This window comes from Lepisma saccharinum, chromosome 24 (assembly GCF_977018435.1).
Source record: "Lepisma saccharinum chromosome 24, izLepSacc3.1, whole genome shotgun sequence".
In the NCBI taxonomy this organism is placed as follows: Eukaryota; Metazoa; Arthropoda; class Insecta; order Zygentoma; family Lepismatidae; genus Lepisma; species Lepisma saccharinum.
This window is the reverse complement of record NC_139252.1, coordinates 40737693-40809781: the sequence shown is the minus strand read 5'-3', so window position 1 is coordinate 40809781 and position 72089 is coordinate 40737693. Positions and strand designations below refer to the sequence as shown.

At 38.0% G+C, this 72089-nt stretch overlaps 1 protein-coding gene across 1 annotated transcript; it reads left to right on the top strand.

The window, feature by feature from the left end:
• The first annotated feature begins 29891 nt into the window (after positions 1 to 29891).
• On the top strand, positions 29892 to 71325 carry LOC145978160 (carbonic anhydrase 2-like). Its single transcript, XM_083110599.1, has 6 exons — positions 29892 to 29901; positions 35275 to 35319; positions 36090 to 36245; positions 38394 to 38535; positions 70465 to 70570; positions 71317 to 71325. The coding sequence occupies exons 1-6, from the start codon at positions 29892 to 29894 to the stop codon at positions 71323 to 71325; spliced, it is 468 nt and encodes a 155-aa protein (XP_082966725.1).
• The last annotated feature ends 764 nt before the right edge of the window (positions 71326 to 72089 follow it).

Below are 72089 nucleotides of genomic sequence, written 5' to 3'. Positions count from 1 at the left end.
AACTCAAACCCATATATTCTTATACCCTTATGCTAATCAGTAGGGAAAGGATTTAAGGTGCAAAATTATGGTCGGGAAAGGGTAAAAAAGTTTTTTAAAAAGGTTTTCAAAAGTACGAAAGAAATAATGCATTAACAGTTATCGCGTTCTTGCGTTACGTAACCCTCCAACTATGGAAATAAGAATGACAGTGAGATCTACACCTCCGTTTAGAAATCGAACCGATAAGGAGAACAGACGTTTCGATACGATACAAAGAGCTATCTGTAAAATTAAGAAGCTCATAAGAGTGAGAAAGTCACGTCTCGTATATGAAAATTGAGGGTCTACTCGGAAGACAGTCAAGTTCATGGAATTTAGTTATGGACTTTCCTTTTTCTGATTTATATATCGAACTTTGATGGTATCTCTGAATGAGGCGTGAGTTGTTGTTTTAAGCCCACTTTATGCAAAAACAGGCTAATCGCAACTGGACCTACAGTTTAAAGTGGGATCCGTACTACTGTCCAATGTGCCTCCACTGAGTATCGAACCCGGGACCCCTTGATTACAAGGCGACGACGTTACCACTACGCCGTTGGGTGAATGAGGCATGACTCTTTGAAATGCGTCTCTTAAGGACCGTCTACCTAAGTATGGGTATAAACAAACCTCACGATTAATCCAGGAGGTTAAAAAACGATGTAAAATAACATACTGAGAAACAGGCTTATTCTTACCCTCATGGCGACACATGAGTGTGGATGAGACATTATTTAAGTTTGCTCTTACCTTAAAAATCCGATTAAGTACCGAGTTCCTACATTGTGCCGGTTGTTGATAACCGTCCAGGTAAATTTTATGTTTCTTTTCAAATGCAAAGTATTGTTACTAAACTAATTTATAAGATACTAACTGATTGCCCGGCGTTGCCCGGGTATTCATTTATCCCAATCTTCTATTAGACAGGAACATAATGAATTCTAACTACTATAGTGTAAAATGAACTTGGAGTTGAACGACATTGGGAGTGTCACTGTTATCTCAGCAATCCCGGAAACTATGGATTCCACACTAATATCGGACGTTTTACATGTCACCCCTTTCCCACCCCTCGGGGTGCCAGGGGTGTATTGGAGTTGAATTGCATTGAGGGTGTCACTGTTCATCTTGGCGACCCCGAAAACTATGGATTCAACTCTAATATCGGTCGTTTTACATGTCACCTCCTTCCCACCTCCACCCCTAGGGGTGCCAGGGGTGTCTTGGAGAGTCACTGTTCATCTTAGCGACCCCGACAACTATGGATTCCACACTAATATTGGTCGTTTTCGAATATTTTTACATGTCACCCCCTTCCAACCCCCACCCCTATGGGTGCCGGGGGTATCTTACCTCCACAGTATTTCTTTCGAGATTGCAAGTGATATGTGAACCAAGTTGGTTGAAATCGCTCCAGGCGCTCGAGAGTTATGCCGGAACAAACACATACACACGTCCATCCATTTTTATATATATAAGTAGATAAGGATAAATTTAAATAAATGTAACTCACCTCATGTGGCCGCGGTGGCTCAGTCGGTAACGCGTCTGACTACCATGCTAAAGGTCCCGGGTTCGATCCCCGGCTGGTTCAAATCCGGGAACTTTTCTAACAATGGAAGCGGCCTCGGCACCCACCCAGCGTCGTATAACATGGGTACCTGGGGGAAACCCTGGGGGGTAAAGGCGGTCAGGGGCGTGATGCTGATCACATCACCCCCACTCACGACCGGATCAAGGAAGTGTGGGGCGTTACCCCCAAACCCCCTATACGCCTTCATGGCGTGGTGCTAAGCACAGGGGAGCACTTTACCTTTTTTTTCATATGGAAACTGAGTCTCCTTTGATTGATTGATTTTAAAATTATGGTTATTTGTACCCGTAATGCAATATGGGAATAAGCCCCTTAACAAAACAAAATAAAACACATGAATCTAACTAGAAAAGTGTATGTTAAGATCTTCCTCAATCAATTGATTAACTTGTTGTTTTGAGTCCACTTTATGCACATAAAAGCTAATCGGGACTGAACCTACAGTTTAAAGTGTGATCCGAACCACTGCCACCGGGTATCGAACCCGGGACTCCTTCATTACAAGGCGACGACGTTACCACTACGCCATCGGGTAGACCTCAATCAATGATAAAAATAATATTGTCGTGACTACTATCAACAATGAAACTATACTCTCTCTGATGATAAATATTCCACACATGTAATAACTGAGGCTGCAAAGGGGCACTCAGACCACATAAGGACAAACACAGGAGAACACGACCCCACAGAGGATTATCCTGGCCGTGGGTTCAGGTGCCAGAGCCTTGTAGGCCTGCATGAAGTTACCAGGGTGTACTAAGGGAAAGTGAGGTTACTGGGTGGCTTATGAGAACGTCACTCCTTATATCCCCCAAAACTTGCTAAAGGATAGGTGAAACTCAGTGTTTGAAATCTGAGTAACGGTACAAGGCGGATCCAACAAGTAGAAGACACATCGTGAGAATTGTGCGAAAACAAACGGTTCATGATAGAAGCTTCTGTGAATAAACATGTAGGTCTATGAAAAAGAGGTCATAGATTACTTTTGACACCTACTGAGAAACATCCAGTATAATCACAAAAGCAACAAAGTTGGGTTTCTGAGAGAGTAGTACCAAATCCTTTAAAATCCTAACACACTGAGGATATTCCGGTTCCAGTATTCCCACTGGCGAGAGAATAGTAAGTTCTAATCAATTAATTGTTACTAATCTAGTGTTTTTAATTATTTTATGTTATCGCCAAATCTGAATGCCACGCGTTACGATGTAGCAATTAGTTCAACCATAGGCGTGCGCACGGGGGGCAAGGGGGGCAATTGGCCCCCCTAATGACGGACGTTCTCAGATTTTTTTCCACGAAGGGACAAGCAAGATATTTTTTCCATGGGGCATATTACCCCGATAATACTGCTGCTCCCCCAAAAAAACACCACTTGAATTTGAAATTATCGTATTCCTGCCCCCCCCCATTACATAATAATTAATGTGTTCATATTCGTTTTCGAAAGGGGAGGTGTGGTCATCCTTGTAGTTCTTTTGTACAGGGTGGTTACAAAGTGGGCGTACACCGCTTTATTTTCGACACTACGATCGTTATGGTTGAATGTTTGATATGAACACATACCTGATGGTTTAAGTGTCCGGAACATCAGTATGGAGACAGTCTTTTTCGTAGCACGGCCGAACTCTGCGCCATATTTTGGCACACTTCGCGATGCAAGTGTGAATGAGACCTTTTTCCGGGCGGTGACGTTCCCCTCAATAACGTTCTGTAGGGCCTCCAAGAAGTCCCACAGGTGGTTAATCAATAACACAGGTATTTGTTCATATCCAACTACCAGCATCGTAGTGTCGAAAATAAAGGGGGAGTACGCCCACTTTGTGACCACCCAAACTTCTGTCAATCGGACTACTCGTCGGGGTCTAGGATCTAGGCAGTATACCCATTCAACTTATCTATAGTGCGTTCAGTGAATTCAGGTTGAAACAACCTTTATCTCTGCCTTGTAAAGCTCCTTGTTATACACAACACGCTACAAATTAAGTATTATACAATTCATGGAAGGCCTCTGACAACAGCGTGCGAATTAACAGGGGAGGGGGTGCCGGAGATATCCCCCCTGACAAAAAAAAAATATCCCCAGCAAAATAACATTATTTTATCTCTGCAAAGGATGTTTTATTGAGTTCAAATTGAGTTGAACGCATATCGTAAACCATTTCTTAGCTATGTAAGGAACGCAATTGAAAAATCATTCTTGTCCATTAATGGTTCAGTCATCAAAGACTTACCTGCCGAAAAGTATGCAGCCTTGTGGATTAAAGGACACCATTCTGTAACTGACCAACCTCGCTTCACCAACAGCAGGCTGTTTTCAGCTTAAGATTTCGTGGCACAGTGCTCATATTTTACATGTATTAAAGTGTTTACAAGAAACGTGTAGGCAGGTTAGATGAACTAAGTTAGATGAAAAGTTGCTGAGTTCAGGTACTATTGCTATTATATATGTTCCAAATTGTTGTTGAATATCACTCACTTTTTTCGAAACACTAATGTCTTTTTGTTCTTATAGTATAACAGTTTTGTGAGGTCTTGTTGATTTAAATTATCGTGCGGGTCATCATGACTGTTTATATTGTAAACCTATGTTTTCTAGCGAAACTATAGAGAATCCAAATAACTGCAGTGCGAGGTTCAGATATTAATGATGAACGTTACGTTTGAACTTGGAAATATTATTTGGTCAAGTATTCAGTGTTACTAGTTTCATATCTCTTTCTATGTGAGAGTTTGGTTTCCCTTAGGATGTAAATATAGTAAGTGTTTCTAAATTACTTGTAAATGTTATCCAGTGGCGGCGATTGGATTCCAAAACCGGGTGCAAGGTGCCAAAACTTGGGGGTCAAATACAGTATATTTCCCATTGTAGATAAGGCTTAGCATAGTGCGGGAGCAAAAGTGGCGAAAAGTAGGGGGGCCCCTGACCCCCGCCCCCTTGTCCCCCTAATCGCCGCCACTGATGTTATCATAAGATTTAATGACCTAGATTAGAATTAATGTTCTACGGTATTGAGAACAGCAAGGCAATTGTTTAGTCTATTGACTGGTAACACACACACGCACATGATAATTTTCATACCTCCCCCCTAAAAAAATCCTACCTCTCAAAACGAAATCACAATTTTCTTAAATTACAACATGCCAAGTAGATACAATGTTTAAAAATATAGTGATGTTTCTGCTTTCAAACTGCATAGTAACTATGTTAATAGTCCAGAAAGTAAATATCAAAAGCTAACACTTAAGTTATCCTACTCAACGAATGAAGAAGCTATGCGGGTGAAAGACATTCATAGTTCTTTAATTTATTTTCAGGATAACTCATACTTTAAGAAGGCAGAATTGCTATGAAAGCTGGGTGCTTCTTGCTATTTTTGATGCTAATCTTCGCTCTCAAAGGTAAGATTATGTTGCCAGGCAATTCTAAATCAGTGCTTGTGGGTGGTTTCTAGTAACCTCATTTTCAAAAGAATGTATAAATTTGTTGTTCATTCGTATGTTTATGTAGATAACTGTACATTGCAGGAACTCTGCCTTATTTTTATATGGTGATTTGGCGACAAGTTGGACTCCGTTCTGGTGGTCATGGGAAATAAGATTTTTTTCTCTCGGTGTCTTCTTCATCACTCTTTCTCCTTTCCCTTTACATTATTTTCTATCAACCTCTGTGTGTATGTACACCCCTCACACATTATATATATATATATATATATATATATATATATATATATATATATATATATACACATACACACACACACACACGCACACACACACACACACACACAGATATATATATATATATATATATATATATATATATATATATATATATATATATATATATATATATATATATATACAGAGCATTCCCTGACATTCGCTACGAGACTCGACGGCAAGTGGCCCGGCGTCAGCGCTTGTCTTTCTCGGTGAACGGGGTCAGCGACAGTCGCTAGAGTCGGCTATTAAAATTACAGTTTTCACAATGTGTACTAACCTTGACTACAGGAGATGTTGAAAATTATGTCCCTCTGCTGCAACACATTCCTGGCATCTCCGAAGGAAATAGGCATTTACACGTGCAAGTTCGTCTACTGTAATTCTCCCGATTTCTCGTATAATACTGTCTTTTAACTCACGGATGGTGTGCGGATTGTCTTTGTATACTTTATTTTTTAGATTTCCCCATAAATAAAATTCGCAGGCTGAAAAATCGGGTGACCTAGAGGGCCATAATCCTCTACTAATAACCCTGTCCTCGAAAATTTCCTTTATCAAATTCAATGTCTCGTCTGCTGTATGGGCAGTTGCTGAATAGATTTCCGAGGAGACTGTACTAACCTTTGTCCTATCTAATCGAGTTTTTCCTCAGTAAGTACACGTGGGGTTTTGTTTCCACTCTTATTCAGAACTGACTGTTACTCTAAACTTTTTTACGAGGTTTAATATGGTGGTCGTATGTGGAACGGTAACACCAGGAAATTTCGTTGCAAAACGTCGTCGCACTTCTCCACAATTCCTCTTTCCGAAGTAACACTCGACAAGATAAATCCTTTGTTGTAATGTAAACTTTTGTGGTGTCATATTAAGCCACAGTCTTCAACACACGGACCCGACACAACACAACTTCCGAGGGAGGATTGTACTGGCGTCAGTCTGCAACGTCAACAGAAAGAAAGGGAAAGACAGCGAAGGCAGGGAGAGCGAAAGAAACAGACTGTAGCGTGCGACTGTCGCGGACCCGTTCACCGGGAAAGACAAGCGCTGACGCCGGGTCGCTTTCCGCCGTGTCTCGTAGCGAATGTCAGGGAATGCTCTCTCTCTCTCTCTCTCTCTCTCTCTCTCTCTCTCTCTCTCTCTGAGTTTTCGGTGTTATTATTTCGATAGATCCTTTTGTATATGAGCTTGTATGTAAATATGTTAAGTGTTTCTAAATAGCCTGTAAATGTTATAAGTAGGGCTAGAATTTTCATGACTTAGCATAAAATGTTTGGTAAGGGTGATGTGTTCCCCAAACACACAGAAAGTCTTATTATGAAGAAACTAATTAAGTTAAGGCGCTTTTTAAGGGCATATTTTGGCATATTTGGCCACTTTTGCGTGATATAGCATATTTTGATGAATTTTCGGTCATATTCAGCATATTTTCGCATTTTCAAGAAATATTCAGTCATTTTCGAAGTGGATTCGTTCTTACTCCCATGTTTACTCGATAATTTTTCTTTGGACTGTAGCAAAATCTTTTTCATTTTTATTTCAAAATTTAGAGAAAGTTTTCAATGTGCGTTGCAACTCAGGACCCATAAAGTGAACTAAAAATAGTACGTCTGTGAAAATATCTCAGCATTTAGATATTAATGTTTGAAACAGCACAGTTATAAGGGCATATTTTTCAAATTATAGTGCATATTTTGTAAAATTTTAGGTCATAAGAAGATATTTTATTTTGCATATTTTGGTGATTTTTAGGTCATAAGAAGATATTTTATTTTGTATATTTTGGTGATTTTTAGGTCATAAGAAGATATTTTATTTTGCATATTTTGGTGATTTTTAGGTCATAAAAATCGTAGCTCTAGTTATAAGATTCTGTGACCTCGGTTACAACCAATTAGCTCAGTCAATGAAGGACAAAAAAAGCCAATGTCTGGAATAATTCCGTTAAAGCTGAATTTTGGCCAGTTGTTAGAACACTACTAGTACTGCAAAGTCTCAAAAGTCCCTGCCCCCAGCAGCCCCCCCCCCAACATCAATTTCGCAGACTCTCAATTATTGACCTATATCTACGTAATCAATCGTTGTAGAAAGGTAACCTTTTTTTAGTATTAATCCTCATTAGATGAGCTACATAAAAGATTCTGTTTAATTAATCGATAATGTCGGCGGTTTTGCCGTAATTTAAAAAATAGTCTTCAAAAAGTGAAATTTTTTCTAGTACTTTTTAAAGTCTTTGCCTTGTAACTTTTGAGCAAATTAAATGACAAGAAATTGTTTCGAATAAAAGTTGTAGCCTATTTTATAATCTTTAAAACGATATACAGGGTGGCTCAATAAGTCACCGGTACAAGGCCACTGCAGCGCGCAACATGGAAATGGTGATGACCAATCTTTATCAGGCCAAGGGGGAACCACACCACCCACACGGTCAGCGGCCATCTTAATGTCCGCCATCTTGAATTCAACTTCAGAATTTTAAATGGGAAGGGGGTCGTGCGACATATCAAAATGGGCTAGAATTTCACGAGAAATGCAATGGTGAAGGTTTTTTCGACGTATCTTTAACCAGGAAAAAGTTATGACTGAATTCTTGTACCAATTTGCTCCTTTTCGAGGTATTAGAAAAATGCCTTAAAATTTGTTTAGCTCATCCGTAATGCATCGAGATCAAAGTGACGTCTAGGGAGAGACGTTCGCATGCCATTGCACATTATTTTAATCGGATACAGCTATGAAGAGCTGCTCATTATGAATGGTTGTCGCGAACAATTTACAGTGTGACGCTTCCATTGAATTAAAAGTCCTTCACAGTGACAAGGCTAATGTTTATGTTCAGAAGGAAGTTCATAAACAGAATATTCGATGCTTTTTATCTGATAACCCATTTTTGACAGATCAAAGCTGAATGGTTAGTGTTGGTAAGTTAATGGTGTGACGTGCTGAGTGGAACACGATTGGTTAGTCAATTTTCCATCAATTTTCCACCTTAAATGCTTAGGGCTACTTGGATTTGTTAAATAAACAGGTTTTTTCATCCTTGCTTATGGAAGAAGGTACTTTTTACAGAGTTTTTTTCAATAGGGAGGAACACCAGAACGCTATGGGAACGTCGTGAAGCAATTTCTGTCCAAAGTTAGTTATCAGATGACAAGGGTCGCATATTCTGTTTATGAACTTCCTTCTGAACATAAACATTGGTCATCACCAATTTCAAATTCCATGCCGCAGTGGCCTTGTACTGAGGGTGTTAAGTGACTTATTGAGCCACCCTGTACATTTTAATGTATTTTAATGAAGGTAACACCATAAAATGTGTCTCCAAATGGAGGATAGTACCAAAAAAAAAGTCTCTTTATCACAGTCCGGCGGTTAAGTCCGGAATCATTGACTTTTTAATAAAAGCAAGAGACTTGGTAGAATTAATTGTTGTACTACTTAAAATATGTTCAATCGAGTAGTCAATTGCCATCTGCGTTATGACGACCGCCATATTGGATATTTTTGATTTGATATATCTCGGAAACGGTGGCACCTATCAACTTCCGTTTTTTTTTTCAGAAATGTTCCAAGTAGTGCAAACTTCAATAATATATTAATAACTCTATTTTTGAAAAAAAAAAATTGTAGTTTTGTAGAAAAACTCACTATCTATAATACTTTATGTGAATAACGGCAAGTTGAAAGTCTTAATAATTCTCGAACTAAACAATAGTATTTTATATCTTGTAAGGCTACGAGATGTTTATTATGTTTGTGATTTCATTTCATCCCGAAATGAAATCACAAATATGCCACAGTGGCCATCCGCCCCCCCAAAGCAAAAAGCTTAATTCGCACAGTGTATATAAATCTATTCCGTTACATTCTTTAATCGCATCGCATATATGGTATTTTCAACAATATTTCTTTAAAATTTTGATAAATATTGTGAATATCCCAGTGTCTTTCTTATTATGTGGTAACGAATTGCATAATTGGATGCCTGTATAAAATCACCCTTTTTGGTCAGTTTATAAATGCGTTTTTGTAATGTGAAAATTATTTTTTTTGTCTGGCATTATAATCGTAAGTGTATAAGTGGTTCTCGTACTCGTATTTTGTTTCATGTATAGAAGTAAGTGCTGCACTTTATATACTAGGGACGTTCAATATATAAGTTTCCCGTTATTGTCAAACATTGGATAAACTGAAAAAGGCAATTCGACATAAGCGACCAGGTCTCCTGTCAGCTGGTGTCATTTTTCTTGACGATAACGCTCGCCCCCACTCGGCAGTGCAAACACAACACAAAATTGAAGAATTGGCGTGGGAACGGTTGCCCCCCCCCCCTCCATACAGCCCCGATTTAGCGCCGAGTGATTTCCATCTTTTTCCGGTGTTAAAGTCTGAATTGCAAGGTTACCGTTTCGAAACACATGAAGAAGTGAAGCGGAATGTGAGAATAGTGTTCAATAGCCAGAACCCTGATTTTCTTGCAAAGGGTATGGACAAATTGGTGCAACGGTGGGACAAATGCCTGAATCTCTATGGGCATTGTGTGGAGAAGTGAGGAAGGGTCCTCCTACACATGTATGTATAGTTTTCTAATGTATCTTAAAAATATTTTTTTTACAACATAAGGAAACTTATATATTGAACGACCCACGTATATATATATTATACATGTAAGCTTGGAACAGTCCGTATGTGAATATATAATATACAGTATATATATATATATATATATATATATATATATATATATATATATATATATATATATGTATGTATATATATATGATGATGAGTTGTCTGCCGGAAGGCCGGAAGGTCGCTGGGCAAGGTGAACCCATGGTGGTTAGGCGTTGCCTTCCATGGGATGAGGATGAAATGGACATTTACAAACAACCATGCACGAGCGGGATTCGAACCCGGGACCCCTAGCGTCGCAGCGCGATGTGCTAACCACTTTTTTTAATTCTATATAATTTACATTATACAATATCAATCATCAAGACTTTACACAAGTAATTAAGAGATATCACAAATTGGTACAGTCATGTTCAAAAAATCTGTCGCATGGATTTTTTCTAAGTCCAACGTCTTACGAAATTATGTTGGTAGCTCTGAAACAAGGAAGTGTTGTGAAATATACGATCCTCCAATCAGAGTGAAGTTCGATTCGGAGGAGCAGGAGGCGTGACTCACGGTCTTGTCCACAGGAAGTTCAACAAATGCAGCATTTTTAAATATGAGATAACTTCCCCATTGGTTAAATATTGTTTCAATAATGCGAATCGGTAGAAAGATTGCGCAAAAGTTTACTTTGTCGTTTTAATTGCCTTGAATCGTTTCAAATTAGTATTAAATTGTCCCAATTATAGTTCACGAACTTAATATAATGTATTCATGTATGTGTTTGACAATCATATATCACTCATTTGAACAATTTTCACATTGTTTTCACTACGTGAGATGACATTTCATTTACATTTACGATAAAATAGTGGTTTGGGTGTAATAACAGTTTTCATTAATTAATTTAGAGATGCATTTTTATTTGTTGAGTTAATGATTAGGTTAATTCGTTATTTCTCGCGAAAAGAGGGAACCACAGCTGAAATAAAATACACAACTTGTATTATTGAGGTCAATATTTCGTTTTAACATCACTTTTTGCACACATAGGCTAATCACGACTCGGGATACATTTAAATTGGAATCTGAAACATTATGCGACCTGACTGGAACTCGGAAAAGGACACACTGATTACAAGACGTCGATACATTACCACTTGGTCTGGCGAACGCCAATAATAATGAGGGGTTGTGGGAGTGGGAGAGGGGTGACGGAAAGTAGAAAATAAATAGTATTTTTGGGGGTATTTAATGTTATATTTATACACATACAAACCTAAGAAAATATTTATTTTGATACATGTGTGTGGGGGGTGGGGAAGGGGGAAAAGAGAGGGACAGAAAGATATTGGGAGAGATGGGACGAAGAGGTGATTGTGGAAAATGTTTTATTTGACGTTCAGTAATAAAAACAATCAAATCAATGATGATTATCTTATAAATACCATATTTAATGTAAATTTGTTTTAAAAAGGGGGGCGGGGAGCTGTTTGTTTTGCGTTCAGTGCAGTATAACAAGTGGAGACACACAGTGGTTCGTATCTCACTTTAAACTGTAGGTCCAGGCCCCATTAGCCTATCTGTGTATAACGTGGATTTAGAATTCAGTAGAAAATAACGTCGATCTAGTATTTTGGATTTTAGATGCGTTGAGACCACTAAAATTTCTAATGCTTATAATAAGAAACCTGTCCTCATATTACCATTTTGAAAGAGAGAGAGTTAATTGTATAATCTTTCGTTGTTAGTTTCAAAGAAGACTAATTCAAATAGTAACAATGGGAACGAATAAAGCTTACGAAAAGTTTTTGTCACCGTGGGGATTTGAACCTACGACCATTAGAGTGACAACCCAGTGCGATAACCACTACCCCACGAGTTCGTTCCTTGTTATGGCATGATTATGAGTTAAGACCAATTCGTTCAATATGCATTAGAAATATAATCCCCACCCGCCTCTTTATAAACAACACACCCAAACGCTCCTTTGTAGCAAATGAAATAAAGGTGGTATGAATGTCACAAAACATTTAAGCAAAATCTACTATATTTACGACGCAATCGTTTTACATGGAGAGGCTACAGCTTCGAAAATTGAGGTAGTGATGTGGCTTCTTGTAGTGGTAGGGTAGATATTCGTATGGCAAGGTTCCAGCGTGCACTAGCCAGTAATTTCCGAGAAAAAAAAACTTCAATTTTTTTTATGATGGTAAAGTGGTTCGGTGATAGGCTATCAGTATTACACGCCGAAGATTATAGGTTTGACTTCTGTTCGATTACCCCTATTATTATTATATATAGCAACTAAGTATTGTATTTAATTAATAATTTAAAGAAATAAAAAATGTTATATTATTTTTTTAAAAAATAACACTCCTTTCTAATGATTTTTCAATGTTATTTTTGAAAATAATTTTTCAGAATATGTTTTTGAATTTCTCATCATTTTACTAGGATTTGCATAAAAATGATCCATGTGTCATATTCGACGAAATGTCATGTACAGCGAAAGTTATACATTTTTATTTTAGGTAAATTATCAAGAAACAAGACAAATAAATACTATTGACATCGTTTTGTGAATAGTATTTATTTTACATTATTTTTTGTTCACCATGCATAGTTGTATTCTTGTAAAAAGCATGAAAATCAATATATTCTCTACATTTCGCAAAGCAAATAATATACGAATTTTCGTAATAAGTAAAATGCAATAAATAATTTTTCGGTTTAATAAGAAATAAAAATCGCAGAGTTAACCGAACGGTGAATCAAACACAGAATTTTACAACCCATAAAATGCCCTGTAGCCTTTGCAATGAAGTGATGTAGATTCAAGTAATAAAATTTCATGCAAAATCGCACGTTATAAGATTGTTGAAATATATTAAATCAATGTGTCCATAAGTTATTATACTGTCAGCCATTTGGCACATCTCGTTACAAAATCTCAGCATATCACCATTCACTAGTTAATCGAATTGAATATTGATTCACTTCACAGTTCAATGTGCAACAATAGTTTCGACTCATATCACGTGAGATGTAAACTCAATTCAATTCTCTCATTGTATGTAACTTGTATGTTGAGCTCATGTAGAAATATCAATTATGAGCTCTAAGCTAAATTTGACGCTCCAATCGCTTGATCAACTCTTGCGTCTCGCTGCCAGACATTCTACGTTCCTGTTTGCTCCAGGTCGCTTCTGCATTTCATTATCATTGTTTTTACCTCTGTTTCATTCTCATCGTCGTTATAAACCTACGTAATTTCTACTGTTTACAGTAGACACAATCTACTGTTATCAATTGTAGTACTCTACTGTGTCTCTCGGAAATCTACTCAAAATCAATGATTTCCTACTGAACACTTTCAGTAGGCATAATGTGTAATTACAGTTGAGGAACTACAAGTGAAATATTCTCTTCAGTACTACATGTAATATTGCATGTAGTGTGTTTGAATTTGAATTTGAATTCAAAATTTTGGGTGCATCAGCACTTAGGCTATTTTGCACCTGTCACTTTATACGGGGTCCAGCCCCTTACCAGAACTAAAGTAACATAACTGTAACGTCGTGTTGTAACTAACATATTAAAATATTTTGAATTCGGTTAAAAGCTGAGGCTGTAAAGAGGCAATCAGCACCCACAAGGACCAAACACAGGACAACACAGAAAATTATCCTGGCCATGGGGCCAGTCGCCAGAGCCTCGTTAGTCTGCAAACTGAAGTCCAGGGTGTACTACGTGGAAGCAACAATTGGGTATACATACTTCGTGGAAGGTCATCCCTTACACCCTTGTAGTGTGTTTAGCTCAGCATGTTAGCTGTAAATATAACTTTTTATTCCTCCTCACTAACAATTTGTTTTTATATCTATTTAAAATTTAAACCAACCTCACTTCCATGTAGTACACCCTGAACTGCATTTTGCAGACTAACGAGGCTCTGGTGACTGGACCTACTGTTAGTATAATCTTTGTAGGACTGCGTGTGTGTTGTCCTTGTTTGTGCTGACTGTCTGTCGCTTTACAGGCTCAGCTTTTAACCCAGGTAAGGATATTTTAGTTTTCAGACACGCTTTTATTTTTGTCATGATAAGGGGCTGGACCCCGTATAGCGTGACGGGTGTAAAATACCCTAAGTTTTCAGGCACACAAATTGTAATTCAAATTTAAAAAATCTTAACATAGATGTTTCAAAACACCTACTGATCTACTGAAACCAGTACAGTAGAGAAACTGCAAGTGAAATTAATTTATTCAGTATAGTGTATAATATGTTAAGTTTAATATTTTGGCTGTAAATATTAATTTCATAATAATAATAATAACCCACAGCTCTACAGCACCTTGGAGGGTCTTGGCTTACCTACCGACTGCTGGTCTCCCTCCCACACTGTTCCTCCGTCACCTGTTATAGCGCGGAGGTCTCAGACCAGTGTTGGGGTGACGGGTGATCAGCCCGACGAACCCCCAGCCGTTATTGTAGGTCTTCTTGACCAGGTTACGCTCACTCACTCGGAGCTTCCCAATTTCCTCACGATGGTGGGTTGACACCGGCCCTATACGTAGGCCGAATAAATTCCGACCAGAGCCGGATTCGAACCTACGCCGTCCCGCAGCGAACCATCTCAAGACGAGTGAACGCCTTAACCCGCTCGACTACGGACGAGAACATTAATTTCATACCCCCTTATTATTTTTTTGTATTGATATCTTTTTGAAAATCTGAACACAGTAGATGTTTCAAAACACCTATTGATCTACTGAAAACAGTACACAAAAGTTTCTTTGGAGTAAGTAGAAGAGAGTCATGAAATAATACCCAAAGAAGTCAACAATTATGAATTAATGTTACATACTTTCTTTTATTTCACTTTCCAAAACCTAGGAGCTTGAAATAATACATGGCATGCGATTTACTAGACAGTCTGCTTTTCTGTGATTGATTCGTCGTGCCCAGTCGGGGATTACTACCGTTCAAGGTAAAAGGGGAAGGGGAAGAAATCCACCACAGTACCATGACGTATGAAGTAACATGTTCACAGGCATCCAATACAACTGATAAGGGTTCACCTGACCTTGGAAGTGTGGGAAACACGTTTGACGCTGCTTTCCAGAATGCTGTGGCTAAATCTGGAACTAACGGTGGAATAAGAAATAGTTTGTAACATTTAACAATGACATTTCGCATTTACAAAATATGAGATATGTAGACTTCGATTTATTTATTATAGTAGACGGTAGAGAATTACTTACCACGAAAGTCAAGGTCTAAATTGCAGACATCAAAATCTACTCCAGGTTGTAAAATACATTTGTGATAGACAGCAGATAGGTTAATAAGGTATACAAGATTGCTAACGACTCTTTAAGACAGACGTTCAACGAAGGTTATTGAGTGAGAAAATGGGAAATTGTTAAAAATAGAGACCTAGTTGAGTGAAGATCGAAGGTTCGAATCTCGTATAGAACCGGCTATTTTTTTACACTAATTTTTGGTGCGTAATATATTTCATGTATTGTCACATTTATAAGAAACAAAATATGACAACTCTCCTCCTCCGTAACGGTGCGGTCTAAGACTCTGTGCTTTGAACTCCGACTGCGGGGTGTAAGGGGTGACCTTCCACGTAGTACACCCAAATGTCAACCTCACTTCCACGTTAGTACACCCTGGACTTAAGACTAACGAGGCTCTGGCGACTGGCCCCATGGCCAGTATAATTTTGTTTGTATTGTCCTGTTCTTTTGTCCTTATGTGTGCTGAGTGCCCCTTTGCAGCCTCAGCTTTTAACGAAAGTCAGAACATTTTAATATTTTATGCTTTTAATTCTGCAACGTTAGAGTTGTGATTTGTAACGATAAGGGGCTGGACCCCGTATACTGTGACGGGTGCAAAATAGCCTTAGTGCTGACGCACCCAAAATTTTAAATTTAAACTTAAACTTAAACTCCGACTGCAGCGGGACGACATGGATTCGAGTCGTCCTGGGTTCTCGGCCTGTTATCTGTATAGGACCTGTGGCAACCCACCATCGTGAGGATATTGGGGAGGTATGAGTAACCTGGTTTCAGATATCTTCTTTAATGGCTGAGGGTTCGACGTGCTGACCAACGTCAAATCGTTGCCAGTTGAAGATAACTCTGGGTAGGATTTTGGAAGGGAGACTGACAGTCGGGAGATAGCCCAAGGCCCTTCTTGTCATTGTCACGTGAGATTTCTTTTCAGTATGACTCCTGCAATACTAATTAGTTCCTAAGAGAGATAATGAGATGCACAGAGATATATTAAATTATGAGTTCACTGTTTAAAAAATAAGCATTAACACATTTTTATATTCACATACCTCTTTACAAATTCCTGAGCACGTCACTACAAATGAACCAATCTAGTGCACACTAGAGCCTTGGCTTATCGATACCTTTGGGGTATCCTACAATTACAGTCAAACAACAACCTCAATTTTCGAAGCTGTAGCCTCTCCATGTAAAACGATTGCGTCGTAAATATAGTATTTTGCTTAAATGTTTTGTGACATTCATACCACCTTTATTTCATTTGCTACAAAGGAGCGTTTGGGTGTGTTGTTTATAAAGAGGCGGGTGGGGATTATATTTCTAATGCATATTGAACGAATTGGTCTTAACTCATAATCATGCCATAACAAGGATCGAACTCGTGGGGTAGTGGTTATCGCACTGGGTTGTCACTCTAATGGTCGTAGGTTCAAATCCCAACAGTGACAAAAACTTTTCGTAAGCTTTATTCGTTCCCATTGTTACTATTTGAATTAGTCTTCTTTGAAACTAACAACGAAAGATTATACAATTAACTCTCTCTCTTTCAAAATGGTAATATGAGGACAGGTTTCTTATTATAAGAATTAGAAATTTTAGTGGTCTCAACGCATCTAAAATCCAAAATACTAGATCGACGTTATTTTCTACTGAATTCTAAATCCACGTTATACACAGATAGGCTAATGGGGCCTGGACCTACAGTTTAAAGTGAGATACGAACCACTGTATGACGACGGGAAGTAAAAAGAATCAGTTTCCTTGACTTACTATTTATTCGACACAAACACGTAATTACAGGTATTACACCCCGTACAAACGTCAAGCCACTGCTCGGTTCCCAGTCCGATGTCAAGCGATCTGCCGTTTCAACTACTAGCACCGCCCCCTTTCCACCTCGCTCGAGACGCGAGGCATGAGGAGCTCTGAGGTAGTCTACCACGTCACAGCGACGTTCCTACCTCAATATACTCGAGTACAAAATTAATCAAATGATACAACTGTCATAACTCCCCTCTCTTGGGAGAAAAATTTCCTTCAAGTGAAATTTTTACAAAACAAAATACCCATTTATAATTTACACATTGTTATCTTATCTACACTCATACTTTGTGTGGTTACAGTTAAACTGGTATACATCATGATCAAATACACTGGGTATAATCAATACAACAACATTTATGTTAAAGAAAATATAAATAATTTTAAACAAAATCTTTCTTTGATCTACCCAAACAAATGTATGTACAATTTTGGATTTAGTTTTTCCAATTGGCTTAAATAACAACTTCTTTTTTCAATGGTACAATTCCAGATTTTTAGATTATCACTGTGATGGTTACCACTTATTTTGCCAGTTTTCAAATCTATTACAATGTATACATTAGTTGCTTGTTTGTCAATTACCATATACGGCCCTTTATAGACCTCGCAGTACTTTCTAGTGCGATTTTCTAGGAGGCTGCTAAGATAATGGGTTTTTACAAATACCAGGTCTTTTATTTTAACTTCAGGTCTATTTTCTTGTTGCAAGTTGTACCTGTCATTTCTTTTTTTCCTTGCTTGGAAACCCTTTACAAAAGCCATGTATAGTTTATCTTTCCACAGAGAAATTTCATTAGGCGGTAAATTAAAATGATTCAAAATACATGAGTTAAGATCTCTATTTAGTTGTAACTCGGAGGGAGCAAATCCTAGCTGTGTGTGTACACTATCATTTAATAAGCTTACAACTACATCTATATATTTCGGCCAATCCTTGTGGTTGTTTTTACAAAACACACGCATAAGCCGGTTGAGTTCAGAATGAATTCTCTCAACTAAATTAGAACTAGGGTGATATATTGGGGTATACGCCAATTTTATACCTAAACTTGTTAAAGTGTCCATATATTTGTTAGAATGAAACACCGTGGCGTTATCACTGACTAACTTGTGTGGAATGCCAAAATGCCTGACATATCCTTCTAGCAAGGCTTTTACAATACTGTTGGCTGTACCTGACCTAATTGGATAAGCGAACAGATATTTAGTGTTAGCATCTTGTAAGGTTAGAAGAAACCTTTCTCCTTGCGAACCTTTAATTAATGGTCCTTGTATATCCAAAAACAAAATAGTTTCACCTTGGTTACAATGTTGTTGGAATATGCCCTTGGGCGGATGTCTACTCGGCTTCGTTCTCATACATAGTTCACAATCTTTGATATAACTCAGAATACCTTTTCTCATACCAGGCCAAAAGTACAGTTTCCTAACTCTTCTGAGTACCTTTTCACAACCAAAGTGGCCCATATTGTCATGATAATTCCTCAGTATTACCGAAACTAAAGATTGAGGTATACATATTTTCCAGATGTTCTCAAAGTGAAAATCTCTTATCATCAAAATTCCATTGCATACTTTATAAAACTTTTTCCAATTCCTACACCTTTGAGGTAAACTTACATTTACATTTTCACAATTGTTCAAATAATCAATAACAGGTTGAAATATCTTATCATTGTACTGTTCTTGGACTAACAACTCTACAGGTATATCCAATACTTCATTTTTAAACATTACATTATTGTTTATGTGCATCAAGATCGGCTCTGACTCTGAAAATTGTCTGGACAATAAGTCCGCTAGACCATTGTCAGATCCTTTGCAGTATTCTACAATGAACTGGTATTTTTGAAGTTGAAGGGACCAACGCAATAAGCGAGGGTTCCAATTCTTCGAATGGTTCAGCCAAGTGAGACACTTATGATCACAAACTAAAGTAAATTCTTTACCCAAAAGATATTGATTACATTTCTCAATACAAAATAAATAAAAGACTTAAACATTCTAGCTCGGTTATGGTGTATTGTTTCTCATAACCTTTCAGTGTACGACTTACATAACTTATTATTCTTTTCTCACCATCAATTATTTGATACAAATATCCTCCGATGCCAAGTAAGGAAGCATCTCCTTGGACATAAAACCTTTGATTAAGATCAGGATGAAATAGTTTAGCATCATTAGAAATTTCTTGTTTGAGCAAATCAAAACTCTCTTGTTCCTTCTTAGTCCATATCCATTTCTTACCCTTCCTTAACAATTCATATAAAGGTGCACATATGGTAGCAAAGTTTGGAATGAATCTTCTCATCCAAGAGAAACAACCTATTATTTTTTGAAGTGTCTTTACATCCTTCGGAGTAGGAAGATTAAGAATAGCCTCTACTCTTTCTGGATTTACTCTTATACCTGTTTTGTCAATAATGTGACCCAAGTACAATAACTTTTCTTTACAGAGGAATGTCTTTTTGAGACGTACAGTCATACCAGACTCTCTTAATTTAGAAAATACACTTCTTAAATGTTCTATGTGACTTTCTAAATATTCACTTCTAATGCATAAATCATCAACATAAATGATAACATTCTCTGACAGAATGTCGCCTAATACCTTGGTCATTGCCATCGTAAATGCTTGTACTCCATTACATGTACCAAATACTAAACGTTTGTATTGGTATTGTCTACCTTCAAACAAAAATGCAGTATACTTTTTAGATGACTCTGACAACAAAATCTGGTGAAATCCAGAGGACATATCGACCAGTGATACATATGGTCTACCAACAAATCCTTGTAATGCCTCTTCAATATTAATAGGTCTAATTTGACTAACTTTTTGGTGTTGATTAATATTCCTGAAGTCAGTACATACCCTTACACTTCTATCAGACTTAGGAACTATTACTAGTGGATTTAAATAAGGTGAATCAGAAAGTTCTATAATGTCCCACTCAAGTAATTTTTGAATATGATCTCTAACATTTTGTCTGTAATGATAAGGTATTCGATATGGCTTAGAAACTAAAGGTTCTGTTGTATCTAATTCAATATGATGTTCATATTTAGTACATAAACCAGGTTTTTCATCAAACAACATCCTAAATTCAAGTAACAAATCAAACAGTTGCTTCTTTTCATCTTCACCGAGTATTTCAGCTTGCATAGCTTTTAATTTAAGATCTTCTACACTAGCAACAGTTTTTTCCTCTTTTGACGTTTGGGTTACATTAAGACAACTACTCTCTGCTTCTTCACTCACATCAGAAGTTGGACAAGATATAGGTAATAATTTAACTAACCTTTCACCTTGTTTGGTGTGTAACAATAAAGAATTTTCCTTGAAGTTTACAAGAGCCTCTACATTATACAAAAAATCTAAACCTAAAAGAATGTCTACTGTCAAATCTTTGACGACAACAAACTGAACAAAAAACATAATATCTTCAATTTCTATATCAACACAAAATTTTCCAAGTACTTTCTGTTTTCTTTTTCCAGAATAGTCAACCAAAATAATATCTTCTATTGGCTCTAATTTAGGTCTGGTGACTTCGCTAGTAATACTTTTCCATTTGATCTCTGACATCAAACAAATGTCACTACCACTATCTACTAAGCATTTACTCTCTATCCCATTAATATTTGCAAAGATAGAAGTTGTATTCTTGACTTTGTTCCTGAGGTTTACAGGTAACATTAAGTTATTAGAACTATATTTCGCTTCATCCTCTAACAAGTCTTCATAAAAATTAATATCTACCCTACATACATTTTTAAGGCATGATTCACAGTTTGTTTTATTAGAATTTTCATTACAAAGTTTGTTTCTTAAATCTTCAGTATTAAGATTGTCTACTGACACAATATTCTCATCTTCGCCTATGCTATTCTGTGTCACAATAACAATAGACTCACTATCTAGTTTAAAGGTTGTTCAGGCACAAACCAGGGCGCATTCACCCTAAGTGAAGACCCACCATTACCATTTTCTATTTCTTCCCTAGTACTAGATCTAGGTTCACTTCTTTGAGGATTGTTTTGAACATCATCGTGTGACACAGTGTTTGTACTAGTATTTCTATACCTAGGTCTTCTATTATCAGCATTTATACGATTTTGGTTACTATAATTGTATCTACCTCGAAAGTTACTATTTCTATAGTTATTACCAGAATATGGAAAACGGTTTACTCTCCAAGACCTTTGACCAGATCTACTATCATTACTACTATTATTATCAGTGGCATATCTCATGAAATTACCATAATTCCTTACATTAGTCTCATGGCTTGTATTAGAATTTTGCATATTGCTTACTCTAGATTGATTATTTCTTTTAGTTTCATTAACAACTTGTACTTGTCTAATACCAACAGGCCTTCCATCTCTCCTACTTTCACCTTCAGCACTTGCATACAAAGCTTCATGACGCGCAACCAATTCCGCAGCGGTACCAAGACTAATATTAGGTTGATTTAAGATTGCTTCTCTAACTCTATTTGGTAACTGTTGGGCTACTAAAATAGTTTTTTGCTGTTCTGGCATGTCTGGCTGAATGGAATTTAGTAAATTAATCTGTGACCAGAAATAATTTAACAGAGTTTGTCTACTTTCTTTGCTGTATCTCTTGCACAAGACATTTGCAAGACATGTTGACTTCCACGATGCACTTTCAAAGGCATTAAGGAAAAGAACCTTAAAAGAACTATAATCTACAATGTGTAGTTTCTCTTGAGAGAACCAATTTTTAGCAACACCTTTCAAAAGCATTGGTACATACTTCATGTAATCTTTTTTGGGAACATTTAACATATCCAAGCGATCCTCAACCTCTTGAAGAAATTGTGACGCCAAATAATCCATCCTAGTTGCAGTAAATTTAGGTAACCTATCTAGATCGGAGTACTTAAGTGTACTAGGTACAAACTTCCTTCTGTAACTACTACTTTTGTGATCAGTTCCACTTTCCGAACTACTATCATGAAATTTATCTCTTGACATGCTTTTCGCAACTCTACCTGTCTTATAGCTACTTACAGATTTACGTTTAAGCCCCCTTAACTGAACTTTAGTTTCAGAGCTCGAAAATTTTACATCTGAATCAGATTCTCCTTTACGTAATGGTCTTTGCTTTCTAAACGTGATATATTCAGTTTTTTCAATGGGTAAAGAAGCTTTCCTTGCTTCCCTTTGCTGTTCAGACAATCTAGGAACATCAAGACTAACTAAGCCTTGTACTCTAGTTTCTAATCCTAAAGAAGATTTTACCGGTTCAGCACTTACTCTTAAAATGGAAAAATCATTCGTTAAATCTCTAACTTGATACCGAATATTCTCCAGCTTATCATCTAGAACCTCATATTTGTTAGTAATCTCTGTAAGTTGTTGTAAGCAACCCTTAACAGTAATGTCATTACTAGATATTTTCTGTTGAACGGTTTGAACGCTCAAGTTTAGATCTTGAATAGTTTGTCCAGACTTAACACTAATTTCGTTAAATTTACTATTCAACTCATCAATAGCAACTTCATGTCCACTAATGTTATTAAACAACTCCTTCATACTACTTTCATTTCCATGTACAAGGTTGACTAAACTTTCAAACTTCTTTTGATTTATTTCGAGTGTTTTCTTAATTTCTACGCATTCATTTTCTACCTGTTTTACATGAGAATCGAAAACCTCTCTCAATTTTTTATGTTGATTTACACACGTAACAGAAACCTCGTTTATCTTCTCTTCCAATTTCGTGCTCAAGTTGACCACTTGTTCCTTTAGTTCATGGGCGCATTCCTTTGTTTCGACCAAATTATCAGACACTTTCTTTTCGACTCGTGCTTCCAATAATTCGAAGTCTTGCCTTAAGAGACCTATGCTGGTGCCTACATTACTTACACTGGCCTCAACACTATTAATATCCGCTTTGACGTTCCTTTCAACACTGTTAATATCAGCTTTGACATTAGCTTCAACACTATTAATATCAGCTTTGACGTTAGCTTCAACACTACTGACTTGTTCCGCGAGTCTAGCTTCAAATTGTTTAAAGAGAAACTCCAATTCCTTTTTTTGTAGCCATTTTCAATTTCAGTTACTGCTAGCTAAAAATTTTAGTCGCCGTATTCAGTACAACTATTTTACAATTTCGGTGCCACAATCACAGCGCGATAAAGTTATTCGCCACTCTTCTTTTCCACATAGAAAAAGTTCAGTACTTACGTTCCAACATCACAGACGAAAAAGTTGAATTCTTCCATCTAACAGCTACAACCAGATTCTAACGACGTAGACGATCGAGTCCTCCTGTTCGTGCGCCATACTTATGACGACGGGAAGTAAAAAGAATCAGTTTCCTTGACTTACTATTTATTCGACACAAACACGTAATTACAGGTATTACACCCCGTACAAACGTCAAGCCACTGCTCGGTTCCCAGTCCGACGTCAAGCGATCTGCCGTTTCAACTACTAGCACCGCCCCCTTTCCACCTCGCTCGAGACGCGAGGCATGAGGAGCTCTGAGGTAGTCTACCACGTCACAGCGACGTTCCTACCTCAATATACTCGAGTACAAAATTAATCAAATGATACAACTGTCATAACTGTGTGTCTCCACTTGTTATACTGCACTGAACGCAAAACAAACAGCTCCCCGCCCCCCTTTTTAAAACAAATTTACATTAAATATGGTATTTATAAGATAATCATCATTGATTTGATTGTTTTTATTACTGAACGTCAAATAAAACATTTTCCACAATCACCTCTTCGTCCCATCTCTCCCAATATCTTTGTCCCTCTCTTTTCCCCCTTCCCCACCCCCCACACACATGTATCAAAATAAATATTTTCTTAGGTTTGTATGTGTATAAATATAACATTAAATACCCCCAAAAATACTATTTATTTTCTACTTTCCGTCACCCCTCTCCCACTCCCACAACCCCTCATTATTATTGGCGTTCGCCAGACCAAGTAGTAATGTATCGACGTCTTGTAATCAGTGTGTCCTTTTCCGAGTTCCAGTCAGGTCGCATAATGTTTCAGATTCCAATTTAAATGTATCCCGAGTCGTGATTAGCCTATGTGTGCAAAAAGTGATGTTAAAACGAAATATTGACCTCAATAATACAAGTTGTGTATTTTCTTTCAGCTGTGGTTCCCTCTTTTCGCGAGAAATAACGAATTAACCTAATCATTAACTCAACAAATAAAAATGCATCTCTAAATTAATTAATGAAAACTGTTATTACACCCAAACCACTATTTTATCGTAAATGTAAATGAAATGTCATCTCACGTAGTGAAAACAATGTGAAAATTGTTCAAATGAGTGATATATGATTGTCAAACACATACATGAATACATTATATTAAGTTCGTGAACTATAATTGGGACAATTTAATACTAATTTGAAACGATTCAAGGCAATTAAAACGACAAAGTAAACTTTTGCGCAATCTTTCTACTGATTCGCATTATTGAAACAATATTTAACCAATGGGGAAGTTATCTCATATTTAAAAATGCTGCATTGGTTGAACTTCCTGTGGACAAGACAGTGAGTCACGCCTCCTGCTCCTCCGAATTGAACTTCACTCTGATTGGAGGATCGTATATTTCACAACACTTCCTTGTTTCAGAGCTACCAACATAATTTCGTAAGACGTTGGACTTAGAAAAAATCCATGCGACAGATTTTTTGAACATGACTGTACATAGTGGATTATACAATAGGTTTCAATCTGTATAGAATTTTACATAAGATATTATGTTAAAGCTAGAATTCCGGCCTTCACGTCAGTAATTCAATATAATTTCGTAGTTCTACTAAGTAAGTTCTCCATCTTTCTTTGTCAGTATGTTCAGAGTTTACATAAGATATTACATTACATTATGAAGTACATTAATCAATTGTTATTAAGTTACAATCGTACGAAAGTTACGCAATTTCTTTTACATTAGTACATTTTGTAAAACGTTTGCATACAAACTTCTCTTGTAATTGTTCAGTTGTAAGTATTCATTTTGTACATAATTCTGTAATGATTCTTCACATTTGGCTGGTCTCTTCTTTAAGACATAATACACATACTGAGCTATGATCCACTGTACAGCCTGTAATTTGGTTTTTGGATAAAAATTGAAGTCTTGAAGTAGGATGTGGTCTACTGTAAGGTAGTTGGCAGGAAGTCGGCACATTTTTCCTAGTCTTTGGCAAAGGTATTGCCAATCATCACGTATTTCGGAGCACGTACTGAGTCTATGTTTCAAAGTATCACTTTGATTGCAAAATCCGCACTCTTCGTTTCCTTCCAATTGTAGCCGGAGCGCCATCTAGTTTGTCAAGACTTTGTCATGCACTGCTAAGTACCACATAGATCGCACAGGTGTAGGTATGTGTCGTGCAGTTACATTACGCCATGATTTTGACCATTGGATAGTAGGGTGCACGGTTTGAATTCTTGGCATCACTCGTCGTCTTTGTAACTGCATTCGATATAAGAATTTGCCCGTAATTGTTTCAGTTTGTAATTGCGGGCATGCTATGAGTAAATACGTAAATTCCACCATCGTCGTTTGAAAATAGTTGAGAGTACTGGTTAATTTAGGCACTGAGACAGGGGCTGTAAGTTCGAAATCGCGTAAGTAAGAATGTAGCACATGCCCTGTCAGGTTCTGGGTTGTACTCAATAACTGTTTTATGTTGCGGTGTATTAGAAGTGACTGTGCTTTTATTTCAACATTCATCAGGTTAAGTCCTCCAAACCGTTCAGGTAGACACAGTGTCTCATACACGACTCGTAATACATGTGCTTGCCAAATAAACTGTGTTGCTATACGCCGTATTTCAGCAGCTTTTGGTTTAGGAAGTTCTAAGACTTGCGATACATACCACACTTTAGAAAGGAGAAACACATTAACGTAGGTTACTCTGGCTATTATTGATAGTTCTCGTCTCCGATCTAGAAAAGTTGCATGTCGGAGGCGTGACACTACTCGATTATATGTTTTTACTTTGGTTTCTGTTAAGGTGGTACCGAAAACTATTCCTAATATCGTCACGTTCTTTACAATCTCATAGACAGAGGATCTATAACAATGTGCTGGGTGCTTTCCCAGTTGTAGAATTTTCGATTTTTTGTAATTCACCGTCAAGCCCGTTATTTCTTGTGTAGCTTCAAGTATCTTTGTACTGATTTCAGATCATGTTCATCTTGAAGTATTATAGTCACATCGTCTGCATATGCCAGGATTCGATGTGTTTGAGAATATAGTTCGATTCCTTTTACCTCATCCTGTAGCCAGTTTATAATAGGTGTTATCGCTAAACAAAAGGCGAGAAGTGAGAATGGACATCCCTGTCGGAGGCCTCTTTGCAAAGGAAACTGTTTCGTCAGCGTTCCATTTAAATTAAGTTTTACTCTTGCTTGGAAATAGAGACCTTGGACCGCCTCGATAATTTTGTCTCCTAATCCAATTTTGTGTAATAATGCAAATAGATAATAATGTTTTATGGAATCAAATGCACTTGCAAAATCTAATGCTAAAATTGCTGTTGTAGATTCCTTTTCATCTTATGTTAAGGCTACTATTTCTCTCAAGGTAGTTAATAATTCAAATATTCTTCCTTTGTTTCCAAATACATGTTGTTGTTTACCAATTATTTTATCTGTATATAGCTGCAAACGACTAGTAAGAAGGCGTGTGTAAATTTTATAGTCTACACATAACAACATTATTGGCCGGTAATGTTGTGCAGATTGACAGCGACCAGGTTTCGGTACCCATACCATAACTCCTAACAAGCTTGAGGGACCCATCCGTTGACGCCGAAAAACGTCGTTTATCCATCTTGTCATTAAGTCTTTCATCAGGGGCCAAAATGTTTGAAATAGTTCCATGGGAAGGCCATCAATTCCACCCGATATATTCTTTTGTAAAGGGTTGCTCCAGCGTTTTGTTGTCTTCCTTTGTTATCTTCGGAATGTAATTGGCGAGAATCGATAGATCTGGTGGTTCTGTGGTAGACTGGGCTCTAAATTTACTGGAAAAGTGATTGACGAGATATCGGTATATATCCGCTGAATTTGTATGTTTACATCCATTCTCATCTTCTATTTCTCTGATTAATTTCCGTTGTTCTCTTTGTCGCTCCTTTAACACGTGTGATAATGTTGGTAGTTCCGTAGGATCGAACATAGGTGATTGACTACGATAGTTGTATCCCTGTAAGTTTTGGTTATACATCTTCAAGACAACAGCTTGCATTTTCTTGTATTCGGGCAATTGTGAGGAGTCACTTTCTATTTTATGAGCTAGTTCACGTAATACAGCATAATAAAAATTATATTTCTTGTAGAAGTCAGACATTCGTTGTTTACGGTATTGTTGACAAAAATATTTTATGGACGGTTTGAGGAAAGTGTCCCACCACTGAATCAAATCTTTCTGACGCAAACTCATGGATTCCCATTTCTTCCACTGTTGTTCAAATTCCATACGGAATGTGGAATCTTGCAATAGCTGTATATTGAAACGCCAGTATCCTTGACCTTTCCTAACGTGAGCTATATTTAACTGAATGTCCATGTTTATTCCAAGGTGATCACTAAAACATGTTGGTTGTACAGTTATTCTTCTAGTCTGGGAAAGTAAACTGCTGGTTACGTAAAATCGATCCAGTCTACTTGCCGAGTCGGTTCTTATATATGTGTAGCCTGGCTCCTGAGGGTGTTTTTCTCCCATACGTCACTTAACTTAAACCCATTTACTAGAGCTTGCAAACTGTTGCAGGGATTAAATCCGGGGTTTTGGCCTTCTTTTCGCAAAGTACAATTCAAGTCGCCCACACATATCAAATGTTGTTGATTTCCCCCTAATGCTGTCGCAACAGGGGTATTAAAAAAGTCTTCGCGCTCCTTCCTTGCTGCAGTACCCGAGGTTGCATATACATTACATATCCACACCGATCCCACAAATACACATGTAATCCTCCCTGATGGGTGGTATAATACCTTAGAGACAGGGATAGTTTTCTTAACAATTATTGCCGTTCCTGTGAATTGAGGGTTACTATTATTATAAACTAGTACATAGTCTATTCCTACCTCAAGGTTTTCTATACCGACTTCCTGTATACATACCATGTCCAAATCATAAGTTTTTAAATAATCTTTGAAAGCTTTAATTTTTACGGCCGAGGTAAATTTATTTATATTAATCGTGGCTAAATGAAATATTGTATCTTGCGCCATATTGTTTATGGTATTCAAATCTAGGTTATTCGTGACAAGTAATAGAAATACACACCAAAATGTACCCGTCACCTACATTTCTGTTAAATATATCTCTTAACTCAACCCGTAAACAAAACCTTCTCTTACACTCAATACCAACAAAAGGGGGTGAGAGAAGGGAGCATGAACACATCTAGTTAATAACACATCTTTTATGTCAAATGTTGTATAACAAAAGTACTTACAGACTTTCTGTAGAGCCATTCTTCAAATGTTTATCATCAAGAGCAAGGGTTGTTTCCAAATTGTTGGGTACACTTTGGGACAGGTTATCCCTCACTTGCGAAGGGGAACGTTGTTCACTTGGTTTCTTTGCTGGCGGGCCATTGATCGATTCGACGCGACGATTCCTCCTCCGTCTCTGCCTCCCCATTGGAGGTGATGATGTGATCTGCACCGATGAACGTGCTGGAGACTGGTCCCTGGTAGTCATCTGCAATGAACTTTCATCTGTTGTCGGTGAATCTTCAAGTGTTTCCCTTGGTTCTTTTTCCTTAAAAGTGTTGGTGATCGGCAAACTGGGATCCTCGACTTTGGTTGACACTGAACTCTCCATAAATTCGTCAGTACTTTCAGCATTTGATGCGATTTGCTCTTTTCTGGTCGACATTTGTGGCACACCCTGTATTGTCTCATCACTGACATATGCAGGTGGTTCGTTTTGTTGCTTGGTCGTTACACCTGAGAGTATTGTAGGCTCACTGGTTATTACTTCTTCTGTGCTGTTCAAGTTATACGGGATGGGTCGGGCTCTTCCTGCATACGAATTGTCACCCACTCTTGCTGATGATCGCTGTCGATTGGGGCATTGATTGAAGAAGTGTTCCTGGGAATCGCACGCTGAACAAGTCTTAGCTTGACCATTATATGTGACCCAATACCTCCCTCCACTTATAGACACGTAAGAAGGTATTGCACGGGTCAAGGTCATCTTTACAATTTTTCTGCCCGTACGTACTGGATATATATGATCATCATTATACTTCTCATCTACTAATGTATGTATGGTTTCATATTGGTTCAAAACTACTCGTATCGGGTCATCGTATAATTCACTTGGGATCACATGAAGTCGCACTATCACTGTTGCACTGTCCGCCCATGTCATTAAAACCTCATAGGCACCTTCCGAATCATTATACACATAAGATCCATTCGATTGATTCAACAACCGTTCACACAAAAGCTTCGAAACTAGCTTCAGATACAAACATTTTCTAAAGTGATCCAACTCGATACTCACGACCTGATCCGGTGTTAGTTTCAATCTGTCGTTTATCCATTGGTGTAATACCGTCGACGAGGGTTTGTCTCTGATGTTGCTGAAATTTATTTTCAGTGTGTTGACCCTTTTAATCGCCATTTGACGTCTATGTATTAAACTTCCACAAGACACTTACGTAAAGCACTGGCTACGCGTACGCGTGATCGGGGGTTGTACGAGAGAGTGATCGCACAACTTCCTTGTATCGCAGCTCTCGCCAGACTGCACTTGGCCATGGGGTCAGGCATATATATATATATATATATATATATATATATATATATATATATATATATATATATATATATATACCGTGCGTCCATTTCGATCTGCAGCCGAGAGATCGGGAGAAACGTGGCGGGCGGCGCTGACGGAGGTGCCGACATTTGCGGCCTGTAATGCCCGCATATTTTTATGGACATATGCAGACATTTATATAAATATTGCAAAACTATCACTAACCTGTGTTATAAGAGTTGTTCAAAGTGATGTCCACCTACATTCACACATTCCTGGCATCGTTTGATGAAATTTTGATCACACGCAAAAGTTCTTCTTCCGTAATTCTTCCTAGTTCTGCCCTTATATTGTCTTTTAGTTCGTCGATGCTATGAGGGTTATTTCGGTAGACTCTATTTTTCAAGGTGCCCCACAAATAATAGTCACATACGGAAGATCTGGCGAACGTGAAGGCCATAAACCTCTTGAAATTATTCTGTCATCAAACACCTCCCTTATAGCGTCCAAAGAATCAGCGGCGGTATGGGCTGTGGCCGAATCTTGTTGAAAATACCCATATTGTCTCTCATTATCTGGTAAAAACTGAAAAAACGGCGCGAGTATTTGTGTGCGGTACCTCTCTGAATTTATTGTGTCTTCAAAAAATATAGGCCCTATTATTCTTTTGGCACTTACAGCACACCACACACCAATTTTTGCATCGTGTAACGGAACTTCGTATATTATTCGGGGATTTACAGTGCTCCAGTATCTATTGTTCTGTGAACAAACATGACCACGCAAGTGAAACCATGCCTCATCTGAAAAAATTATTAACTGTGGATCAAAAATACCATCTACAATATTCTGCAAAACCCAATTACAGAAATTTACTCTACTTACGTTGTCAGGGGGCCGTAATTCTTGCACTATAGAAACTCTGTACGGTTTTAATTTTAGTAGCTTAGTGGCTGTATGTGCTGATGATTTTGACACGCCCATCTCCTGTGAAACACGGCGTAGAGGTTTGTTTGGAGAACGTTCTAACGCTGCACCAATTTCATCGAGTTTTGCTTCGGTTAGAATCCGTCGTTTTTGCTTAGGTGTTTTAAAATTTAACGATCCAGTTTCTCGTAATTTAAGGACAAGACGTCTAACCGTATCTCTATGTGGAGGTGAAACGCCTGGGAATTTCTGTACAAATTGCCTACACACGTCTCGACACGAGTCTGTTTTCACGTAAGTGTCATACATAAAAATTCTTTGTTCTAACGTGAACCTTGCGGCTGGCATTCCAATCGTCTGACTGACACAACACACATACACTGCAATAACACAAACAAGTAACGGCAAGTAACCAAGAATAACACTCTTACGCACAGTACGAAATTAACACGCTCTTGGTTTACATCTGCCTGCCACTATATTCACAGCTCTGTAGTCGCGAAGGAACAAAAAACTTGAGCTAGGAGATTTCGGATTGCAAGGAACCTCACGAACACCATTAGCTTTTAACGGTTCGTCTGCAGCGTAATCTTGATACAGTGTTGCACATTCGAAACCTCCAAACGATCCCCATCGACACAAAACTCTTTCAAGGATATAAACTTAAGCAGGACGTTACTGGTCAAAACTATGATTAAAATGTTTTACAGAGTATTATCTGTGGCTCTTAATCTAATTTCTAAAGCGTATTTATTTGTGTATATAAGGGTGGAACTTGGAAGAATTACAGAGGTTAGTGCTCGTTTTGCAAGATGTCCACAAAAATAAGCGGGCATTACCAGCCTCAAATGTCGGCATCTCCGTCAGCCCGGCCGCCACGTTTCTCCCGATCTCGCGGCTGCAGATCGAAATGGACGCACGGTATATATATATATATATATATATATATATATATATATATATATATATTAAGGAGGTTTGCATGATCAGTTATATTGCGCTTGTCAAAACAGGCAATTATTAATTTTTATTTCATAAATCCTTTATTGTGCTGGTGTCCCCCCCCCAAAACTGATTTTTTTTGTCTCAAAATTATTTCGAAGCTTGCAAAATAGATATGTATTAGGGTGTATCGAAAAAAAACTTTTTTTCGAAATGTTAAGGTGGCTAGTGCGGAAAAGTGGCCATTTGCGATCAAAAACACGTCTGATTTTTTTCAGAATTTTTGGAGGTCGTTTAGGTGGCGCGCATCAACCTTGAAGTTTTGATAGTGATTTGGTTATGCAACACGCACAACAATTTCACAGAAATGTAATTATTTGGCTATTTCATGTGTTTTTTTCTGCATTATGGTTGTTTATTGTTTTGTTTATGGCAAATATGTTACATTCGTGCCTTAGGGGTGGTTTCCTATGCTGTTTACGTATGCTTTTGGTAAAAAATTGTCAATTTGAGCCATATTTTCCTATTGATGGTTTCCAATTGGTTTCGACTGTGTTTTATTCGAAGGTTTTACGATATAAAAGACTAAATAAAATATTTTGGCTTTCTAATTGCTAACAGTTCCTCAATTACTGTCCAGCGCTTCGCTTATTTTCATAGCTTATTATGCTTTGAATATAACCCAGAGCTCACCACGAGGAGGTGGCTGGACTGCGAGCTCCACCCACCCAAATGATGTTGGCAAACATAATTTTACTAAGGGGCAGGCCAAGATTTTCTTCTAGTTTTCTCCTTGAACTTTATAGTCACTTTTTGTTCGAAATGTGGGAGAAATCGGGACAAGTAGATCAAATTCCACATAATACATAATGAAGGTGTACGCACCGCTGTGGTTTGGGATCAAGAAGGAACCATCGATAACTGACGGAGCCCGACACCTCTGGAATTTGATCCACTTGTCCCGATTTCTCCCACACCACTTGAGAGATCTGATTAATAGGGTCATTCAACAAAACGCATTCTTGGCCCATCCTGAAAATCTCCTGCTGGCTTTAATAACAGACAAAATCCCAGAAATAAGAAGTTTTGGTTGGCAAAGAATTAAGAAAGCAAGAGGATTGAAAAAAAGGCAAAAGAATTCGCACTTTTGTTTTACCAACCATCAATTTTAATGCAGACCAATACTATGACATGGTTGATTGGGCTTCATACTCCCTCCACGAGCCTCCGTTGACCAATAATATTACAAATGAAGAAGTAGATGACTACAATAAAAACAAAAATATAGCGGAAATTCAAGACTTCCCCTGCCACACACAAGGAGTGGAGCGACTTGTGAAAATTATCACAGAGGCTGCTTCTTCCGTTTTCGGCGCCAGCGCACTTGATGGCTACATCAAAGCGAAATTCGAATAGAGAACATATGCCGACATTTCGAACAAAAAGTGACTATAAAGTTCAAGGAGACAACTAGAAGAAAATCTTGGCCTGCCCCTTAGTAAAATTATGTTTGCCAACATCATTTGGGTGGGTGGAGCTCGCAGTCCAGCCACCTCCTCGTGGTGAGTTCTGTGTTATTTTCAAAGCATAATAAGCTATGAAAATAAGCGAAGCGCTGGACAGTAATTGAGGAACTGTTAGCAATTAGAAAGCCAAAATATTTTATTTAGTCTTTTATATCGTAAAACCTTCGAATAAAACACAGTCGAAACCAATTGGAAACCATCAATAGGAAAATATGGAGTTTTTAGCCTCAAATTGACAATTTTTTACCAAAAGCATACGTAAACAGCATAGGAAACCACCCCTAAGGCACGAATGTAACATATTTGCCATAAACAAAACAATAAACAACCATACCCTCAGTTGTCAAATACTGTAACGTACATTCATATGCTGATGACACTCAACTAACCAAATCATTCAATCCAACAGAAATTGCTAGAAGTATTAAATACATAAGTAATGATTTGGGTGCGATAAAAACATGGTGTGATGCAAATGGCCTTAAAATTAATGCTAATAAGTCATGTTATACATTTATTGGAACTCGAAATGCTATTGGTTCGGTCGAGCACACTAATACAACAATTACAATAAATAATGATGTCATACCTAGAGCTCAAGTAGTTAAAAGTCTTGGACTGATATTTGACACTCGTCTATCATGGAATGAGCATATTAGCCGCCAAATCAATAAATCATTTGTAACACTTAGATTCTTGTTTAAATTTAACAAACTATTATCTTCAGAAATCAAGCAGCGATTAGTTGAAACACTTATATATCCATTTCTCGACTATTGTGACGTAGTGTACTCTGGTAGAATAAATAAAACTTTACAAGCAAAGATTCAAAAATGCCAAAATGCGTGCATGCGGTTCATATTTTGCATCCCGAGAGGTGAACATATTTTACCTTCCATAAATAATAAGAATATCCTCAATATGTACCGTAGGCGGCTACTGCATACATATTGCCTTATACATAAAATTATTACATCTGGCAAGCCGTCGTATCTGGCAGACATGTTGATCCCTCGCACCAGTATTCACAGCCACCATACAAGAAATAATTTCAAATTTAACCTTCCACTCTGCAACACACAGGCATATCAGTCGTCGTTTTCATATTCTGCTGCAAAAATATGGAGTGCCCTACCTAAGACCATGTCGAGCATATCTAAAATAGAATCTTTCCGAAATGAAGTAAAGAATTTTCTTTTGGCAGAGCAGAGATTGTGTTCAAATACTATGATGTAACTTGTATGTTTATGTTATGTATTTTGTCTACATGTTTTTATTTTTACTTATTTTTCATTCATTGTATTTTATTTTTATGTAGTTGTCTTTTCACAATTTTTGTATCATTTTATTCATACATTTATTACAATTATTTTATCAATAGATTTTGTAACTAAATCATACAGTTTATTGCACACTGTATTAATACTGTAATAACATAAGAAATGTAAATTTAAATGTAATCGATGACACGGGTTAGGTGGCAGAACAGCCTCAGGCTGAACCTCGCCCACGCAAATAAAGAATTTGAATTTGAATTTGAATAATGCAGAAAAAACACATGAAATAGCCAAATAATGACATTTCTGTGAAATTGTTGTGCGTGTTGCATAACCAAATCACTATCAAAACTTCAAGGTCGATGCGCGCCACCTAAACGACCTCCAAAAAATCTGAAAAAAATCAGACGTGTTTTTGGTCACAAATTACCACTTTTCCCCACTAGCCACCTTAACATTTCGAAAAAAAGTTTTTTTCGATACACCCTAATATGTATCATAGACATTGCATTGAAGCAATTTTATAGAGCTCTTAAGTGAAAGCTGTGACGTTCAGCAATTAAAGTGCTATGCTATCAGTTCTGTAAGTAATGGAATGCAAAGCCTGGCTTGGAGTGTCCTGAATTAATAAGGTATAAGGCTGATATTCTTACTGTTATTCTTTCTAAAACGCTTCGTAGTTGTTAAATTTGGCATATTTTTTTTCAGGAGAGGAGGAAGAAAGTGAAAGCTCTTCGTACGAAGAAGAAAATGGTAAGTTTCTGACATAAAAACTATATAAAATGTCAAGACAAGTGACACAAAACAAAAGCACAAGTGATAAGATAAGATTCTTGAACTACGATGACTTTTTCAACTTTCATACATTGAGATTTTTGTGAATGTTTTTACAACCCATTAGATATGCAAGGTGTTCTGTATAGCACCGATAAACTTGTTTAGACGCCGCGAACACGTTTTACACTACAGATTCACTGTTACACAGTCATTTATTCTTTCAGTCAGTGTACTAAAACCTGTATTAAGCTTAACGGACAGACTGCGTACGCAATCAAGGTAACTGTTTACTCTTTTGGTGTGAATACTTCTGGACAAATCTACGGAATCTGTAATGAAAAGCTTTAAATACGATATTTTGCGTGTGCGTATGGATGATGCATTACGCACAATTTGAGGCAGGACAGCCTAGTATTCTCTATTGTCGCGACACTGTTTCCGCAGTATTATTCCTTTTAGTGCATTTTCCTACAGAAAAATTCACGCTACTGGCAACCGTGAACTTGTGAAGCACATTTGCATGGATACAGGATAAACACGTATTTTGTCGAGGACAAGTTTCGTCTAAACGAAGCATCAGAATATATTAATAAAAATTGCTGCGCTCGATGTTCTCTGCCAGGTTATTGTCAGTTAAAGTCACTGCAAAGTACACAAATTACAATAAATCATTGAAATTGCGTTTATACTAATTTTAGGACAAGTTAGTTCGAAATATGTAATTAATGTGTGTTATCTCTGAATAGAATCGGAAATATTTTTCGACGAATGTGTGGGTAGACATCAGTCACCAATCAACATCAACTTTGAAGATTTGGAAATGCAAAAGGAGCCAAAGTTGGAATTCTTGAACTATGATGACGTACCCGAAGCCATGTATCTGGAAAATACTGGGCATACAGGTATCGTATATTATTTATCAGGTATAACCAAAGCGCCCTTCACGTAAAATATCTGGTGGAAAATACATGGTTACATTCATTTATTTAAAAGGTTATTAAACCATTCAGGTTCTTCATGGAACCGTACCAGCAGTTTTTTCATAAGTAAGAATCAAAACCAATAACTTTCTTTTGCTAACAATGAAGTATAGATAAATTTACACAAACGCAGGTCATTGTACAAATATAGCCTCCAGTACATTATTATCGTTTGTCATTACTAGGGAAAGGATTTTAAGGTGCAAAATTATGGTCGTTAAAGGGCAAAAAGGTTCTGAATTTTTTTTAAAAAAATATGCCAAAAAAAAGTGCTGATAAATTGCCTTTATTCAATGCTGTCTTTTTCTATGCCTTCTGTTCATAATGCGCGCGGACCGCATAGAGAACTGTGGTTCTGCTGAATAGGTTTTGTTGGATCTTGTTTTTTCTCTCGCGGGTTTTGCTACATTATCTTGTGAACTCTTGGGGCTGCAATGATTATATTATACCATTTTATAGCTCTCGTTCTGCTCTACGAAATGAGACTATAGGATTTTATGTAGCTGCTCAGGAAGAGTGAAAATCATTTATTTCTCTGCATAATTTTTAAACAAAACCTGAAAGAAAAGGAAGGAAAAAGGTGCTGAAGGATCAAAGAGGAGGTAAAAGGGGTTAAATGTGCATTTTACTTCATTTCATGTCCTAAAATACATATCTCAAACAATCGATAAAAAAACAGCTATATTTTTGGAAAGCTGCTGCACCTTAAAATCAATTCCATAATCTTTACATAACGAAGTGACTTTTGAAGAGAAGAGTTCCCATAATAGAATGGGAGGTGTTGATGAGGGTTATAAGTATGCAACAAAACGCAATTTTTATGTAGGGCCAACCAATCCTGGGGGGACCGGGGGATTCCCCCCCCCCCCCCAACAATCTTGGCCTCAAAAATCCCTCCCACCAAAAATTTCCGGGTGGAGAGGTTTTGTTATAACAAATAAAATATAAGCATTTACTTTTAATTTCAAATATACTTTACTAAGAATACACAAATTAGTGTAGTTGTGAGTATTGAATGCTTTCTCTCTCAAGAGATCATTAACAAATCTACATCAATAAAAGTAAAACAAGAATGCAAAACAATAACAACTATGAAATCTAATGTATTTATATTAACATAAAGCACGAACTAAACAAAAACTTACACATAATAAAATCACTTCAACTATTTCATAATTTATTAACATCATTAGCCAGTCAGTAAAGAAATTATCTGCTATACAATATCTGATATGTATGAAAGTAACAAAATAATATCCTTTGTGTAACTAATAATAATAATAATATATTTTTAATTGAGTAATTTATTTTTACTTTTAATAACATTATAAATATGTATATCGTATAATTTACACATATGTTTGTGAGGGAGGTTGGAGCAGTAGTGCTCCTCTTTAGGGATTTTGTTACTTTCATACATATCAGATATTGTATAGCAGATAATTCCTTTTAATGACTGATTAATGATGTTAGTAAATTCGATATCGCGATATATCGTCAAGAAAATATCGTCACAGGCGATACGATACTTTTTTCCTTATCGTGATATCGGCGATATATCGTCTTCACTATATATATATATATATATATATATATATATATATATATATATATATATATATATATATATATCGCTTACACGATATATATCGACAATATATCGTCTAGCTGTTTTTTCAATATCGCGATATATCGTCTGGACGATATATCGCCCAACGCTACTCCTCTTCTTAGTTCAGCTTTCTTAAAAAAATAGTAACACCTAATAATATGAAAAATTGGCAAAGTAAATAAGGTTATATACTCTTGCACCAGTCACTGTGAATGTTGCAAACATGTACACAACACTTAAATCGACTGGTATGTTAGGATGGATTCCCAGAAACCAAAAATAAATAACTTCTTGGTAAAAGCATATTTTTTAAGGAACATTTTTGTGCACAGACAGGCTACTAGGGGCTGGACCTAATGTTCAAAGTGGGACCGAAATGTACCTATATCGAGAATCTAACACGGTATCATTGACCACAAGTAAATAACATTACCACTACGCTATCATTGTTCTTTCAGTACGGCTGACTGCATCGGGACAAGATCCCCCATATGTCCTCATAGGAGGAACCCTTGATGGCGAATATGCATTTCAAGAGCTTCACTTTCATTGGGGAGAAGGCAAAAGGAATGGAAGTGAGCACACATTCTCAAGAAAAGGGTGAGTATTGCACATCCTTCTCACGTAGTATCAATATACCCAAAGTAAGTATATAATATAGTTGAGAAAAGTAGATAGTAAATGTGCCTTCCAGGTCACCCCTGATTTTTTGACCTCTAAGAAAATCGCACCAAAACCTCAAAAACTCACTTTCTCTCCACGTTCCGCGCCTCATTTATTGCGCTGACGATGTTTCACAGCGCAGAAAAGCCGGTACGAGAAAATGCACTTTCTCATCCTTGAAGTACGAATGCACCTTATCGTAATTTTTTCTAAGTCCGGGCCAATGTTTATATATCGTGACCTTTGTAAACCTCTCGCGAACGATGTGATATTTCTGCCACACACACACACATGCGCGTGTGTGCCTCTCATTATTTCCGTATTGTGACGCAAGCAAACAAACAAAATAATAATAATTGTTTTTTAGGATTCCTGGCTCCTATAACCCCGCCAGGGTGCGTGGTGCCCAACCAAAAAAAGGTTCTAACGGCTGCGGTTAGATAACCACACCTCTGTAGAGTTTCACGTGTTTTTTTCCTCAAAGGTCCTATGAGACACCTCTGTTTGTCAAAAAATTCGAGATATTTGCAATTTAACGCTGTGGACTTAGAAAATTTTCGATTGATGAAAAAAATTGGTTCCATGACGACCTATGTTTATTTTGGTATGGGAGGACAGAGGACACCGAGACTCGACCAACGCACTAAACCTGACCTTTCTACGACTATTCGTTCAAAAGTTTACGAGTGATCAAAGTTTTGGAGGGTGGGTGGGTTAACTTCTTACCCCTTGACCACAGGACCACCAAAACTTGGTACACGTATTCTACACCTCCAAAATCGACAGCGGGGTATCTAACGATACCGGATGGGGGTGTTTTTCGATATATTTTTTCGATAACTCTTACCATTTTCGAGATATTTGCAATTTAAGATTTTTTTTAACGCTGGACTTAGAAAATTTTTGATTGATGAAAAATAGGTTCTATGACGACCTATGTTTATTTTGGTATGAGTGGACAGAGGACACCGAAACTCGACCGACGCACTAAACCCGACCTTTCTACGCCTACTCTACGTCACCAAAAAAAATCGACAAGGGGAGATTTTTCGATAACTCTCTCACTGTTTCCAAGGTACTTAGGTTTTTGATAGACGACAACGACGGAGTCATCAATGAGTAAACATCTGAACTCGGTGAACAAGTCAACTTTTTTCAGTACGTCAATATTTTTTTCTTTCTTATTTCTTAGTGAATGGGTTAGGTGACTTGCAACGACGAAGGCCTTCTAGCAACACGTACTTAGCTTATGCCGGCGTAATTCGCTAAAATATGTCTTTAACTATTGTCATTTAGGTAGTGTAATTGGTGGCACTACTGGTGAGAGAAATGAAGAGGTATTTTTGACTGTATAGAAATACTTAAAACTAAGGCAAAATGTCTATAAAAATGTTATTGCTACTGTGTATAACCTACGATTTTTGTAAAAAAAAAAAGCTTCCAAGAAAGTATGACCCCCTCAGATTGATGTGGCTAAACTTGAATTTGCCAAATTGTTGTTTATAAATTTGTTAAAAATATGGTGTTTTTTTTCGATATTGTTTTGGCATCACTTAAAACTAATCCAAGATGCTCATATGAGCCACACCCACACACACCTACACCTATATATATTTACCCACACATACACATACACGTCTACTTCTGGTCTACTTCTATTGCATCATGTTGTGCAACAAATTATTATTCAATATTATGCAACAAATTATTAGACGTGTGTTGTTTTCTAATTGCTTGGCTAAGGGGAAATTTTTCTGAGAATTCTTTCCATTCCAAATATTCTTGTATATGTGTGTGTGTGTGTGGTTTGTGTAGAGATTGATGCGCTTATGTATGTGTGTAAACATTAAGGCATTGACTTGTTAAGAATGTTACATCAATAATACTGTCTCGGGAATGTTATGCTCTTCCTTTTTCTCTATAAAAAAGAGAAATTTGTGTTGATTGTTTGGTTAAAAAGAATTTCCTAATTATTTGTTTTTGTCACAAGAATTGTTTTGCATTCCAAACATTCCTAAGTGTCTTGCATAAAGATTGATACACTTACAGCTATATATGTGCATTAACTTGTTAAGAATGTCACATCAATAATACCGGCTCGGAAATGTCATGTCCTCTCCCTCTATAGAAGGTCATATAAAATGTGCTAATTGGTTGGCTAAGCGGGATTTTCTTATTTAGTAAATTGAGGTTATAAATACGTACGTATAAAGGTTTTGCTAATATGGAATGCTAAAGCTCAGTACTTGGCTCTCTCAGGGATTCGAATTTTATTAGGTTAAACAGCATAGAAATTTCACAGCAAGAATTCTCATATTTACTCATGATATTCTTAACAACCTGTGTTGTGATTCTACTATAAACTGTATACAAAATATGCAGTCCCTAGAATGAGATGGACGAGGCTTATGAACCTCGACCTATACAGTTGTACAATCTGGCAATGAATGGATGTTTTGTTTTCATTAAGCATAGCAGTGTGTTTTCGCTTATTTTAATATCAGGCAACAATGTTAGAAAGTGGCCCCCCCAAGAATACAATTTAAAATCACTAATGTGATATGAATCTTTTTACTTGAGTGTATTTGAATATGAAAGTGAGGTATTTTAAATAATTGAGGGGAACAATCACAAATAAGCTTGCAAAGGTATTGGGAGGTGTCACGAGTTCAAATTTTAGACGATTTCTGTTAATCTGCTAAGGCGATATCAGTACGAAAATTTGTAAAAAGGAAGAGGCAATTTTGGCCAATGGCAACGATGAGGATGAATAATGATAATTATGATGAAATTAATGTGTGGCACTTAGAAAACAAAACTTCAAAGTGTATTGCACCAACAGCTACCCCCTCCCCAAATACAAGGCAGTTAACAGAGGTGTATATTTGTTGGTTTACGAGTCTGAGTTCTTAAGTTACTATGTTCACTATAGCTGTACATATTAAAAAAAAGAAATGACCTGAGCAATAAAATATAACAATACCGATTCTGGCTTTTTGTCGGATGACGTAGTGGTAACGTTGTTGCAATCACACATTACCACTATGTTATTGTGTTGAAGGGGATTTTTCCGTTATCAATTGTGTTCACACACAAAACTTAGTACCTGTCTGCATCCATACCTAGATCAAAAGATTCGTACCCTATTGTAACTTATTTAATTATTTACGCTTGTGCTTGTATTTGCTCTCTTCGGGTTTAAAAAGCCTAGAGAGTTAGTTAGTTGGTTGTTTCCCACTGCACTATTTCAATTTTTGAATAATCACATGTTAGTTATGAATGCATTGTTGACATCCTGTCTGATCATAAATGTGTTTGGGTTGAGGCTCCGTATCTACCTGCAACATTTATTTTCTTCCTTTTCTTGTTATCTGCTTTCTACATTAGAAACAACACATTCCCATTAACAATATTTCATGTTATGCAAAACATTTAAGTTTATACACCATCAGAGGTGTGATTGCAACAACGTTACCACTACGTCATCCGACAAAAAGCCAGAATCGGTATTGTTGTATTTTATTGCTCAGGTCATTTCTTTTTTTTAATATGTACAGCTATAGTGAACATAGTAACTTAAGAACTCAGACTCGTAAACCAACAAATATACACCTCTGTTAACTGCCTTGTATTTGGGGAGGGGGTAGCTGTTGGTGCAATACACTTTGAAGTTTTGTTTTCTAAGTGCCACACATCAATTTCATCATAATTATCATTATTCATCCTCATCGTTGCCATTAGCCAAAATTGCCTCTTCCTTTTTACAAATTTTCGTACTGATATCGCCTTAGCAGATTAACAGAAATCGTCTAAAATTTGAACTCGTGGCATCTCCCAATACCGTTGCAAGCTTATTTGTGATTGTTCCCCTCAATTATTTAAAATACCTCACTTTCATATTCAAATACACTCAAGTAAAAAGATTCATATCACATTAGTGATTTTAAATTGTATTCTTGGGGGGGCACTTTCTAACATTGTTGCCTGATATTAAAATAAGCGAAAACACACTGCTATGCTTAGGCCGTTTTTTCAATGTTCAGTTAAGGTTCATGTTAGCACGTAACTGGAAGTTAGTGAAAATTTCTGTTTTTCAATGTACAGTTAGCTCGTAACTGGAACTCTGGTGGCGATTATCTTTACTGGTGCTTCTTCTTGCAGTTACCAGCCTAACTGGAAGTTACGAGGCAACATGGAAGCCTCGTGCAGCTATCGAAGTTCCACACTCGCAACTTCACTATCAGATTAAACAAGATATGATTCATAAAACTTTTAAATTGGTACAGAAAAAGACTTGTTTTGTTTGGCAGAGCTTACCAACGTACATGCAAATATGGAAATTAAGCAGCGTAGTTGCTAGAATTCGCTTGGTAAGGTTGTGTTAGAGAATTTGTGAGTAGTGTATATTAGGCGTTTCAAAATAGTACTTAGTAGGTATCCTCTTTTTTTACCAATTGAATATCACTTTTTGACATACTTTGACAATTTTTTGTCGATGTTTTAGCGTTTAGCGATGTTTTAGTACAAATTTTCACTATACTCATTTTTCCCCCACTCGTACTTGGTAGGTATATCATGATGTTACGTGATACAACTTAACCTATCCTTTTTTTACGATTATTTAATTTTTTTACGATCCTAAGTGATATAACTTAACCTATCATTTTTTTTATTTATGCACTGTTTGAACGTTATTATTTGAGGATCATATTTTGTAGGTATTTTTTTTTTATCAATCGAATATAAGTTTTTGACATATTTTGACAATTTTTTGTCGATGTTATAGCGTTTAGCGATGTTTTAGTACAAATTTTCACTGCACTCATTTTTTTCCCTACTCGTACTTGGTAGGTATATCACGATGTTACGTGATATAACTTAACCTATCTTTTTTTTTTACGATTTTTTTAATTTTCTTACGATCCTAAGTGATATAACTTAACCTATCATTTTTTTTTATTTACGCACCGAACTAACCTACAAGGGGGACTCCGTTTGTTTTAATATTTCAGTATTATAAGGTTTTCACAAATTTTATATAACCTAAAATGTGTTGGATGTTGATTTTTAGTATGTGGCAATTTTTTATGAATTTTAAAACTGTTCCGTCACCCTCTCGTTCTTCACGTCGTGGACGAAGGACTTCTCTGCAATCAGGATGACGCTGCATAGAGTATCGGCAGGCAGCGCGTCGTGGAACTCGCAAACACCCACTCTACAAAAATTCTACTATATGATCTTTCACTGGCTAAGCTAACCTACAAATAGGAATTGGCAGCACTGACTTATAAACCCACTGGGTCTTCTTGGCATGTTTTTTCATGATGTGTTGCCAGGCTATTGCGCATCTTGGTGTATACAATGTATATATTTTGAGAGGGGGGTTATAGCTTTTTATGCTGTACGAATACTAAAAACTTGACAGTGACAACCAACAGAGTAAATAAACCTACATGCAGAAACTAACAACACTAGTTTCTGACAGTGAATTTGAAATAAAATATTAAACAAAATACATGAGTAAGCACTGTGATTACAAATAATACCAGTGTTATTACACATTCATTCTTATTTTTCGAAGTTGAATGGAAGCACGTGTTTTTTACGCTCTCGTAATACTGACCTTGCCCCAGTGATTTTAAATTGCTTCCATCCGGTTTTTTTTTCTGTGTTATTTCCCCGCGCACGCAACATTCGCTTTCAATAGTTTAATGAAACACAGAAGGAGTGTTAGTTTAGCAGGTTTTGAGTTTACAATTTATTAAATTAAACAATAATTTATGTAAGAATATACTTGTACTTACCGAACACAAAATAATAAAAGCACATGTGAATTTTTGCGTGTGTTCAATGTTATATGACGACTGAGTAAAAAATAATGTTGACTCCCCGAAAGATAAAAGTTCCTGGTTCGACATCAGATGCATGCAAATTTTATGTTTTGCTCTCCAAAATCTTGATTTTTATGTTTGTGCTATTTGTCATACAGCAGAGGAGAAGAGGGGAGAGGGCAGGGGAGGGGGTACTATTAGCGCCATCTATTAGCAAACAATAGAAATAAAAAGTAGCGTCAAACTTTTTCAACACCCAAAAATTTTAAACGTCCTCGTTTAGTAATACGATCAGCAGAAGACGTTTGAAAGAGTACTCTTAGTCGAGAAAGCTAATTGCTAGGGCCCATATATTGCTAAAATGTTCTTTAATTTGCATATTTCTCATACCGCCATATGTTGTTCTAGTTGACTTCTTCCAAAAAAATGCTAATTAGCGAGAGTTAATTAAGCAAGGCAAGTAAAAGAAGCAAATAGGACAATATGTGGCGGCGTAGAAATATGTAAAAATTCGACTCGATTCGAATTAAAATTGGAGGATATTTTGCATTTTTTTCCTATAATGTACAAAACATTTACCGTACATAATTTTTTCTATTTACAACAGTATAAAATAAGAGAAATGTGTGACAATATCCATATTAATTAGGAAGGTGTGTTGTATGCTAGGTTAACTAATTGTGTCTTCTACAGCTTCACAAAAACAAGAGCTCTACAAAAACTAACGCTCTTAACAATATTGTACGCCCCGTGAAAATTATATATAAATAAGGCATAAGCGTATTATCTGCTTTCATGTCAGATTTTCCCGACCTGTGAGCTGTAGTGTTTAGGCGACAAGCGACGTGCTCTAATATGATACCGTTGACAATATTGTACGCCCCGTGAAAATTATATATAAATAAGGCATAAGCGTATTATCTGCTTTCATGTCAGATTTTCCCGACCTGTGAGCTGTAGTGTTTAGGCGACAAGCGACGTGCTCTAATATGATACCGTTGACAATATTGTACGCCCCGTGAAAATTATATATAAATAAGGCATAAGCGTATTATCTGCTTTCATGTCAGATTTTCCCGACCTGTGAGCTGTAGTGTTTAGGCGACAAGCGACGTGCTCTAATATGATACCGTTGACAATATTGTACGCCCCGTGAAAATTATATATAAATAAGGCATAAGCGTATTATCTGCTTTCATGTCAGATTTTCCCGACCTGTGAGCTGTAGTGTTTAGGCGACAAGCGACGCGCTCTAATATGATACCGTTGACAATATTGTACGCCCCGTGAAAATTATATATAAATAAGGCATAAGCGTATTATCTGCTTTCATGCCAGATTTTCCCGACCTGTGAGCTGTAGTGTTTAGGCGACAAGCGATGTGCTCTAATATGATACCGTTGACAATATTGTACGCCCCGTGAAAATTATATATAAATAAGGCATAAGCGTATTATCTGCTTTCATGTCAGATTTTCCCGACCTGTGAGCTGTAGTGTTTAGGCGACAAGCGACGTGCTCTAATATGATACCGTTGACAATATTGTACGCCCCGTGAAAATTATATATAAATAAGGCATAAGCGTATTATCTGCTTTCATGTCAGATTTTCCCGACCTGTGAGCTGTAGTGTTTAGGCGACAAGCGACGTGCTCTAATATGATACCGTTGACAATATTGTACGCCCCGTGAAAATTATATATAAATAAGGCATAAGCGTATTATCTGCTTTCATGTCAGATTTTCCCGACCTGTGAGCTGTAGTGTTTAGGCGACAAGCGACGCGCTCTAATATGATACCGTTGACAATATTGTACGCCCCGTGAAAATTATATATAAATAAGGCATAAGCGTATTATCTGCTTTCATGCCAGATTTTCCCGACCTGTGAGCTGTAGTGTTTAGGCGACAAGCGACGTGCTCTAATATGATACCGTTGACAATATTGTACGCCCCGTGAAAATTATATATAAATAAGGCATAAGCGTATTATCTGCTTTCATGTCAGATTTTCCCGACCTGTGAGCTGTAGTGTTTAGGCGACAAGCGACGTGCTCTAATATGATACCGTTGACAATATTGTACGCCCCGTGAAAATTATATATAAATAAGGCATAAGCGTATTATCTGCTTTCATGCCAGATTTTCCCGACCTGTGAGCTGTAGTGTTTAGGCGACAAGCGACGCGCTCTAATATGATACCGTTGACAATATTGAACGCCCCGTGAAAATTATATATAAATAAGGCATAAGCGTATTATCTGCTTTCATGCCAGATTTTCCCGACCTGTGAGCTGTAGTGTTTAGGCGACAAGCGACGCGCTCAAATATAATACTGTTGACAATATTGAACGCCCGAGAAAATTCTATATAAAATAACATACCTGAAAATTATATTCACAGTAGATTCATTTTTTGAGTTTTGTAATTACCCCAAGAAATTCTATATAAAATAACATACCTGAAAATTGTATTTACAGTAGATTGAATTCTTGAGTTTTTGTATTCGCACACAAGAAATTCTATATAAATAACATACCTGAAATTCTATTTACAGTAGATTGAATTTTTGAGTTTTGTAATCACTCCAAGAAATTCTATATAAAATAACATACCTGAAAATTGTGTCGCTATATACTAGACTTTTTGATTTCTGTGATTTTGGAGAAAGCAATGGCATCCACCACCAGTTTCAATCGTAAAAATGATAAAACTGAATGTGTTACTTGTGGGAAGCTAATCTCAAGGAACAATTTATCGGTACACAGGGCAAGATGTAGCGAAACAGGTTCGAGAATTAATCGTTCCTTGCCTTCTAAGCCTTGTGCTCGATGCGGAAAGATGATTAGCATTACAAATTTAAGTAAACATCTCAAAATTTGCAAACCATCGACCGGACAAGCAACATCGAAAAGGAAAATCGATAATTCAGAAACGGAAGCTTCCACTTCCAAGCAAATTAAATTATCTAATGAACGCAAACCAATTAGATCTGCATTCAACCGTCATATTCAGGATTTCTTTTTTACTTCGGAACCAGGCTGCGACATTCTTAGTTTCTTGCGTGAAACAAAAACATCCGTGATAAATATTCTAAAAAATAAATTGGAAAATAATTCCATAAAAATATACGTTAATCTATTTTCCGAATACGAAAAAGTCGATGGTACAACAAGAGTCTTTTATCATCGTACAAAAAATCAGACTCTTTATTTGGCGAACGTCGAAAATTTGGACAACTTCTATTATAAAGTTTCCAACGAGCTGGTTAACAAACATGACGATTTCGAGGCTAAAGGGTCGGGATGGTCTCTATGTGGAAGTCCTCACACGTTAACTGTTTACGTGAACCAATTCTCGCCTCTTCGCGCTTCCAGCTACGTTCCTCTTCCACCGAACATTCAACACAAGAGGGCTGTGCTAAATATACAGAATCGCGATAACAAGTGTTTTCTCTGGTGTGTGTTGGCTGCACTGCATCCTGTTCATTGCAAAAATAATCCACAGTGGGTTGGACATTACAAACAATACGAGACCGACTTTCAAAGTGTAATGTCTGACATTGAATACCCGGTGACATTGTCGGATATAACAAAGTTCGAAAATCGTACAGGAAAACGCATCGCTATTAATGTATATTCCTTCACGTCAGATAAATATCTCGTGCATCCCGTCAGGATAAGCGATATCGACGATGACGATGCCTGTGTAATAAATCTCCTTCTAATTTCCAACGAGGATGTTCATCACTATACGCTAATTCGTTCACTATCACGTTTGGTCAGAAGTCAATCAACCAAGCATGAACATTGCATCGAAGTTTGCCCGAGATGCCTAACCACGTTCGACGATCAAAAACAACTCGATTATCGAAAATACATCGGACGTCAAATTGCTCTGGAGAAACTTGCCGAACATAAAATTTATTGCGGCGACAACAGACCGGCTAGAATGTTGATGCCCGAAACGAACGAAGTCGAAGAATTCAAAATGCACAAGGCATTGTTGGAACATCCCGCAATCATCGTCGCAGATTTCGAGTCTTTCCTGAAACCACTCTCCTACTGCGAACCGGATCCTGAAATTTCCTCCACAACGCCGTACCAGCTTCATCAACCTAATAGTTTCGGCTATGTTGTTGTGCGACGTGATAAAATAAATGAAGCATATATATACCGCGGGCCAAATGTAATCGAACACTTCCTGGAAAAAATGGTGGAGGAGGTTGAGGTAATTGGTAGCGTACTGCTTACATCAAAACCGATGGCACCTTTAACTGAAAATGAACTTCAAAATTACAATTCCACTGAGGTGTGTCCGGTATGTGATCAAAGTTTCACTGATGAGAACAAAAAAATATTCCACCACGATCATTTCAGCGGAAACTACATAGGTGGAATTTGCAACACGTGCAATCTTAAAATCCAGAAACCTAAATTCATCCCCATATTCTTTCACAACGGAAGCGGATATGATTTTCACCACCTGGTGAGACATCTTGGCTACGATCCGAAACGTATAGGTGTCTTGGCCGAGAATGAAGAACGTTACATTAGTCTCAGCAAGCAAGTGTCGATTCCGGGAACGAAAAATACAATCGAGATGCGCTTTCTGGATTCGTATAGATTTCTCTCTGCAAGTCTGGATGCTTTAGCGAACAAACTCACCGACGATCAATTTAAAATAACTAGAGCTAGTTTTCCCAACGTAGACATAGAACTCGTTAGACGTAAAGGAGTTTATCCTTACGAATATGTTAGTGATGGTTCTAAATTTAACGACGACGCTCTTCCACTTCCAAGAGAATTTTACAGCAGACTCAGAGAGAAAGGAATCGCGGAAGAAGAATACCAACACGCGCAACTCATGTGGGAGAAATTAGAATGTAGGACACTCGGAGACTACCACGACGCATACTTAAAACTGGACGTGACGATACTCGCGGATGTTTTTCAAGCGTTCAGGAAAACGGCAACGAATATTTATAAATTAGATCCAGCGTATTTCTACAGTCTACCGGGATTAGCGTGGTCGGCAATGTTATTCCAGACAAAGGTCAAGCTGGAACTGATATCGGACGTTGACATGTTACTTTTCATCGAAAGAGGGATACGAGGTGGAATGGTGCAATGCGTACAGAGACATGCAAAAGCTAATAACGTACACATGAAAGAAGATTACGATTCAAATCGAGCATCGAATTACATCTTCTACGCTGACGTTAATAATCTCTACGGACATGCCATGGTTCAGAAACTTCCTTACGGGGGATTCGAATGGTTAGATCCCACTTCGATAGACATTATTCATTTCGACGATAGCGAGTGTGGTTTCTTCGCAGAAGTAGATCTCCAATTCTCCGACCACCTGCACGACACGTTTTCGGATTTGCCTCCGACTCCCGAAATCAAATGTCCACCCGACTCGGTTCAAGACAAGCTTTTGTTAACATTGGACCCTAAACAGAGATACGTCGTCCACTACAAGAATCTCCGGTTTTTGATTGGGAAGGGTGTTCAGATAGTAAATGTTAGACGAATACTAAAGTTTAAACATTCCACGTGGTTAAGACCTTACATAGAAACTAACACACAACATAGAACAGCTGCCACTTCCGATTTAGACAAGGACTTCTTTAAATTAATGAACAATGCGGTGTACGGAAAGACCATGGAGAATGTTAGAAAGCACGTAGACGTGAAATTAATTTCCGATAAGAATAAATGTCGGAAGTGGATAGCTGATCCTAGATTCAAGTCGAGAAAAATTTACAACGAGAATTTAGCACTTTTCAATCTACATATAAAATTGATGAAATTCAGAAAACCAATTTACGTTGGCGCAACGGTTCTCGACTTGTCGAAACTTTACATGTTCGAATTTCATTACGACGTGATGAAACCCTTCTACAATGATAAAATATCACTTTTGTACACGGACACCGACAGCTTCATTTACAGCATACAAACACCTAACCTATACGAAGACATAAAAAATCCTTCCATGCTTGAGTATTTCGATACTTCTGCGTACCCTCAACCTAACAGATTTGGAATTCCATCCCTCAACAAAAAAGTCCTAGGTAAACTGAAAGATGAATGTAACGGTGACATTATTGTCGAGTTCGCGGGTTTGCGTTCGAAGATGTATGCCATAAAAACAGAGAGTAGCGTCACGAAGAAAGCAAAAGGTGTGGGCAAGAATACGGTGGAGAACAAACTCACCTTCCACGATTACATCGATTGCCTTTACTCACAATCGACGATACTAAGCATAGAACAAAGAATCCAGAGCGTCAACCATATCATCAGCACAAACAAAGTTAGAAAAATTGCCCTGGATCCCAACGACGATAAGAGGTGCGTCCTCGAGTGTGGTATTCACACATTGCCTTGGGGACATCGTCGTTTAGAAATAAATAAGAATTGCGCACAGTGCAAATAATTAACACTCACCACCACACACAACAATTTTTACTAACTCAAGAAAAAAAAAACATTTTGTTACTCAGTAAAAAAAACACTTTGACTCTCATTACAAAATAAAACTTTGACCGTATCCTTAAATAACCAGCATGCCTATGAATTTGTTCGGTTTCAAAAAACAGATCATCATGGAAACTGCACCGTCCATACCAGATCATGAAGTCTTACCTTCCGTGTTACCTAAACTCAACGGTCTGTTGATCATTCACCTCAACAGCATTTGGACGAAACTGAATGACGATGTGGGCAAGATGTTTTATGTTTTTAATAACAATTTACATTTCTACGAAATTCCAATCGACGGGAAACTTCAAATCACCGTGAATCCGGAAAACGCAGGCGAAATCAAAATTTCTACCGGCAAGAACATTTTTCGAATCAAGCACGACAAGATGCTTTCTAATATTACGTACGATGTGTCTGCAGGAGATTATTTTTACATAGAACTCCTCGGAGATTACGACAAACTTATTCCTCTCTTCGTAGAATTACGAATCGTCTATCCTATTATAAATAACCGTTAACCAAAAAATGCCTAACGACATTTTCGGCAACACCAAGCGTGTAGACCACGCAGAAGAGATTCTCATGTTGGACATTCGAGTTAAGAAGTTGAGGACCGATTTGATCGCTTTGCAGGAGACCTTAAACAAAAGTTTAGAGTCGGAAATCGCTACGCTCCAAACGCAATGTCTCGACCCCATTCTGAAAATCGATTCCGAACTGAAAACGCTCATAAAAAATTATGTCGACGTACCTTCTTACGACAACGTTCAAAATATACAGTTGAGCGTGGATTCGCTTCAAAATGATTTGGCCAAATTACAGCAATTTCAATCGAAAAATGAAGATTTGGAAAAATTGAAACTCGAAATCGAAGAACGAACTTCCGCAATAGAAAAGAATTTCTCTGAACTTCAAACCGTCGTGAACGATATTGATGTAGAACGCTTGCATGTCGTCGTTTCCAAATTACAAGAAGAATTCACCAGCACGTTGGAAGAAATTAAATCCAAGTTGCAGACTTTGGAAGATACAATGACGAACCTACCATCGTCGGACGAACTGCAGGTCATCGGTAAAAGCGTCGCGAACATAAAAATTCAATTGGAGGCCTATCGAGATTTCGAACACATTCAAACCACCATCGCTACGCTTCAGGCGTCCTTGGAATTGATCAACGAAGAAATTAAAAATATTCACGCTGAAGCGAGAGCGTTGACGGGCATTCAAGACACGTTGAGCGCGGTTCAGCAGAAGATCGAATATTTAGAAAATTTGAACGTCGAAACGAATCTCGCTCATTTTCATCACGTACTCGACAACATACAGGGTGACTTGGAATCGTTACGGACGAGCGTGCCTTCGAGCGAAGATTTGGAAAAATTGAAAACGGCGGTGACGGCACTATCCGATTCGAGCGACATCAAAAGTTCATTGAGCGATCTCGAGAGTAAAGTGGCCAATCTCCCCACCTCCAAAGAATTGCACGCTTTGAAAAGAAACATATCTCGAATGCTGAAACGACTAGAAACGGAAACGGCGAACGTGGAACAGATTCGAGACGAAATTAGTTCGCTGATGTCGACGCTGCCCACTTCGCAGAGCGTCGCCGACCTTCACACGCAGTTTACAGACATGCGAATCATCGTGAACGATCTTACCGAGAAGAGCTCGAAATTGAATCAAATCGAGAACCTTCAGAACATTGTCGTCAACATCAGAGATCAAGTTGGAGTGCTGGAATCAACGCAGGAATCGACGCTGGCCTCTTTCGGTGCCAAGTTGCAAGAACTCAACGAAAGCTACAAGCAGTTGAACGTGGAAGTGAAAATCAAACCGTACTTTTCTACCGTAACGGATACCATAGTCGAACATTTGTTGCCCATACAAAACACACTGGGTCAGCTTCACAGCAACCTCGTTAGCGTCGACACTAAATTCGCTAAACTGCATTCTCTGCAAGCCATCGAAATCAACAGCGTACCCAATCAACAGAGAATCTCCACGTTCGTTGAAGGTAACAAACTGTACATGTTGCATCCTTATCATCCGTACTACAAGTTTCTCCTCGATGGCACGATTCAGATAAACGAATTTTCGTACTGGTCTCACGGTAGAAAAGCTAGCGTTCCCACCATGACTTTGATATCGAATCGTGGTGTCCAGAAAGCAGGAAACATTCCTCTGGCACGTTGGAACGAAACGCGCAACATATATGAAATACACGAAGACGAAGATCTCACCGTTTTCGACGTGAGTGCCGGCGATAAGCTGATCATTCAAAACACGAGCGAAGTGCCACCTTCTTTGAATCCCATCACGCTTGTGCTTCTCTTGAAACGTAATCTCTAAGAAAATGTCTAGGCAAGCCATCGTCGAAGAATTGCATAAACCTGCACGCCGCAACTACGAACGTTTGGCTGTGGTAACCAAGAGCATCGACGACCTCTGGCAAAGCGACCTCGTGGAGATGAGTAGCGGCAATTTGAAAAACGTACATAAATTGAACAAGGGCAACAAGTACCTCCTCACCGTCATAGACACGTTTTCGAAATTCGCATGGGCTCTACCTTTGAAAGCCAAAACAGGAACGTGCGTCACGGAAGCATTCAAATTAATTTTTCGCGAAAGCGGCGGCAGACGACCACGGTTTCTGCAAACAGACAACGGTAAAGAATTTTACAACGCCGTATTCCAAAAGTTTATTCAAAAACACGGCATTCGACATTATTCGACCTTCAGTCACATCAAAGCCAGCATCGTGGAAAGATTCAATCGAACCTTGAAAACACACATGTGGAAACGATTCACGCTTCGGGGAAATTACAAATGGGTCGACATCCTGCCGGAACTCGTCGACACCTATAATGATACAGTACACAGAACAATAGGCATGAAGCCAGCTGACGTTACCAAATTTGACGAGCAGCGTTTAATTTCTACCGTTTACTGTCCAAAGTACACTCCCACGACAAAAAAAGCTAAATACAAAATTGGAGACCAGGTGAGGATCAGCAAATTCAAACGCACCTTCGAGAAGGGATTCACAAAAAATTGGAGCACGGAACTCTTTACGGTGGTTCGAGTTCTACCTGGAAACCGACACACGTATATAATAAAAGATAGTAGCGGCGAGATTTTGAAAGGGAGATTTTACGAAGAGGAACTCTCTAAAACGAAACACCCCGACACGTACCTCATCGAGAAAGTATTGCGTAGGAAAGGTGACAAACTGTTTGTCAAATGGTTGGGACTTCCGGAAAAGAGTTGGATCGACGCGGACGAAGTGATCTTGTAAGTACGTGGAACGTGGTGAAGCGTCTACCGGATCCAGAAAGTCAAACGAAGAAAAAGAACGGCAAGTTGCTTCCCGACAGCATCCGCTGTCTGATCGTAGGTCCATCGGGGTGTGGGAAAACGACACTGCTCGTGGACAATTTTCTCCTCGCACCGAATTGGTTAGATTGGAAGAACAGGCACCTGTACGTGTTCTCGAAAAGTTTAGAGCAATCCAAATACCAGCAACTGATGAAACTGTACGATGGTCTGGACATTGCAACGTTTGCCTCGGAAATAAAACCACTCGACGATTGTCGTGAAAATTCAGTCGTTGTGTTCGACGACGCCATCCTGGAAAATCAAAATGAAATTCGCAACTTTTTCACGCAAGGTCGTCACAAAGGAATGGATTGCTTCTACCTAGCTCAAACGTTTTCCAAAATTCCAAAACAGTTAGTACGAGACAACGCTAATTTCATATGTTTGTTTCGTCAAGATCACACCAACCTCAAGCATGCGTACGATGACTACGTAGGCGGAGACATGAACTACAATCAATTTTCGGAAGGCTGCTCTACTTGCTGGAACGGTGACGATTTCGGATTTGTGACGATCGACATGACGAGGAAACCCAACGACGGAAAATACAGAAACAAAATCAACGACTTTCTAAACGTTGCAACGTTGTGAGAAACGACGTATATAAATAACGTCATGACGAAACGAAAAATCGAAGACGAAAATCTCAAGCTTCGCGATTACCTCGCGAAACGCTTCAAAGGTTGGAAATCCGAGAATCGCGGATTCTACGAAGAGAAGAAACGTCAGGATCAACCCGTGATCGATGCCATCAGCGGTCTAGGTAAAGAAATTAAAAGTGTCACGGAACAAAATAAAAATTTGATTAATGAACTCGTACCGCTCGCAGCTAAAAGTTACACCGTACCCACGCCCATTTCGAGCATTCCTTCGACGCCGTTCGAACTGAAGGATGCACCTGCACGACGTCGAGCCATAGGCAGAACGTCGTCGTCTTCGGATAAGATCGAGTTGGGACCTTTGGCACGAGACTACCTGAGCACGGGGAAATTCGACAAGGATGAAGTGTTCGGATTGTATCCCAGCATGGAAACCAGCGAAGGCGGCGGTGTGGTGTGGAAGATTGGGAAATCGAAGGTGACCTTCGAAGGCAACGACATTAAAGTCAATTTAGGCGACAAGGATAGTTGGAACAGGTATCCGGGTACGGTTGGACTGTGGGAACTCGTCGCCAAAAAGCAGCCGAAAGATTACACCGACGAAGATTACCAGAGTTACAAGGAAATTCTGATCATGACGGATGCCTTGTACCAGAACAACGACGCCTCGCAGAATAGGGTGAAATCGAGCAGCGGCGAGAAGTACAGGAATCTCATCAAACCGATTTGGAACCAGGTCAAAACAGGCAGCGGCGTCAAACGCTACAACACGTTACCCAAAGAATTCGTTTGGGTGGACGACGTTAGGAAACTCGTGGACCGATTGTTGGTGATAGCCGGCGAAGAGAATGCAGGCAACCGTAATTTCTACAACGAGAAGGTTGGCATCGTGGACATGATCAGCACGAAACTTTCCAACTTCATCGTGAACGACGACAAGGGCATAGGTTACCTGATCAAAATCATCAACACGCTGCCTCCGAAATTCTGGAACGTTGCCGAAGGAAAGGGACTCGTGAACGACATCATCAACAAGTTACCTTTCGAGATGCATTTACCTGGCTACCAGTACTGCGGACCTGGTACCAAACTCGAGAAAAGATTGGAGAGAGGAGACAAGGGTGTGAATCCGTTGGACGCCGCATGCAAAGATCACGACATCGCCTACAACACCACGCAGACGGATCTGGATGCACGTCACGAAGCAGACAGAAAGTTAGAGCACGCAGCTTTCGAAAGATTCGTGAGTAGAGACGCATCGTTGGGTGAACGGGTCGCCGCACTAGGCACCACCATCGCCATGAACACGAAACAAAAATTGGGGTGGGGTATATAAATAACATACAGTAAAAAAACAACATGGATTGCATAACTAATTTGCCACCCGAGCTACTATCTAAAATATTCAAAAAGGTAGTTAACGGAGATGTTAATAAACTTGTAAACATAGCAAGAACAATGCCGGAATTTCGCATCCCTTGTGAAATGGTTCTCAAGGACCTTCTTCGGGAGATCAGCGGCCTGAGGTGCGGTGATCTCAACATTCTGCTTTTGGCTGCAGGGCAAAAATTGGACGATAGGTCGGACGAACTGTACGAGGCGATGCAGGGAAGAAGACAGTATACTGATGATTGGTACAAGTCTATGCAGGAGAGGAAAGATATCACTACGCACATCCTCGCGTTTTCCGAAGCACGAACTTTCTTCCTCTGTTAAAAAATAATAATATATATACGTGTCAAAAAAAAAACTTGATATATAAATAACACACATCGTGAAAAAAAATAATCTTCGGTATATATAAATAACACACATCGTGAAAAACAATTAAATTTCTCTCTAACACTTTGAAATTTTTCTTTGATATGACGACCGAAAAAATAAGTGATCTCCAAGCATTAAAACAAATGCTAAATTTGTCAGTCGAGTATGTAAAAATTCAGGAATTGGAAGTCGACAAACCTTACACGATAACTTCCGGTTCAATTGTTTCTACCCAGTATGGTCCCAAGGTACGCCTGTTGCTCAACGCACAATACAGTCTATTTTTACCAGATCGATACGCTAACATGTTATCCGACGAGAAGCTATCTATTTTAATCGAGAACAAAACTCGAATCGTGTACAAGGGGACAAAGGAACTTCTTGGCAAGAAAACGAAGCACGTAATAGAATTTGTGTAACGACAGCGAGGCCTTGAAAATATATAAATAACATACCGTAAAAAACTACACAAGAAAAAATCTCAGAATATATATATAAATAACATACCGTGAAAATAACACATAGAGCATCAACATGAAGCCCAAGGGTGTCGTGTACCAGATACCATACTCCAATCTAAAAAATCTAGGTGCTCTCGATGGGTTACTCACCAAGAAACAACGCGAGAAGAAACGTTCTTGCTTGTCGAAAGGACACGGAATGAAATTGCTGCTCAGCACACCTCAATTGAAAAGATTGCAGCGTTCGCGGAAACAGCAAAAGGTCGGAGGTTTCATATTCAGCATCCCGGCCATCCTGGCAGCATTGGGGGCCGTTGGAAGTTTAGCCGGCGGAAGTGCCGCCATCGCAAAAACCGTCATCGACTCGAAGAAGAACAAGGCGGAATTGGAAGAACAGAAACGTCACAATCTGGCCATGGAGAAGAAGGGGAAGGGCGTGATGAAAAAGTTTAAAAAAAAGAAACAGAAGCACTCACCAACCGAGACATTGAATCTCTGATCGAACCGTTACAAATCAAACACTTCAGAGGAGTTTTCATGTCCGACTCGTTACCTTCAACCGTGAAAAAAAAAGAATGCGGAGTAGTCAACTTGGACGGTCAAGAAAATCCAGGCACGCATTGGATATGTTACCGCAAAAACGACAATGATAAAGCATTCGTTTTCGATTCTTTCGGAGGTGTTCCACCTGCAAATTTAATTCATTATCTGAAAACGAACAAAACCTCCATATACTACAACGACGAACGCATTCAAAATTTCGGAGACGTGAACTGCGGTCATCTCTGCCTCTCCGTGCTCGCGTTTCTCTCTAAAATAAATAACCCTACGATCGAGGATTTCCAGAAAGCATTGTGGAACCTCAAACAGCATCACTAGGATGGGCGTGTTCCATCTCACGAGCGAATCTTCAATCTTGAAACTCACGCTGCACGACGACATCGTCTATCCTAAATCCGTGGCTCTGCGTGCATTCTACAGCATGTACCTCATACCCAACGTCACGCAGCACAACAACAAAATTAGCGTCGGAAGCGAACACATCGTCGTCACGCCAGGACAATACAATCTTTCCACTTTGCAAGCTCAATTACCCAAAGGCACATACTTTTCTCAAAATTCGGTCACGCACAGAGTGGAAATCCTATCCGCGACGGAGACCGTGGACCTGGGCACCATGGGAGAACTTTTAGGTTTCGAGAACAACACCAAACTCGAAGCTGGCATCAAGCACGTAGCAACCAACATTCCTAAATTCTTGGCCATAGAGACTCTGAACGTACACTGTAACGTAGCCGAAGGTATGATCACGAAATCTTCGGACGGATTGTTAGGAAGTCACAAGCAGACGGGAATCATAGCCACGTTCAAACCAAGTTCCGAGTTCATGGAACCAATCATCTACACGCCCTCTTCGCCGATCTATTTTCCAGTATGTCGCAACCGCATAGACGACATAGAGTTGGTGGTGACGAACGAGAAAGGAGACGTGGTGGATTTCGCAGGTGCCACTACGACGGCCATCGTGGAGATCAACGTATAATAAATAACCATACATGTAAAATGGAGCAAATCGAAAGTTACGAATTGCAATCTTTCCCTCCCAACCGTCGCACGTTCGCCAATCTGAACGAGGCGAACAGGGAGATCGAATACGACGTGGACGTAGGCGACGGGTTCGTTCATCCTCACAGAGCAGACCTCTACCTTCAATTCGACGTGGTGAAGAAGGAAAGCGGAGACGCGTTTCCTGCAGCAGCAAACTTAATACTCGTGGACAACTTCGTGCCTCACCTGTTCTCGCAGGTGGAGGTGAGGAAACACAACACCGTCATCAACAGAATAGATTATCCAGGCATCACGTCGACGGCAGTGGGAACGTTGAAATTATCCAAAACGGACGCAGCGTACTACCAGGCCGGGGGATTCGAAGCCGGAACCAAAATATCGACGAAAAGTCACACGGTGCTCTTTCCCATGCGTCTGCTGCCTGGTTTCTTCTCCGATTACAAGGAGATCATGTGGAAGGGAGGACTGAGGATCACGTTTCGAAGAGCGGCCAACGACAACGACGCACTGATGCGATACGCTACTTTGGGTCCGGACGGCACCACGCCGATAGCCAATACTTTACCCGAAGCAGCCAAGTGCGTCATCCAGAGCATGGAATTGAGAATGCCGGTGGTGGAATACGAAACGAACTACGCCCTCAAGTACAAAGCGGAGATCTTGAAAAGTCCGCAGGTGCTGATTCACTTTCACGGTTACCAGTGCGTACAGAAAATAGCGTCGGGAAGTCACATGGAATTCGACGTGACGACGCAGTTCAACAACATACAGTTCGACATGCCAGATTTCGTCGTAGTGCTTTTTCAGACCGGACGCGATAACGATCAGGAAAAAGATTCCAGCAAGTTCGACGACTGCAAGATCAAGAACGTTTATCTGAAGAACGGACGCAACGAAGTGTTCCCGCGCGAGAATTACAACCTCGACGTGACCAAAAACGATTACCTCAAACTTTACGAAGCGTTCTCGGCTTACAAACGCGTGACCGAGGGAAGCGTGGACATGTACTACACGCCCAGCGAGTTCAAAGCACGGAGACCCATGACCGTCATCAACACATCTAAGAGAAAGGAGGTTGTGGTCAACGATCGAACCAACATCAAGGTCGTCTGCGAGTTCCACGACGCGCTGCCTGCCGATACTCTATGCAGCGTCATCCTGATTGCAGAGAAGTCCTTCGTCCACGACGTGAAGAACGAGAGGGTGACGGAACAGTTTTAAAATTCATAAAAAATTGCCACATACTAAAAATCAACATCCAACACATTTTAGGTTATATAAAATTTGTGAAAACCTTATAATACTGAAATATTAAAACAAACGGAGTCCCCCTTGTAGGTTAGTTCGGTGCGTAAATAAAAAAAAATGATAGGTTAAGTTATATCACTTAGGATCGTAAGAAAATTAAAAAAATCGTAAAAAAAAAAGATAGGTTAAGTTATATCACGTAACATCGTGATATACCTACCAAGTACGAGTAGGGAAAAAAATGAGTGCAGTGAAAATTTGTACTAAAACATCGCTAAACGCTATAACATCGACAAAAAATTGTCAAAATATGTCAAAAACTTATATTCGATTGATAAAAAAAATACCTACAAAATATGATCCTCAAATAATAACGTTCAAACAGTGCATAAATAAAAAAAAATGATAGGTTAAGTTATATCACTTAGGATCGTAAAAAAATTAAATAATCGTAAAAAAAGGATAGGTTAAGTTGTATCACGTAACATCATGATATACCTACCAAGTACGAGTGGGGGAAAAATGAGTATAGTGAAAATTTGTACTAAAACATCGCTAAACGCTAAAACATCGACAAAAAATTGTCAAAGTATGTCAAAAAGTGATATTCAATTGGTAAAAAAAGACCATACCTACTAAGTACTATTTTGAAACGCCTAATATACACTACTTTTGTGGCCAGGATATCCGGTCTACTAGGCGGGACAATCTCCAATTGGTAATTTGGTGTAGTGGTTAGCGGCACCACCTTTTTGGAGCGTGTTGTGTTTTGTAATACGAGTTCGAGTCCTGGTCAAGGTTATTTTTTTTCTTGTCAATTATTTATTACGTGTGTTGCATTTAATTCACCCTTTATTGTTGAATGATTTTCTCGGATAAATATTAGAGTAAATTTTAAAATTATTTCTACTCGTACCTTCATATTTTTAGAAGTTTAGAAAGCATGCTTACTATTAACATCATGTTTTTTCGCTCAACAACATGCATAGAGAGGTACAAAGCATGCAGTCAAATGTACAATATTTACATATTAATAATAATAATAGTGTTTATATCAACAAACCGTTATTATTAATGTCTCGACTTTCGAGTTCTTCACGCTTCTTCTACAAGAAAGTATCTGCGCTTGCGCCTCATAACATCATTTCCCCCACGTGGAATTGGCCTTTATTAGAAGAAACCAAATTTGTAGTGCTGTATTTCGTTAATTTATTTTGTAAGCATACAAAATGGATGCGCAGCCATTGTTCCTATCGTTTCACAATGCAATAACGTGCTTTCGAGCGCGGCGTGCTTGTAGTTCTATATTTAAACGCCAGGCTGTATGCCAGTCGACGCGTTTTGAAACTATACTAACAGATGGCGCGCAGATCGATTTCCTGTAATTTCCGTGCTTCAGAATTGCCAACACACTGTTTCGGAGAACGAACCATGGTTTAGTTAATGGCAGTTACTTTCACATTGAAAAACCCGGTGCTGGTTAAGACTGGCTGTTATCTCCAACTGGCAGTTAGTTAACAGAAAGATTAACAGGACATTGAAAAACTGGCCCTTAATGAAAAAAAAAAACATCCATTCATTGCCAGATTGTACAACTGTATAGGTCGAGGTTCATAAGCCTCGTCCATCTCATTCTAGGGACTGCATATTTTGTATACAGTTTATAGTAGAATCACAACACAGGTTGTTAAGAATATCATCAGTAAATATGAGAATTCTTGCTGTGAAATTTCTATGCTGTTTAACCTAATAAAATTCGAATCCCTGAGAGAGCCAAGTACTGAGCTTTAGCATTCCATATTAGCAAAACCTTTATACGTACGTATTTATAACCTCAATTTACTAAATAAGAAAATCCCGCTTAGCCAACCAATTAGCACATTTTATATGACCTTCTATAGAGGGAGAGGACATGACATTTCCGAGCCGGTATTATTGATGTGACATTCTTAACAAGTTAATGCACATATATAGCTGTAAGTGTATCAATCTTTATGCAAGACACTTAGGAATGTTTGGAATGCAAAACAATTCTTGTGACAAAAACAAATAATTAGGAAATTCTTTTTAACCAAACAATCAACACAAATTTCTCTTTTTTATAGAGAAAAAGGAAGAGCATAACATTCCCGAGACAGTATTATTGATGTAACATTCTTAACAAGTCAATGCCTTAATGTTTACACACATACATAAGCGCATCAATCTCTACACAAACCACACACACACACACATATACAAGAATATTTGGAATGGAAAGAATTCTCAGAAAAATTTCCCCTTAGCCAAGCAATTAGAAAACAACACACGTCTAATAATTTGTTGCATAATATTGAATAATAATTTGTTGCACAACATGATGCAATAGAAGTAGACCAGAAGTAGACGTGTATGTGTATGTGTGGGTAAATATATATAGGTGTAGGTGTGTGTGGGTGTGGCTCATATGAGCATCTTGGATTAGTTTTAAGTGATGCCAAAACAATATCGAAAAAAAACACCATATTTTTAACAAATTTATAAACAACAATTTGGCAAATTCAAGTTTAGCCACATCAATCTGAGGGGGTCATACTTTCTCGGAAGCTTTTTTTTTTACAAAAATCGTAGGTTATACACAGTAGCAATAACATTTTTATAGACATTTTGCCTTAGTTTTAAGTATTTCTATACAGTCAAAAATACCTCTTCATTTCTCTCACCAGTAGTGCCACCAATTACACTACCTAAATGACAATAGTTAAAGACATATTTTAGCGAATTACGCCGGCATAAGCTAAGTACGTGTTGCTAGAAGGCCTTCGTCGTTGCAAGTCACCTAACCCATTCACTAAGAAATAAGAAAGAAAAAAATATTGACGTACTGAAAAAAGTTGACTTGTTCACCGAGTTCAGATGTTTACTCATTGATGACTCCGTCGTTGTCGTCTATCAAAAACCTAAGTACCTTGGAAACAGTGAGAGAGTTATCGAAAAATCTCCCCTTGTCGATTTTTTTTGGTGACGTAGAGTAGGCGTAGAAAGGTCGGGTTTAGTGCGTCGGTCGAGTTTCGGTGTCCTCTGTCCACTCATACCAAAATAAACATAGGTCGTCATAGAACCTATTTTTCATCAATCAAAAATTTTCTAAGTCCAGCGTTAAAAAAAATCTTAAATTGCAAATATCTCGAAAATGGTAAGAGTTATCGAAAAAATATATCGAAAAACACCCCCATCCGGTATCGTTAGATACCCCGCTGTCGATTTTGGAGGTGTAGAATACGTGTACCAAGTTTTGGTGGTCCTGTGGTCAAGGGGTAAGAAGTTAACCCACCCACCCTCCAAAACTTTGATCACTCGTAAACTTTTGAACGAATAGTCGTAGAAAGGTCAGGTTTAGTGCGTTGGTCGAGTCTCGGTGTCCTCTGTCCTCCCATACCAAAATAAACATAGGTCGTCATGGAACCAATTTTTTTCATCAATCGAAAATTTTCTAAGTCCACAGCGTTAAATTGCAAATATCTCGAATTTTTTGACAAACAGAGGTGTCTCATAGGACCTTTGAGAAAAAAAACACGTGAAACTCTACAGAGGTGTGGTTATCTAACCGCAGCCGTTAGAACCTTTTTTTGGTTGGGCACCACGCACCCTGGCGGGGTTATAGGGGCCAGGAATCCTAAAAAACAATTATTATTATTTTGTTTGTTTGCTTGCGTCACAATACGGAAATAATGAGAGGCACACACGCGCATGTGTGTGTGTGTGTGGCAGAAATATCACATCGTGCGCGAGAGGTTTACAAAGGTCACGATATATAAACATTGGCCCGGACTTAAAAAAAATTACGATAAGGTGCATTCGTACTTCAAGGATGAGAAAGTGCATTTTCTCGTACCGGCTTTTCTGCGCTGTGAAACATCGTCAGCGCAATAAATGAGACGCGGAACGTGGAGAGAAAGTGAGTTTTTGAGGTTTTGGTGCGATTTTCTTAGAGGTCAAAAAATCAGGGGTGACCTGGAAGGCACATTTACTATCTACTGAGAAATTAGCGCAGTCTTCCCTCCCGAAGCTGAAAAAAGAGAGTCATGGGCGGTCCCAACCCTGACGTCACTCACGGGACAGGGGTGACGCTGGCACTGACCATTACGCTTGTTACAGGATCTGCATTTGTGCGAGGAAGCGTGAAAGTACCTTGTATTTCCTGTAGTTTGTGTGATAGTGGAGTTTTTTTTTAAAACAACAGTAACACTTGATGAAGATGCCGCGCAATTGTGCTTTTGCTTTGTGCCCGAACAACGCAAGAAATGCAGTAGGTTGATTGATTGATTGATTTGCTTATATCACTTCGCTTTTTTGCCACTTTTGGCTAATTTGCAAAGATGGGGATGAGTGATGACATGAATTGATGAATGGACACTCACTCACAAACATCCATGCCCAGGCCGGGATTCGAACCCGGGACCTCTGGCGTCGGAGAGCGATGTGCTAACCACTTTTTTTTTTTTTAAAAGGAAATACCCCTACACGGAGGTATCCCCCACCATTCACTATTTTTCTCACTTTTACACTTTTCAATTTTTACATTTTTTCTTTCTTTCTTATCAATTGGACGAACACAAATACCCATGCCTTACCCGGGACTCGAACCCAGAACCCCTGGCGTTGTAGCGCGCTCTGCTAACCACTTCGCCACGGAGGTCGACACCACTCGGCCACGGGGGCCGGCAAAAATACAGTAGGTGTAAGCTATTTTTCGTTACCAAAGGATCCGATTACGTGCAAGATGTGAGTTTCAAAGTGTAAGAGATTAGATCCCGTTAACACCAAAACAGCTGGATGCCGATTAAGAACGAAACTTAAAAGCAGAACTGCTGAGCATTACCTGTAATAAAAACGCTGTACCAAGTTTAAATTTGTCTGGTTGCTTGTAAATTGTAGTGTGCAACAGTCAAATTACATAATTGATGGAAGTGGACGTGTCAATAAACATCAGATTCGAAAGCGAGCAGTGGAAATACTTGAAGGGTTATCTCCTCGCAAAATAATTTGCATGGCACATTATTCAGAGACTTTGAGTACTGGAAATATACTCAATACACCCAATCTCGAACAAGATGGTGAGTTGGAAACTCTGAAAAAGAAATTAAAATGTGCTGAAGAACAAAAGAAACTGCAGACGCTACAGGATGAAAGTGCTAAAAAAAAAGTAAACAAAGTAATGAAACAATGCATTTAGTTTATTACATAAAGTGAAGAATTTACAAATTAGCAATAAAAGTTTGAGGCAACAGTTAGTAAAACTTCACAAATCAAAGCAATCTGCTTTCAACGTGACTAAGAAAGTAAGGGAAATTCTTCGACGAGTTTTTTTCCCAACCAAATCGAATGTCTTCTTAGTTACAAAAGCAGACCGAAACTGTTGTCGAGAAGTGATATTGTAAGTGCATTAGCACAAGAAAAGCTTACACCTACATGTATAAACCTACTGAAGATATTTCAAATCGTTGAGCAAATGGAAAATGCATTTTGTTTATACAATTCTCCTGGCGATTTAAGCACGAAATGTTGAGTAATGGAAACAATCAGATCATTATTACTTTCCAGGTTTCCTATGATAAAGAAGGAAATTATAGATCTATTGTCAAAACTTCGACATACATTCGTATCAGGCATTTAAATTAGAAAATTAAACAAAATCGAAGTCAGGTCAAGAAAGGTAAAAAAAGGTTGTTGTCTAATTAAAGCCAACCTGTTGTCAGACAGGACTGTCTTTGGAGGGGAAAGCTTGTGATCTAGTTTACATTAATGTATATTTGACTTTGAGAACAAATGAGAAACATGTACTCAATATTTTGTGCGTGTTGACGCTTCACAGGATATAAAAATTCATCTATCCAGGCTCTCAAATCCAGCGTGTACAGAGTGTGAAGTGAAATAACAATAATGTTTGGATTATTTATGCCTGCTACAAGTGCGCAGTGTGTGTCCTTTTTGTCTCTTTCTTGGCGTCTTGTTAATGCTTCTTTCCTGGACATGGTAAGTCACATTTGTCAATTAATTTTAACTTTCCCGCTTTTCATTACATGTTAATTCTATTGATAGTTAACCTTCAGCGATACAGTTTACTAGATATAGTCTGCTCTATACATACATATTTACATACAAACAACGCAAAGAACATTCATTCGATTTTTAAAACAAATTTCTTTTCAAAAACACGGAAGAAGTGTGAATTCCTATACATCTTTGAGATGTCCCGTGGCTGACGTCATCCGTGGAGGTTCACGAATGGTTCCGAACTTTTCCGAACGCCAGACTGCACCTCCCTGAATATACCTTAGGGTCATTCCATATCAATTCAACCAAAAAAAAGAGGTTTGGGAACCCACCATCTCAGAATTTTATGAAACTTGGTACATTCAATCCTTCCATGGTGGTAAGAAACCACATAAAATTTTTCGCCTCTGGTTTCAGAGCTATGGCCTCTCAAACTTTCAGCCAAGTCTCGTTTTCCTTCATTTCCGAAGCCCTCATTGAAACCTGCACTGCTTTACAAAAAAAAAATCTATCTCGCTCACACATGATTCAATCCTTTTGAAATTTCACAACAATATTAACCAAATAATAGGCATTTCAGAAAAAAATATGGGAACACATGATATCAGTATTTTAGTAAAACAAAAAATTAATAAAAAAAATATTAGCGGGATTTTGTTGCCGAAAACATGCCTTGCTAAAATTTCAATTATCATTAAAAGGGAATGAATTAATATCAGAATAAGTATTTTTAAAATTAACCTGGATATGTATTCTAACTTACCCAGCAATAAAAGTTATGGTTAGTTTATTCCTTCTATAAATATATTATACTTATGTCTGATATTTGGATGAAATGGCTTCCGGAGTATTTAATTATTTTGGTTAACTCAAAATCAATCAAATAATGTGTTATAAATTAATCAGTGAAGCAAACTCAAAATTCTACACTTTTGTTTATTCTTTGAGCATTGTTGTCTTATTATTTCCTTACTTGTTTATAAAATCATTTATCCATATATAAGCAAAATATGTATGGTTCAAAAAAATCTTTGTTTAATGTTGTGTTCTTTGTAAGCAGCAGTTTGATGATATGTCAACATTACCTGAGACAGAATAGCAATAAAGATGACAATAATGATGATAATAATAATAATAATTTATATTATTTTATTAATATGAAAGCATCGTTGAACAATATCAGTTATTATGGTATCCCCTCCTGCTTCAACATTTGGTGTTTGATGATTTATCCATATAGATATTTAAATGTGATTGACCAAAACACAGGTTTAAAAATTACTGAATATTCCATATATTGCCTATATACAGGGTGAGTCATAAGTCTCCATACAAATGGTGAAAACGATGACTAATGTTTGTTTTTCCTTTTCAGGCAGGTGAACCAATGAAAAAGAGATGCCACTAACGAAGGAAGAACGGATTGACATCGTTCTGTTGGCTGGGAGTGGTATCACCCGTCATGTAGCACGTACATGCAATGCAACCCACAGAATGCAGATAACCCATGACACCGTGGCCAAAGTTCGTTGCCGACGAAAGCAGGCCTGGAAGACCAAAGACAGCAACAAATGAACCTGTCCTTCTAAATTCTTGATAAGTTTGGCCACGGTGTGATGGGTTACCTGCATTCTGTGTGTTGCATTGCATGTACGTGCTACATGACGGGTGATACCACTCCCAGCCAACAGAACGATGTCAATCCGTTCTTCCTTCGTTAGTGGCATCTCTTTTTCATTGGTTCACCTGCCTGAAAAGGAAAAACAAACATTAGTCATCGTTTTCACCATTTGTATGGAGACTTATGACTCACCCTGTATATTTTTTACCTTTCCATATATATGCATGCGACATATACAAAAATTTACTTTGTGACACAAGTTGTATACTTTGACACATTGGATTATCTTGTCCATTGAACTTAGAACCTTTTGCCATCCAAATGTATGATTCTTTCCTGCACTGACGTCATGCAGATGTCTGAGAAGTGGTATGTCCTTCCAGATGTTGTTCGTGGTGGATCAACAACAGCCAGCACATGGGGACTTGGTACTGCACATGTATCTTCATGTCTTGGCCAATAGAATGATGGGGAAGGAACATGGGGGTAAAGAAACTTTACAACAACATCTCCTTAATCTTCATCCACTTGAGATACCATTCCAAAATACCACAACTGATCATACTTGCAAGCAATGTAACATCCAGGAAAGAGTTCATCTACAGTTACAATAAAAGATTGAATCCAATCTTTTACAATCCAAGATGAGGCCCAAGGTTACCACTGGACTTCTGAGTCATGTACTGTACATCCTGTGGTAGTCTACTGTAAGAACTCTGTTGGGGAAAAGATTGTTTCATCACACTGCATCATATATAATGACCTGAAGCATGATGTGAACATGGTTTACAAAATTCAAGGAATAGTCGTGAGATTTCTGAAAGAAAATTTTTCACATGTCAAGAAAATACACTATTTTCGTGACAGGGGTGCTGCTCAATACAAAAACAAATATAACTTTCTCAACTTGTGTCTACATGAAGAGGACTTCCAGCTAGAGGCACAATGGTCATTCTTTGCAACAAGCCATGGGAAATCAGAATGTAATGGGATTGGCGGAACAGCAAAACGCTTGGCACGAAAAGAGAGTTTACAGAGACTATTTGAGAGACAGATCACAACAACAGGGGATTTTTACAATTTCTGTGTGGAAAAAATTACAAATATTGCATTTCACTTTATTGAGAAAGGTGAAGTTGATTCAACCCATTTGACACTTCAAAACCAGTTTACAGATGTACAAACAGTTCCAGGCACTAGAAGTTTCCACAATTTCAGACCTCTGGATTCTGCAGGCACCATTGTGGCTGGAAGAATCAGTCAAGATGAGACCCCATCTCTCACGTACAGTCTGAAAAACCGCCAATCTTTTATTGTAAAGCTACATGAACTCTTTCCGGTATGTTACATTGCTTGTAAGAATGATCAGTTGTGGTATTTTGGAATGGTATCTCAAGTGGATGAAGATCAAGGAGATGTTGTTGTAAAGTTTCTTCACCCCCATGCTCCTTCCCCATCATTCTATTGGCCCAGACATGAAGATATATGTGCAGTACCAATTCCCCATGAGCTGGCTGTTGTTGATCCACCAGAAACAACATCTGGATGGCAAAAGGTTCTAAGTTCAATGGACAAAATAATCCAACGTGTCAAAGTATACAACTTGTGTCAGAAAGTACATTTTTGTATATGTTGCATGCACATATATGGAAAGGTAAAAAAAAATATGGGCACTATATGGAATATTCAGTTATTTTTAAACCTGTGTTTTGGTCAATCACATTTAAATATCTATATGGATAAATCATCAAACACCAAATGTTGAAGCAGGAGGGGATACCATAATAACTGATATTGTTCAACGATGATTTCATATTAATAAAATAATATAAATTATTATTATTATTATCATTATTGTCATCTTTATTGCTATTCTGTCTCAGGTAATGTTGACATATCATCAAACTGCTGCTTACAAAGAACACAACATTAAACAAAGATTTTTTTTGAACCATACATATTTTGCTTATATATGGATAAATTATTTTATAAATAAGTAAGGAAATAATAAGACAACAATGCTCAAAGAATAAACAAAAGTGTAGAATTTCGAGTTTGCTTCACTGATTAATTTATAACACATTATTTGATTGATTTTGAGTTAACCAAAATAATTAAATACTCCGGAAGCCATTTCATCCAAATATCAGACATAAGTATATTATATTTATAGAAGGAATAAAATAACCATAACTTTTATTGCTGGGTAAGTTAGAATACATATCCAGGTTAATTTTAAAAATACTTATGCTGGTATTAATTCATTCCCTTTTAATGATAATTGAAATTTTAGCAAGGCATGTTTTCGGCAACAAAATCCCGCTAGTATTTTTTTTATTAATTTTTTGTTTTACTAAAATACTGATATCATGTGTTGTCATATTTTTTTCTGAAATGCCTATTGTTTGGTTAATATTGTTGTGAAATTTCAAAAGGATTGAATCATGTGTGAGCGAGATAGATTTTTTTTTGTAAAGCAGTGCAGGTTTCAATGAGGGCTTCGGAAATGAAGGAAAACGAGAGTTGGCTGAAAGTTTGAGAGGCCATAACTCTGAAACCAGATGAGTTAGAGGCGAAAAATTTTATGTGGTTTCTTACTACCATGGAACGATTGAATGTACCAAGTTTCATAAAAATCTTAGATGGTGGGTTCCCAAACCTCTTTTTTTTGGTTGAATTGATATGGAATGACCCGACTCAGAATTGCACACAAGAACTAGTAATGCATCCACTGTATTATAAATCCAGATGACCGAAATTACTTTTCAAAGAAAGTTGAAAACAGCAAATAAACTCCATTACTAGGAATCACTTTTAGTGAAGATAATCATTTCTTAACGAATTAAGATAATACAACCATATTTTTTACAGGTCGGCGCTAGAGGGGCATGCTGTACACTACAAGACGGAGTACGGAAGTTTCGACAATGCTCTAAACTACAAAGACGGGATTGTCGTTGTTGCTTACTTTTACGATGTAAGTTACTGTATGATTAATCTATACTTTTGACTACTCCTGTGTTCATTTTGTTGCCGAAAGTTTAAGTTCGCTTTATGCTCAGATAGGCTAATCGGGACTGGATCTACAGTTTTATTTAGGATCCGAAGAACTGTGCAATGTGCCTGCACCGAGGATCGACACGACATCGGGAGGGTCCTGTATTCATTTTGTATTAATAACCCGAAATATTCTCGTTATTTATTTGCTTTCTTTGCGCTTATAGTCCGTATTTGGTTATTACTTTCAGAACTTTGTATAGTTATTCTTTTATTTCCATTACTAATCTCTCCTCTTGGTTATTCTGTTGTTATTTTTGTATTGTTGATGTCTATTGTTGATTATTCTGTTATTTAGCATTGCTGACCTCTGCTCTTGGTTTTCCTATTGCTATTTAGCATTGTTGAGGTCTACTTTTTGTTACCTGTTGTAACTTTTACACTAGTGATCTCTACTATTGGTTATTCTGTAGTTTTCGTTGATCTCTTCTCTAGGCTATCTTATTTTATCATTGCTGATCTCTGCTCTTGCTATCCTGTTGTTATTTAGCATCTAATCTCTACTCCTGGTTATTCTCTTGCTATTTTAGCATCGCTGATATCTAATCCTGGTTATTATTTTGCTACTTTAGTACTGTTGATCTCTGATCTCGTTATCCAATTATTATTTTCGCATTGCTAATCTCTACTTTTGGTTATTCTCTTGTTATTCTCTTGCTATTTTAGCATCGATGATCTCTACTCCTGGTTATTATTTTGCTACTTTAGTACTGTTGATCTCTGATCTCGTTATCCTGTTGTTATTTAGTATTGCTGGTCTCTTCTCTTATCCTATTATTATTTTCGCATTGCTAATCTCTACTTTTGGTTTGGTTCTAATTTTGTGTTTTGTTCTCTGTTATCTCGGCTCTTGTTATCCTGTTGTTATTAAGCATTGCTCAGTTCTCTTCTTGTTATTATGTTGTTTAGCATTTCTGATCTACACTCTTGTTTATTCTGTTATTTTAGTGTTGCTAATCTCTACCCTTGGTTATCTTTGTCAATTTTTGTATTGATGATATACACTCATGGTTATTCTGGTTTTATTGTTGATCTATACTCTCAGTTATCCTGTTATTGTTTAGCATTGCTCAGCTCATATTATTTTCTTGTTATTTAGTATTGCTGATATCTGCTTTTGGTTATTGTTATTGTTAATCTCTACTATTGGTTATCCTGTTGTTATTTTTGTATTGTTGAAATTGCTCTTGGTTATCCTGCTGTTATTTAGCATTCATGATCTCTACTCGTCGTTATCCACTTGTTATTTTTGCATTGTTGATGTTACAGCTTTCTGTTACTTTTATCATTGCTGATCTCTGTTCTTGGTTATTCTGTATTACTGATATCTATTTTTGGTTGTTCTGATGTTATTTTTGCATTGATAATCTATAATCTTCCTTATTTTACTGTTAATTTTGCCTTGTTGATCTCTGCTCTTAATTATTGTTGTTATTTAG

Bases quoted from the DNA above. Each gene is read 5' to 3' on its own strand.
- LOC145978160 (XM_083110599.1), top strand. The intron at 35,320-36,089 runs GTAAGTTTCTGA...ATCTCTGAATAG, and splicing joins TTCGTACGAAGAAGAAAATG to AATCGGAAATATTTTTCGAC. The intron at 36,246-38,393 runs GTATCGTATATT...TTGTTCTTTCAG, and splicing joins GGAAAATACTGGGCATACAG to TACGGCTGACTGCATCGGGA.